The sequence below is a fragment of the Gastrolobium bilobum genome, unplaced genomic scaffold (genome assembly GCF_033153095.1).
Source record: "Gastrolobium bilobum isolate Gb01-03AN ecotype WA unplaced genomic scaffold, APGP_CSIRO_Gbil_v1 utg2164, whole genome shotgun sequence".
In the NCBI taxonomy this organism is placed as follows: domain Eukaryota; kingdom Viridiplantae; phylum Streptophyta; class Magnoliopsida; order Fabales; family Fabaceae; genus Gastrolobium; species Gastrolobium bilobum.
The window spans coordinates 12,085-84,173 of record NW_026898827.1 but is presented as its reverse complement, the minus strand read 5'-3'; the positions used below and the strand labels follow the sequence as shown (position 1 = coordinate 84,173).

Genomic DNA, 72,089 nt, shown 5'->3' with positions numbered 1-72,089 from the left:
TCCCATTTAATGTATCTTTTAGCTTCTTTTTTATTATAAAAAAAAAAGCTTTTTTCATAAGAACTTTTTTCAAAATTTATTTGACTTAATTATACTTATAAATAGCTTCTAGCTGAAAAAAAAAATTTGTAATTAGTCTATGTAACATAGATGGTGACAATTGAGTTACAAATTTGTTTACTAACATAAAAATATTACTTTGCAGTTCACACTATTTTGCTTACCCAAACAATTAAGAAAAAGAATCAAGTATCTTTAGAGCTTAAGCAATAAAGAGAAAGAAAGAACACTATTAAAATATAGGAAATAGAAGTATCATGTTATAGGAATATGGTTATGTCATGTTATAGACACAATCAGTGCGGATTCCATAATTTTTTTTTTTTTTATTTTAAAAATAAGGGGGTTCACATTGATTGTGTCTATAACATGACATAATCATTTTCCTACAACATAATACTTATATTTTCCTTAAAATATATATATATATATATATATATATATTGGTATTCTTCAGGTTGCAAAAATTGATGGGCTTGCGGCAACATGGATGATAAAAAGATTAGCACTTTTTTTTCCTTCATATTTTAGTTATACGTTTTAAGTAATTTAAAATTTTAAATGCGTATCTATACATACCAATACGCATAACTTGGGTAAATTTTGATTTTAATTATTAACAGGAAATTTAATTTAATTTTTTCTAACTAAAAAAATAGTGGATCTCTTTAGATGACCAAATTAAAATTAAATTATTGTTAAAAACTAGCCATTATTCAGCTTAAAATCATTAAAAAAATTATTATCTTTACATAATACAACGCTAGTATCATGATGTACCATGCTTCTTCAGCGAAATTATCTACAAAATCACTTCCATAAAATTGTTTAATTACTATTTTTTATTATTTTATAATGTTACTGTGAAGATTTTTCCCAAGCATAAAAGGATATAAATTTAAATTTAAAGTAAAGATTATTTACTATTTCATGAGCTTTTACAGGAAATCCGAACAATTAAATCACCTCGATATGAATTACAAAATTATTCTGACTTTTTCATAAAAGTATTTGTCCTTTTAAATGACACAATTTGTGTCATTTTACTCTCACCAAGATATAGGACTCACATCTTTATTTTATTTTTTGTTCACTCTCTCTCTTCCATGATTTATCTTTTTCTTTCATTTAAAATGACAGAACTTTACATCTTTTAAAATGACACACACTTTCTCCATTAGATATTTTTATAAAGTTAATGTAATGATTTTTCCCATGCGTAAAAGTGCAAAAACAAATAAAAATCCATTTAATGTATCTTTTGGTATTATTGTATTAATTTGTGCTTTTAAGGAAAGAAGAAAAGAATTATTCCCCGTTGGAGTTGTTATGGACCGTCCAACAATAACGTTTGGGCCTGGACCATTTAGTAAGTCTCTTGAGCTCGTTGCTATTCCATTAATATATACCTAAATCTCATGTACCAAAAAAAAAAATATATACCTAAAACTCTGCTTTTGTTTGAGGAATAATTTAATTTAAGAGTGAGAATCAAAATTAATATGTTCTCTGTTTAGGAAGAAAATTATTATTATTTTTTTTATTTTTGTGTCCGAGAATAAAAAAATGTAAATATTAAAATATTATCTTTTTAAAAAGTTTTCCTGAATTATTGATTCATTCTTTGAAATAAAAAATAAAATCTTATAGAGTGGTAAGATATTCATAGTAACATTTTTTTAATACCAATTCACTACCATTCTAATCACTTTTTGATCAAATTTTTTATCAAAAAGTGGCCTAAAGAGTAGGGGTGTTAACGGGTCGAGTCGAGCTTTGGTCTTAAAAGGTTAAGTCTGTGTTTAAATGTGTCAGTCTGGCCTAGCCTGTTATCCGTTATGAATATAATTATCTGCCAGTGGCCTGACTTATTTACAAAAAATAAAAATCTGGTTTAACCTATTAAAAAAAACAAGTCTTAAACTATTTATCCAAACAAAATATACGATCAACAATACTAATAATTTAACAAAGATTCATAAATTCAATATATATCCAAAAATAACATAATATATAACAAAATTATTCAAAAAATCTGTTTAAGTTTAACCAATAAAATAGGATGAAATGGGTTGAGGAGAGAGAATACTATTACGAGTAGTATAAATATAAAATAAAAATAAAAGTTAGTGCATTAGGTCATGCTTTTGAGTTGGAGCCGGAAGCCTTTTTATTAAATGAACTTTCGTACAAATTCAAGTCTGGTTCTAACAATCAATTTTAGTCATGTAAGCCTAGGTCTTCATGAGATGGGACAATGGCCTCTGATTCGTTTAGCACCCTACTGAAGAGTGAGAAAAAATGTTCTAAAAAATTTAATCCAATGGTGATTAGAGTGATAGTGGATTGGTAATAGAAAAAAGTGGTAATGAATATCCTACCTCTTTTACAAAATATAATTTTTAATTGTTTCTGATTTAAAAATATTTTTTAATTAGATTAATAAGGTTACAACGAAATAATAATATTATTACTAATATCATAATAATTTCTTATTATATTTATTTTATCAAACATGAAATTTTACTAGTAAATACATATCTTTTCTATTTACCAAAAAAAAAAAAAAATACATATCTTTTCTATTGTTTAAATTTTTAAAGTTTTTTAATATGCTCAAATTAATTTCTGTCAAACGTAATTGTCCATCAAACACAATGCTTAGATTTGTTTATTTTTTATTTATCTATTTTTTATCCATCTTTAAATTTTAATTTCCAATTTTTGGACGAAAGTATTTTTAAATTTTAAATGAAATTCAACAACATATCTATTAATCATTAAAAAATTATATTAAATTTTAAATAGTCTCATTTGAGAATAATTTAACTTTTTTAGTCATTTTTAAGAAAACAATACATCTTATTTTTAACTAATATTTTTAATATTTAAATTTTTTACTTTGAGTATGTATGTATTCTTTGTGATTTGAAATATTTTTATTTTAACATACATTTTTAATATCTATTTTTTGTGAGCTTAATTTGTTTTAATTAATAATTAATTGTTTATATTTCTCTTATAATTTTAAATATTTTTTATATTTATTTTTTAAATTTTACTTAAATTCAAAATTACTCATACAATGCACTGCTAGTTTTAAGATAGTTGTTTTGCCTACACTTTTCGATTTCCTATTCCTCCAAAGTTATAGACTTCTTTTGTAACTAAACAAAGAAAAATTTATGTTTTTACAATAAAAGAAGGGAACGATTGATTAAGAGCGGATAAACATGGCTATTTCGAGCATTAGTGTTATTTTGTAATTATGTTATCTTCTATGATTTGATAGTCTTCTTTATTTTAGGAATTTCATATGTTTCAAAAAACTTTATCTTTAGTAAGCTGTTTATTTTTGTGAAATTATTATGTAATTAGCATTTCATATTTGATTTGGATTTCACTTTTAAATTTTGTTTTCATTTTTTTCATGTTATGTGCACTTCAGTGAATGCTTTGAACTGTAATTTTGTGTTATAAATTATTTTTTTTTCATGATTTTAAAAATTTAAAATTAAAAAATGAAAACATTCAACAAATATTTTATGCTGTCACCTTCTTTTCTTTCATAAATATAAATAATTATTTGAATATCAAAAGTCAATTTTAGAATGAAAATTGAAATTTATTTAAAAGAGATTACCTCAACCATAAATTATTACAAGGATAACACATCAGTACCTGGTATTTATTACGTGGAGCCATGGAGGAATCCACGTCTACATATGACATTATGTGACATAAGATAATTTGAAAATAATTTAAAATATAGAACCTCAGCATTTAATAATTTGACAAACTCTAACGTAATGTACATAAATAAATGGTCAGCTGATGGTAATTTTTTTTTTTTTGTTGGTAATGTAGTATTTGAAAACTTTGAAGAGTTGGTTGAAGTGGTCCTATGAACTCGAGCATGGACGAATTGCAATAAACAAGGGCTTTTATTGGGTATTTTTTTCCGGCCTCCATTATAAAATACCAAAGGATCTGACTTGCTTCTAAGAAATAATTATGGCTATGAAATAAAAAAATAAAAAATAATACTTGTATAAACCTATATTTATTGTATATTTTTAATTTTTATGAGTCAATAATAATGTTTCATTGTAATTTTTTTAATGGTTTTGAAATTATGCATATAAACTCTAAGAGGTTAACGTAGTATTAATTATATTAAATATATTAAGGGAAAAAAGTTTCAGCTGTAACTTCAGATAGACATACCTGCTGTGCACTTAAACGTCACCGTTTTTGTCTTTTTTTAATTAAAACGAATTAGACATCGTCCTATTTTTTCTCTGTTTCTTCGTTCACAAACTATATAGTCATCACATCGCTGTTTCTTGCGCTTCCTTGCACACCGTGCTTCCGTCTTCTTTGCAACAATGGTGTCCCTGCAGAATTCTCCTACACTCCACGAAACCCTCTTTCACAACTCTTTTCCCCAGGTACTCTCTTATTCTTTAATTGGTAATTTGATTCATTTTTCTCTGTTTTTGACCATATGTGTCATTGTTACAGAAGCATGGTACTTTCCGTTCATCTAGAAAGGAAGGGTTTTCGTTCATTATCAAAGCTGCCCAAGAACCTTCAGCTTCTTCAACTGGGTTGCTTTCTCAAGGTTTGTGATTTTATTTTATTTTTGTCTCTTGAGCTTGAATTCACAGCTATCATTATCTTATAAGAAGTTATTGTATAACTTTGCATGTTTTGTGGGTAGAACTGTACAAGTAATTTAGGCTATTAACCTTGTTTGTATTTTAGAAGAAATAATATTACCAACGAATGTTTAGGAACGAGAATACTGAGCAACAATTTGGTTAGGGCATATGTGTAGCATAAATACTATGAATTACGTGATATTCATGGTAAAATCTGAAGTAGTTTCTTCATCTTCTTCTATGGTGTGGACAGGAAGTAGTGATTGAAGGTCAAGATAAGGTGTTCAAGGATGTCATTGAACCACTGGAAAGTGTCAGTGTAAATATGATCCCAACTAGTAAACAAGATTTTAGAGAATTTGGGTCCCCTGAACAGGTAGGTTTATATCAGTGTCATTGCATTGTTTTTAAGGAAGATAAGAGGTGTTATTTTTCATCTTATGTAAGTAGAACTAATGATTCCTAAATTTTGGTCCATATCATCAGTTACACTAAATCTAATTAAGTCCATATCCTCTACAAGCTGATGAAGACGAGGAAGATACTGATGAAGCTAGCAATGACTCTGATGACGCTGAATCAAAGACTGAAGCTGGGGAAGACGATGCTGAAACCAAGGAAGAGGATGTACATGTAGGTTTTTTCCATCCCCTTAATGTCACTTGAATCAAGCTTGACAAAGGATGTATATTTAATAATTCTCTTTGCTTCTTTTATTTGCAGGATGAGCTTTAGGGAGTCTGCATAGCGGATAGAGTGAGATGAAGTTATTCCAGAGAAGTGGATGGATGCAAAGCTCTAAGTGCACCATAATCTACCCCCCTTTTCTATATATCTTTTTAGTTGTAGTATTTTTCTACTAGATAAGCGAACCGGTGAAAACTGCAAGCAAAAACTCGAGCTTTTGGTCCAATCCCATTTGACTATTTTCAGCTGATTAGAACAGACAAGAATGTCTCTTTTGAATTGATCTTTTTGTGTTTCGGTCAATTGAGTTTCCAATTATGAGACGCAAGTTGCTGGCTCAGGTATGCTTAATTAATACTTGCCTTCTTAGATGTTAAAATTAATGTGAATTTATTGTTAACATGCTTTTCTGGGATGTTTTAGCCATTCTGAACTTGTATAAAACATATAAACTCTGTATACGTTGTTAACTAGTATTAATTATGTGCAGATTATTTTGAAATGGGCCAACAAAAGCAGGAGCCTAGATGATGTTGGGAAGAAATTGGAAGTCCTTAAACATTCTGCATAGGACAGAAGGAAAGGCATGAAAGTAATCAACATGGAAGATGCTTTAAAAGAAGGCTTTCATATAGACTTCAAGGAATACTATGAGTAGGATGAGTCATTATAGGATATTGTGTATGAGTTGTAACTTGGATTTTAGTAGTCATTATAGGACATCTGTGTCAATGTAATATGAATCCATGTACATAATTATTCAATGTGAGTTATTCATCACATGTGTTTGTTTTATCAAATTTATCTTTTGTATTACTCTTTGACAACAGTAAAGAACCCATCCTAAACAATTGAACTTTCAAATAGAACTGTGAATGCGTTTCAAAATACTTTCAGCAAAACAGTTTGCCTCGCGGAACTACTGGGAACATTACATACATCAAAAAAATTTGAAACTTTCCATAAATAAAACTATATTAAGTTATCTTTACAATGCAACTGCTTTCATTCAAAAAAGATATCTATAGCTCAACTTATGCACAAAACAATTCAACTATGTTAAAACAATTCAGCCGTGTCAAAGCTTCATCTTCATTGAAAAATCTAGAATGTCATCAGGGGCAGCTTTCAAATGAAACTATTATTCCTTTTGCTTCTCTCTTGTAACATCCATCTACAAATGAAAAATCATAATTTTTTTATCAAGTTCAAAGAGGAAAAACAAAAACATAAATAGGAAAAATATAAGAGAAATACCATTTGCTTCTTACAACTGGTCTTATTATGACCCTTCTCTCGACAATAACTGCAAGTCTTTTGTTGTTTGGCTGCTAACTCAATGCTTGATTTAATTCGTGAAGCAACTTTTGGACGCCCCTTTGTTTTGACTGCTTGAGTGGGGTCTCGAACATAATTAAGTGAAACTTGAGAAGGAATGAAACCACTTTGTGAAGGTACAGTTGAGCTTAAGGTTTCCTCATCAATTCTTTTTCTCTTTCTTTCTAATTGTTGTTGAATAAATTCATCAACAATAGCATCAAATCTTCTAATTTCATGAAAACAATCTTTTGCTTCAGAAATAGCTAAATTGCACTTCGACTGAGTTGACAACAAAGACAATTCACTTACTTCACTGGTAGTTGTTTCAGAATGAACAGACAAAAGATTTTCAGCCTTATAGCTTGCATTCATGGTCCATCTAGTTAAAATATACTTTTCAGGAAGGGTCATCATTTGTTTCTTCTTGAAGATGTACAAAATATGTTTGCATAAAATCCCCATAGTCTCAAACTTTGCACAAGAACAATGAGTAGTAGAACTTTCTATCAAATTGTAATAAACAGTTGCCCATAACTCTTTATTAACTTTGGGAGACCCCACACGGTACCTAATATTATGCTCGTCTGTTGACATCTTTTCGTGAAAGTAATCTTGTGTGGCAGCCCTCCACTCTTTTTTAAAAATTTCAAACAGTTTTCTTGTGTAGCGCTCTCCAGCTATTGCTTCAATTGGATGATTACTCTCCAAATTTGCTTTTGTATTTCTAGTTTTAAAATCTTCATCTTCCTCTGCATCTCTTCTAGACTTGATTGCTTTATCATATTGGGTAACAAAGTCATTTAACATTGTGTTGGAGTTGACATATCCATCAAAAAATGCATTGATGCTCTCACTTCGGCCACTTGTAGTCATTCCAGCAAAAAAAGTATCTTTCAAGTATGCTTTTGCCCAATGGTTACGTGAAGCATACATGTTAGCCAACCAACTACTTGCTTTAATATCATATTTAGTTCTTAATGCTTTCCATTTGTCTTCAAATTCATCTATGCTTCGACTTTTATACCATGCATGAAAGTCAACATCAAAATTATCTTTAAATTGTGCACGTAATGCTTGACTATGCTCCAAAATATGCTTTTTGATATGCCATGCACAGAAACGATGTCGTGCTCTTGGAAATATCTTAGCAATTGCTTTCCCCATTGCTTTGTCCTGATCAGTAATAATAGCAACAGGAGACTTATCAAACATGCATATCCGAAACTGTTCAAACAACCAAGTAAAGGTTGCCTCTGTTTCATCCTCTAACAAAGCAGCAGCAAATAAAATTGATTGCCCATGGTGATTAACCCCAACAAAAGGAGCAAAAGGAAACTTGAACTTGTTTGTTTTGTAAGTCACATCAAAGACAAGGACTTCCCCAAATTGACCATAGGAAGCTCTCGACCTACCATCTGCCCAAAAGACGCTTCTTAACGTACCATCTTCTGCCAACTGCATATCAAAATAAAAACATCCATCGTGAGCAGACTTCTTTTGAAAGTGTTTGATGATGCCCTGACATTCTCGTCCTACATTATTCTTACGCTGGCTTGATATAATAGTGCTAATTTGACCCGGAGTGATGTTAACTTCTTTGTTCATAGCATTCACTACCTTTGAGATTTTTGAAGACGTTAAACCCTCCCCATAAAGTTTAGAAACAATGGATTTAGTAAAATCTGAGCGACGTAAATCATTATGAGAAGAAAACTTGTTCACCTTTGATGGAGTGTTAATCAATGGATGATTATGTGAATCATTGAACTTCTCTACATTCCATAATCCGTTCACCAACTTTATTTGGAACATCGCCGAACAATCAGTCCGTGTATCCCTTCGCCTTTTGACATTGCTAACATCAATTCTTTTATCATTTAGATTCTTGACACCTTGCTTTGAGCACACATAATTCCACAAACATGGTTGTTGTGTTCTTCTGCTCCTGTTAAAGTAACGCTTACGTATTCCGAACCCCTTAACTTTTGCAAATTCATTATAGAAATCATAGGCTTCTTCAGCTGTCTCAAAAACTCTACCCAATATAGGAGGCTCATTAAACTCACTATCATCTCCCATAATTTCTTGGCAATTGTCTTGCATACAATCACCATCTTTGTCTTGATTCATAATTTCACATTGACCATCTTCACTTAACTCATCACTTTCTTTCTCCAATTCAACAATGTCATCTAAAGATACTACACTTTCATTCATATCTTCAGTAGTTGTTATTTGGGAGTGTTCCATCAATAGCCTGTAAAGACGAAAAAAAAAAGAATCATGAATCCATATATCCAGTTTCTTGATTGTATCAAGAACAGAATAGAAAAAACTGATAATATAAGTAAGGAAGATTTTAAAACCACCAAATGTTTTTGCTTTGAATCACTTACACCTTTATTTTTCTTAATCACTTTTCCTAGGTAAGTAAAACTACAATCGGAATGCATAGGCTGCTGTTGCAACACAGGCCAATGGCCATGTTCCTATTGAACCTTTTTAATTTTGGAACTCAAGTTTTGGTGAACCTAGAACAAGGTCAAGGAAATGTATTTTGGAGTATACAATAATTTTATGTTTTACCTTCCAAAACTATGTGAGATACCAAAATCAAAATATTTCAATTATGTCAGAACTAGGAAACCATACTGTCTGTTATAATTATTGATGGAAGCTCTGCTTAGGGAAGAATCCTTCTTATGGTAGCGTAGAACAGAATTGAAAGAAAATATTTCAATCTAAACTTGCATGCTTTATAAGCTGTTGGGGTATAAACTGACGTAGTACAAGGACAGTTGTAGAAGTATAAGAAAAGTTCAAACGTGAATTACTACAAAAAGAATCAGGTTGGATAGAGTATATGTATATGATTGACAATATGCTAGAGTATAATGCATGACCAGACTAGGAAATACCTCAAGTTGAGCTGTGCTGGAATCAGGAATTCTAAAATTGGAAACTGGTTGGGGCTGATCAATTTGATGGGTTGTGTACTTGTGTTGTATTTTAATTTGTAGAAACAGCTTTTATTGACAGAAGGAGTAAAAGTGGAAGAAAAATATAAAGGGAAAAAATATGAATCATTGTGGAAGAGGATTGGGTTCCTATCCCTGTGTAGCCAAACTTCACATGGCTCTTGCACTCATTCCAATAATTTTATAACTAAAACCCTCTTCATTGAGTTCACTCTCAAATCCTACAACATTTGAGACATCAAAACTTCACTCAGTGTTCGGGAACTAAACAGTTTTTTTTTTTTTTTTTTTTTTTTGCTTTTTAACATCTTAAAAGTCTTACCTTCAATGATTTCTTGTCCCAGTAATTGACAGCCTGACAATAGGTTGTCAAGCAAGAAAAGCAACCTTATCAGCTTGGGTGAGGTGTCAACTAACAAGGTGTCATTCAACCAATGGTAGATGCATTATTGTCAGCTTTTTTTATTGTAACCTTATCAGCTTTCTTAAATATCTTCTTAAATAGGTTCTATAATTCAAATCAAAATATTCAAGTCATAACAATTTGCTTCTTCTGAATACATGCGATCATTATAAAACAATGACAAACCTTAAAATTGTTAAGTACCTTGGCTGAGGTGAGGTGTCAACTAACAAGGTGTCATTCAACCTTTGAAGTATTGGCAGTTTCTCAGTTTAAATGCATGAAGGATAAGGAAGTGTATCCCTGACCTGTTGACCACAATGGTAGATATTATTGTCAGCTTTTTTTATTGTAACCTTATCAGCTTTCTTAAGTGTCTTCTTAAATAGGTTCCATAATTCAAATCAAAATATTCAAGTCATACAAATTTGCTTCTTCTGAATACATGCGATCATTAAAAAAACAAGCACAAACCTTAAAATTGTTAAGTACCTTGGCTGAGGTGAGGTGTCAACTAACAAGGTGTCATTCAACCTGTTGATAGCAATGGTAGATGCATTATTGTCATCTTTTTTTATTGTAACCTTATCAGTTTTCTTAAGTGTCTTCTTAAATAGGTTCCATAATTCAAATCAAAATTTTCAAGTCATACAAATTTTCTTCTTCTGAATACATGCGATCATTAAAAAAACAAGCACAAACCTTAAAATTGTTAAGTACCTTGGCTGAGGTGAGGTGTCAACTAACAAGGTGTCATTCAACCTGTTGATAGCAATGGTAGATGCATTATTGTCATCTTTTTTTATTGTAACCTTATCAGCTTTCTTAAGTGTCTTCTTAAATAGGTTCCATAATTCAAATCAAAATATTCAAGTCATACAAATTTTCTTCTTCTGAATACATGCGATCATTAAAAAAACAAGCACAAACCTTAAAATTGTTAAGTACCTTGGCTGAGGTGAGGTGTCAACTAACAAGGAGTCATTCAACCTGTTGATAGCAATGGTAGATGCATTATTGTCATCTTTTTTTATTGTAACCTTATCAGCTTTCTTAAGTGTCTTCTTAAATAGGTTCCATAATTCAAATCAAGATATTCAAGTCATACAAATTTGCTTCTTCTGAATACATGCAATCATTAAAAAAAAAGCACAAACCTTAAAATTGTTAAGTACCTTGGCTGAGGTGTGAACTAACAAGGTGTCATTCATCCTTTAAAGTATTGGTTGTTTCTCAGTTCAATTGCACGAAGGATAAGTCAGAGTATCGCTAACCTGTTGACAGCAATGGTAGATGCATTATTGTCAGCTTTCTTTGTTGTAATTACAGCAACCACCCAAATCACAAATCTGCGCATAAGATTATATAGTAGCGAAAGAATTGTAATTCAGATACAGAGCACTGTAATTTTTTTTTTTTATAACAACAGAGCACTGTAATTTTACATACCAGAAAGATGACGACGAGTCCCCAAACAAAAACCCTATGCTTGAATAAGGAAGCGCAGGAAAAACAATAGCGATGTGATGACTATAGTTTATAAAGGAAGAAACAGAGAAGGTTAACGAAAACGGTGTAATAGGACGATATGACTACAGCGATGTGATGACTATATAGTTTGTGAACGAAGAAACAGAGAAAAATAGGACGATATCTAATTCGTTTTAATTAAAAAAAGACAAAAACGGTGACGTTTAAGTGCACAGCAGGTATGTCTATCTGAAGTTACAGCTGGAACTTTTTTCCCATATATTAATTGTTTGAAATCATGTTATTAGAAATATTCATGTATGTTGAAAATTTAAGTGTGAGCTGTGAATTTTATATTGGTTAGAAATGAATTAATGACCATATAATTAGAAAGATTTATAAACCTAATAACTTAAAGTTTTATTTATTTCTTTTGTAAATAAAGAGGGGCTAAGCCCCAGAAACAGAAAGAAATTACAAATCAGAAACTAACAAGCTAGACATATTTCTAGCATCAGCAACTATAAGTTCCATCAACTGAGGAGGAGGATCTTTAAAAATCTTGAAATGGAGATTATTAGTCTGCCCAGCTTTAGCTAACCAATGAGCACATTTGTTGTTTTCTCTCTTGGTATGAACAAGATGAATAGTCCAATCTGCTTTTAACCATGATCTCAATCTGCTAGTGACTTGAGAGTCCCTAGGATCTTCATGCTGCTCCTTTAACATCTGGATGGCTTGGCTAGAATCACATTCTAGCTCTATTCTTTTTAATCCTGTTCCCCAAAGCAGTTCCAAACCTTTCAGTAATCCCCATAATTTTGCATCAAGAGGATTGCAGGAACCTAAATTACAATAGAAGCTTCCCAAAAAGGATCCATTGTGATCTCTTAATATACCACCACAACTAGCTTTTTTCATGCCACTAGAAGAAGCTCCATCACAATTCAACTTAACCCACCCTTGCTTGGGGGCTGTCCAAACGCTATCGTTGGAATCACTACGGCGCTGATAAATTCGGGCTTGCAGAATCTGTTGGACAAACATCCAAATTGAAGCCTGCGATTGCTCATCATGAAAGAAATGATCTTCATGGATCTCCAAATTTCTCCACTTCCACAAAAACCAACAAGTAGTAAAGAAAATATCCCTCCAGTCCTTCACTTTATTGGAGGACCACATGTTATCGATATTTAAAGTCAACCAATCCTGCAAATTCGAATTCATAAAGGAATTGGGTATCGAACCTGTAAACCAAGATTGCCAAATTTTCCTAGCATGTCTACAATCACGAAGAACATGAATAATAGTTTCCTCATGATTTGGACAACTTGGACAGACATTTGAACCTCCGCTCCACTTACTGGTTCTGCTGTGCACTGAAAGTTTAGCAAGCAAAGTCATCCACATAAACACTTTCACTCGTTCAGGTCCATTCCACGACCAAACTTTTTTCCATAAGCTAGTGTGAACATCTGCTGGGAAGTTCATAAGATTACAGTAAGCGACCTTAACCAAAGAAGTTGAGTGATGATTATTGATCCAAACTAATCTATCCTCCCCATTCCTTGGAATAAACCTGAGATGATTTGTTACTGCATCAGCCAAATCTGACTCCAGAAATTGATGAATAACTTCAAGACGGAAACCATCATCCACCATGTAATCTGCAATTGATTTCTGACTCTCCTCCCACGGCACCTGATTGCTCGACAACTGCTGCAAATTTTCCTCCCATCCCAACCAGTTATCAGTCCAAAGCTTTACTTCAGAACCATCTGCTATTTCCCATCTAAGACCAGCAAGGAAATTACTCCAACATTTAGCAAGATCACGCCAAAGTTTAGAGTCATATGATTTTGCCTTTATACCTCTCCTTAAGTCTTGACCTCTACCATACTTGGCTACTAAAATCTTAACCCATAAATCATCTTTCTTAGTTAACACCTTCCACGCCAGTTTATGAATATAAGCTTCATTTTGGAGTCGAAGATTAATTATTCCCAAACCACCTCTATCTTTGGGTTTATACATTTGATCCCAAGCTACTAAATGAGCCCGCCTTCTGCTATCCTGATCTCCCCAAATGAAAGCCCTTTGTATCTGCTCAATTTCATCACAAAACGTTACTGGTAAAAAACCATTCTGCATATGGAAAGAAGGGATTGCAGCAATGACCGATTTCACCAAAGTAACTCGACCAGCAAAAGAAAGACAATGGCTTTTCCAACCATCCAGTTTTGAACGTATCCTATCCTTGATAGCTCCATAGTCTGCTTTAATATACCTCCCTTGTTTAACAATAGAGCCTAAATATCTGCCAATACTAGAAGTGTGCTTAAAGCCCATTCTGTTGACAATCCTTGCAGCAACTTGAGTATCAGTATTCGGGGAAAAATAAATCAAAGATTTATTTGCACTAACACTTTGCCCCGACATCTCACAAAAGAGATTAATACAATCCATAATCACCTTAGCTTGCTCCATATCTGCTTCCGCAAAGAGGATGATATCATATGCAAATAAAAGGTGGGATACACTCGGCCCTCTTCTGCAGACTCTAATAGGCTTCCACGAACCCATAGTCACTTTTTCAGCGATCAAGTGGGAAAGCTTCTCAACACACAACACAAAAATATAAGGAGAGATTGGATCCCCTTGACGAATTCCTCTCTGAGGAACTATGCAATCCGAAGCCACACCATTTATCAAGTCCCTCGAACGATTAGAAGTTATAGAAGCCATTATAACACCAATCATCCAATCAGGAAACTGAACTTCAATAAGAACTTTATAGATAAAACTCCAACTGAGTTTATCATAAGCTTTTTCAAGGTCCAGTTTGATTGCCATTGTACCTTTCTTTCCTTTTACTCTCCCCATAGAATGAACCAGCTCCTTTGCTATTATAATATTATCCTGAAGCTGACGATTTGGCACGAAGCTAGCTTGGTAAGGAGAAACTAAATTCTCCATTGTAAGCTTAAGCCTATCCACAATGATCTTGCTCATACCCTTATAAATGACATTACACAAAGAAATAGGCCTGAATTGAGAAACATACATTGGCTTAGGAACTTTGGGGATCAAAGTGATCAGAGTACCGTTGACTTCCTCAATGCTGGAAGGGTTTTCTGCGTAATACTTGATATCTCTCCAAATCTGATCACCAATAAATTCCCAGTTCTTTTTGTAGAATGCTGCGGTATAGCCATCCTCCCCTGGAGCTTTCGAATCTTTCATAGAAAAGAAAGCTCGTCTGACTTCATCTTTTGAAATTGGAGCACCTAAGTTAACAACAGTCTCATCGTCCACCTTTGGCCAAAGAGTCTGGACCCAAGGACGATCATGGTTTTCTTCAGAAAATAGTTTAGAGAAGTAAGCATTTATTACCCGTGCAATGTTGTGATCTTCTCTAATCAAGTTTCCAGCATCATCTTTCAACTCCAAGATCTTGCTCCTTCTACGTCTAACAATTGTTTTTGTATGATAGTACTTTGTATTCCTATCTCCTTGAGCTATCCAAGTAGCACGAGACTTTTCAAACCACAAAAGTTCCTCCTGTTCTAAAACTTGTTCAAGTTCACCCCTTATCTTGCCTTCAATCTTTTCCAAATGGCTTTTATTCTGCTCAGAAATTGCCCTCTGGATACCTTCAAGCCTACCAATCAACCTGTTCTTCTTATGATGGATATTACCAAACACATCTTTATTCCACTGCTTAATAAGAGGAGTGAAATCACGAAGACTATCAACTGTTCTTTGATCCTGACGCCAGTTTTCCTTGATGAAATTGTTAAAAAATTGATGATCCAACCAAAAAGAATGAAAACGGAAAGGGCGTTCCACCCCATCAACTTTGCTTGGCTCTAAGGTAATAAGGATAATAACTTAAAGTTTTAGCTTGGGATGTGATATTAAGCCCATTTAATATGATAAATTGCCACTTAACCCATTTTGAAGGTAATTCTCCTTATATATTGGGCTTCTTGTGATTACCCAACTCTGATATCAAGCCAATAGTTAATTGGCATATGTTAGCCACGTAATTAGCTGGGTAAATATTCAAATATAGTGGTTGGTATTCGAGTTTGCAAGCTCCAACAAACTTATGTTGTGAAATCAATTAGAATTGGCCACTCTTGATTGGTAACCTCATAAATACTCAAAAAGCTTTCATTCAAGGGAGAATGATTTTTTTATTTTTTTTTGGATTACATTCGGATATCCTCATAGCCGATAGTCGTGAGACTAATCTCTCGCCCCGGGTCAGCGCACAAAACGGTAAAGAGCTGGCCACAGAATGCTTTCCATTCACAAGAGTTGGGGTTCGAACCCCCAACCACTTGCTTAAGGGACAAGATGCTGAACCATCATGCCCACCCACGTGGTTAGAGAGAATGAATCTCATACTGATTAGAAATAAACTAAGTGAAAGAATTTATAATTAAATCCAGCACTATAAAATTTTGAATTGAGATGTGATATTTAATTCACTTAAAATGATAAATTTTCACTTAGTTCATTTTCATGATAATTCTCTCTCTAACCTTGGCGGCATCTAGTTACCCTAGAATGATAATTTTATACCAATTCTAATCAGATATGAGACTAATTTTGAGTACTAGGTGAGTCCATAATTAAATTTTATACCCCTTTCAAAAATGATATTGGTGAGAATTGAACTGAGTCCTTACTTAGGTCCCACGCACCAATTGAGCTACACCATTTGGTGGATCCACTATAATTCTAAAAAGAACTCTAATATAATTCAAGATATGATGACTTAAAATAAATAAATTGCATTTAACTTAAAATTTTATTATAAAAAAATGTTTTTAAAGGTTATGTAATAATCTTTTCATTTTCATTTTATATTTTTTATATAGGGTTTTGTGAATGTTATGTAACAGCAAAATGAATACATCATGTCATAGATACATGTTTTTGTAGGGCCCATCAAATATTAGAAAAAAAATGAACAAAAAAGCTAACACAAAAAACGATCTAAGAGTAAGAGGAAACAAAATTTTACAGTAATATAATGTTAGCTTTTCCCTTTTATATATAATCATATAGCAGAATATTCTCAACCCATTAATGTTGCCACGTCCATTTCAACTCACGCTCCTTTTTTATGATTCCACAATATGCACATTATCAGGTTTCATTGCTTTGTTACAACGCACGAGGAAGCGGAGATTAAGTGGGAATAGGATCAAGATATATTAATTTAATCTCAGAATTGACCCCTTGCAACTGTGAACAGAACTATGCACCATTCTTTCAAATCATAAAAATATCGATTAATATTTTCCTTATCCAAAAAATAATAAATGTTAAAGTTCTTCTGAACTCAAAATAATTTTATAAACTGTTGGCAAATCCAAAGAAAATACTCAGAAAAACATCGGCCATCCGACAAAGATGAGGAAAACTAATTAATTAACAGTCTCCAATAAATCGTTATTTGTTTATGCTTCATGTAAGAAGTAACAAGAGACTAAGAATAACAAACTTGAAATTACATTAGGGGGAAAAATGAAGAATTAAAAAAAAACCAATATTTTATAAATAAAATTAGAGTAAATACCTTTTTTAGTCCTCAGCAAATTTCACGATGTCTGTTTTAGTCCCTAGCAAATAAAAAGGCCCATCGTGATCCCTAAGAAATTCAAAATGGACCTATTTAGTTGAAATCGTGGTCCCTCACAAATTCAAAAAAGATTCATATTAGTCCCTAAAAGGACTAAAATATGTCCATTTTGAATTTCTTAGGGATCACGATGGGCCTTTTTATTTGCTAAGGACTAAAGCGGGTATCGTGAAATTTGCTGAGGACCAAAAATGGTATTTACTCATAAAATTAAGTGTTCATTCTCCTTAAAAAAACTTTGCATTATTATTTTTAATAATTTTAACTTTTTTCCTTTTTTTTAAAAATATTTCAATCGCTTAATCGCTTCGTGATTAGTCTGATTCGGGACGAGTTCTGGGATTAAGACTTTAAATTTCTCTCAAAGATGGTATGGAAAGTATCAAACACATGCCCTCACCTCACTTACTTAGTCCCCGACGTCAATTAAACTACCATAATTTGGTTTTAACTTTTTTCCTTAAAATTAAAAATATATTATTAATATTTGTTGTCATTAATTCTCCCATTAATTTATCAATAACTGAAATAAAATTATACATATCTTTCAATGTCTATTCAATTATAAATATAATTACATTTTACATTGAGCAAAAGGCTTTCGGCAAGTTTATTTATTTATTTTAAAATAATTTAAATTATTCCTCTTTTATTTTTCAATCATACTGATTTTATTTAAAATATTAATTTTGCAATTTATTTATCCTTCTTATGCATCTTAATTTTAAAAAAAATTAAATTTATGAATTATTAAGAAAATATTTTAACTGATTAAATATTTAAAATATTTTAAGGATATTTGTAAGAATAACACCCTCTCTGCATCTGATTGTTGGGGGAAATGGTGTTACTAAAGAAAGGTACCTGATGTGACCGATAAAATTAAACTAAGATTCACTGACGCAAGAGGAAGACATCATAGAAGCAGCCATAAAAACATTTCTCCTCTCATTATTTCCAACATGCAAAACGTACATTTGATTACGCGAACATATATCTCTATTTGTATATGCATTAATATCATCAAAGTTGGTAGTATCCTCTTTCGTTTTTTTTTTTTTTTCCTTAACATAGATTTTGGTGCCCCCTTATTGTGTACCCTGTTTGCCGCAAACATACACAGCTTTGGCAATGTGAAAATTTAAATTATTCCATAACTGTATAAGGGCCGAATAATTAACCCTTCTTAGTGGCAAGCCACTTTGGATTGCAATTGAGAATAAAACCATGAATATTAGGAAAAGCCAATCAATGGTTGTTTGGTTGACGTATCATTTCCTTTATTAATTATTCAAAACAACACAAACGGGGAATATGAAAAGGAAAATCACTAATGTGTCGACCAACCATTCCAAATGCACCCACCACCATCATTGTAGCTTTATACACATCATTGACACCAAGACCTAATTGTATACAATTATTTAAACTTATCCAGTCTTTTGATATTATTTATTAAATGTCTTCTTTTCTTAAGCACATAATCCAATGCATATCACCAAATTTATCTATTGCTTATCCATTCAGCCTTTTTTTTTTCCATCTACAATATTGCTTATTTGATTAGACTTACGCAGTTGGTGACGCCATTGTACCTTGCAATCACCCGAGTTGAAGCTGTCCCTCACAAGTACAAATTGGTCGCCTCTTATAATTCATTCACTTGTCCGTGCTTTTTCCATACACGTATAGTTCGTTCCTTGCAAATACGTTATGATCATTATAAGGGCAGAAATGCTAAGAATCATAGAACCGAAGAACGAGGGTAGATCTCAAAATTTTAGGAAGATACAGGTATTCCTTATTTCCTGTAAAGAATTTTAGGATACATCACTTCAAAAGTCAGCTCAAAGAGTGAAAGTGTTTAAGATCTTATAAATGTCATATTAGTTGTGCACATATAATCAACGTGAAACTATATATCTCAACACGCCCCCTCACACAAGAGTCCATTGGGCTTGAAGAGTGGACAATGCAAGAGGCCCAACTTATCTGTGTTAAGAAATGCCACAAGAGAAAGTGGGGGAAGACGAGACTCTGATACCATGTAAAGAACCTCGAGATACACCACCCCAAAAGCTAGCTTAAAGAGTGGGAGTGCCCAAGGCCTTATAAAGGCCACATTAGTTGCATATACAACCAATGTGGGACTATATACCTCAACATTTCCTTTGAGAGCAATGGTAGATACATGGAGGGGGTTAGCGGGGCGACCCCCTTCAATTTCATCAAAGCCTCGGAGTAAATAATATTTATTGGAAAAAATGTTTCTCCTTTTAAAGAATATAACTTTGTGTTATTTGAGATTTTAATTATTGTTTTCCGTCAATCTAATGGTTATAATTTATTGTAAATTATTAATTAATTAATAAATTTTACCCAATAAATTATAACGGTTGATTGACGTAAATCAACGATAAGAATCTAAAATGACACAAAATTATATCCTTTAAAAGAATAAATATTTTTTCCATATTTAAATTTAAACAATAAGAAGTATAACATAAGTTCATTTTTATTATTATTCCTCATGTATTAAGAAATTTATAGAGCTCTTCAAATCTAACTACGTATGCACCCACTATCGTGTTGTCCTGATTTAGTGTATATTTTGATTTCATCGCTCCCTCTCACAAAATTTGCTGGCTCAACCATACGAGAGATGGGAGTAAATTTCCATGGAATACTTGAAATACTCCTTTTCTTAGGCACGTAGACCTCCTAACGGGCAGGGAAGATTTCATGAAGCTTGAACCTTCCTTCACCTCACCTTGTTAAATTTCCTATGTGGGATATATTTATGTATACTCACAAAGTGATTGATAGCATATATACATACGGGTAGATTATATTTATAAATTTTTTGTTTACAAATTTTTACACTACACTATGTATTACGGGTAGTACATATTTAAATAGTATGTACTACCCACATTACATAGTGTAGTTTATTTTTATAAACAAAAAGTTTGTAAATATAACTCTGCTCCATATGTATAGAAATTTTTTCTTCCAGTATTTTAGAAATTGATTAGGAAAGTTAAGGAATAATTTAGCAGGCTTATTTATTTATTTAATTTTGAGTCTCTTGAACCGGTTTATCCTTCGGATTAGTTCGATTCGAGCACTGTCGGACCCTATACGAGGGACAAATCTTCTAAGACCATTTTTTCATTCCCATATTTTGAACTCGAGATGTTTAATTAAGAAACACAAACTCTTTACCACTTGTGATGATGTTTGATTAATAGGCTTATTTAGGTTGAGATTTGAGAGAGTTTTCCCTGCTTTTTAATTTTGAAGATCTCATCTGGCCCTTCAAGGGTTATATAAAACACGCAAGATGGTTAGGTAGGGAGAGTGCAGATAATTTTCTCCTTTAACTACAGTAAGATGAATTGTGGTATAATCTTAAACTTATTTTTTAATATAAAGTTGCAAGCATTTTATGCATTATACATATTTAAAAATATAAATTAAAACAATTAAGGAAATATTAATTAATTTAAGTAATAAACAATTATTTTAGTAGTAATAAATATTTACATTAAAATATTGCAGAAATTAGTTTTATTTATTTAATACGATATATTGTTTTAACTATCAATGATTTATAAGTATTTAATGTTTATTGAGAAATTTGAATAATATCGATTAAAAGAACGTAAAATTTAATTTTTTTATTGAATAACAAATTAAAGAAGAAAAGTATTAATTTTATTTTATTTTTGTGAAAAATATTAATTTGATTAGATATAAAAGCTTAAAAGATATATGTTAAAAATGCTAAATACACCCGTTATACCAATGAGGAGGTAGCCTACTCTGAGGGCAAGGTAACCAGAGGAGGTTGAATGGGGATACCTCTAGATTATACAAAAAAAAAAAAATGCTAAATACATATAGGTATGTGAGAAGAGAATATGTATAGAAACTATACCACTATCATAACAAGAATTTGTATTAGTCATATAGAGGTGGATTTTAAGATGCAAATAAATAACATAAAAACAATAAAAGATATGAATTAAGAGTAAGAATTATTTCTGGAATTAAATCAGATAGAATGGTTTGTATTTCCCTTGCTTATTTGTTTACTTGTTGCAAAAACAAAGAATGATTGGAACTCCCATCTTGTCACAAGGAAAAACTAGGCGACAAAGAGAACAAGTGAAAAAATATGGGCAAAGAAAAAGTGTGGATTGTTAATTTGGGGAATGTTGGGACCTACTTGTGCTGTTCGGCTAACACAGATATGCCTAGAACCAAAAAGAGTGCCCAAGTAGATTTGGATTCCGAAGTTGGGAAAAAAGGATTATTTTAAAGTTGTACGCAAAGGCAAACTTGCAATAAAAAATGGGAAGGACCTTGTGAAGCAAATTGTTTATTTGTGATTTATTATTAGTGGATTAAGCCTAATATAGACTCATTGAACTACATAATTATTTAAAGCGTTGTCACAAAGTTATAAGTTTTTTTTTCCGATTATTGCAATAGTATAACATTTATTTTTAAATAATAGTGTTAATAATATGTAATGTTTAAAAGTAACATTACATGCATGATAATACTACTTTTTAAAATGTAAAATGTTATTAGGTTTACATCTTTTAGATTGAAATGATTATAACGTGATATCATACTAATTATTATAAATAAGTTATTAAAAATTAAATCATTTTTGTCTCTATTCTTTCTGAATAATTTTTTTTGGATAATCTAAATAAACTTATGCATTATCAACGCTTTAAAGGTAATAAAAAAGCTCTTGATAAAGGAAATGAAATTGTCTACCGAACTTGAACGCAAGCTGTACTTGATCATCAAACAAATGACTGTCATGGCATTTAATGGATTTTTATTGGTCAAAAGTTTGAGACTTCTTTGTCTTTTTTTTTTATCTCTTTTATAGATAAAGTTGGTAAAGCATTATTCAAACCAAAATCGTAACGTAAGGAGAGAGCTTCCATTTAAGGGTCTATAATTCTGCAAATTCAAGGAAACAACAATGATTTTATCACTTCTCCCCTCTTTTGACTTTGCATGTGACTATCTTTGCATCTCCCTATTTTTTATTTTTTATTTTCGTTTAGGTTATGGTTCATGAACACAACTAAAGGATGCACAAAAAAATAAAAAGTCATCGCGTAAGAAGGGAACAAAAATGTGTGATGATCGTCATTCTCGTCCCAACATGATCTGAAAGGGCAATACATATGACAAAAGAGGTTTGTGGTTTGTAGGGATAGCTGATTAAAATATCAAATGAAAAGACAAAAAGGACAAAAGATGACATGTAGATCACAATTTAACGAGTGAGTTTTTTTTTTTTTTTTTGTAAATAACGAGTGAGTTTTGAACCCATTGATTTCTACAGGAAAGTTTGTGCGTGCTGCATAGCGTAGCATTGTGGAGATTTTATTATATCCTGCCGGCAATATCATATAGATTTTAACAGGTTTTGATATATTTATATGAGTTTTTTTTAACGAAATAAGATTGTGTATAGAAAGATATAGATAGAGAACTTTTATATAAGAAAACATTTATGAGGTATGTGTAAAGGATGTGGTCTTTCCATGAAAAAAGATGTGGGGCCTAATGGAACCTTTTATATATATCTGCACACATTCACAACATCATGTCATTTAAAAAAAAAAAAACATAAATATCATAACATTACAGTTAATTAAGAAGTAATTTAAATACATTTTAAGTTTTGATTAATTTTAAAAAAATCACTTTTTTTCTAAAAACCCTTCTAATAAAATTTTGATTATGAGTAATTTTGAAAGTAATTTAAGCACAAACTAAATCTACATAAATAAGGAAGACTGGCCCCGTGGCATTAGGCATTTGGAAAAGTTGGTAGGCATTTTATTTCGAATAAATCTAATCTTTACAGTAATAAATGCATAACTTTTTTCCGCTTTAATCACGCTTTTGCTTTCTCAAATTTTATAAAAATGAGTTAGCCAATCTCTATCGCTTTAATTATTATAATGCCATTTTCAAAGTTTCTTCTTTTTATGAACTCATTTTCAAATATTTTAAAGCGATAGAATCAAATCTTTTTTAATCTAAATTGGGTTTTAATTAGGGGTATAAATAAGTCCGATCGGACAAAATTTTAATCAAAACAAGTTAGGCTTATGCAAAATATTTTAAACCTAGCATATTTTATTAGTTTGATGTAAGTTATATTATAGATTTGGTTTGCCCTATATTTAAAAAATAAAAGGTCTGACTAGGTCTATTAATTTATTTAAACCTATTAAATTTTTAATAATTATCAAAATTAAAAAAATATAAACTAATTTTTTATTAATTTAATTTATATAAATATTCATTTTATTTTATTTTAATAAAAAATAGATATAGATTAACTTATAAGTTTACAGACTAAGTTTTGTAAAAGTAGACTATGACCTATTTTCTAAGCAATTTTTTTTTAAGTCTAAGCCCGATCTATTTTATTAAATATATTAGATTCGTGCTGGAGGTTCTGGAGGCCGCCTGATGCATTTATACATGTAATTTATTTGCATTAGTTTAAATATGAGGATAACATTGTAGTAATTAAATATCATACATATAGTGAACACTAGTTAAACTCGTTACATAGTACATTTTAGTAATTAGATGCATTGATTTATTAGGCACAAATGCTTTTGGTATATTTATCGTGAAGGTCAGGTCAACGGTTAAAAAAAGGTGGAGTAAGATGCATCGAATCACTAGCTTAGCCTAATAGAAGTTATCTGCAATTCGAAATCTTCCTTATTCGAATTCCTTAGCCTAACAAATATCTAGCAGAAACGTAAGGGACTGGTCGTTCTCATCGTAATAATCTACACCAAGTATTTGATTTTAATAATTAATAATAATAAAAAAAACACAGTGCGAATGTATACTTTCATATTCGTATTCGTTAATAATTTATAACATTATAATGGCATGAAAAGCAATACGAGATAACAGCCAAATGTTATGCTGTGCATGATCAATGATGTCCTCTTTCTTCTAATCCACACACCCTTGATTAATCCTATAAAACTCATAATTTCTTACTTTCTAGTATTGGTGGACCTTGTTACTTGTAGCATTCTACTTAAGTTATCATTAGGACAAAAAGGGAGATTTATGTTGATAATAATAAATTGGGTTAATTATTCTTTTGGTTATTTTTTTTTTAATTCTTAAATAATGTTTGTTCACAAATATAATATCAATATAATGTAAAGGTTCATTTAATCTTATGTTATATGAGATAAGATCTTTCATGTTGTAAACGTATATGTAGGGTCTATTTAAAAAAAAATAAAAAAATGTCACAATTTTTAATAAATTTATTAAAGATAAAATTACTTTTATATTATGTTTCATAAAAATAATTTTTCGCATGATCTAATAAGTCACGCATCCATAATGCAACTCCCCGTGCGGACTGCGACATGTCATCTCGTGTATATTTCACATCAATAGGATGTGAACTCATTGCATTATATTAATATTATATTTAAAAATACGGGTAGGTTATTCTTAAAATTCTGACACCAAATATTAATCAATATTTTGGTTATATTTAACTACTCACATATTTAATAAATTAAAATAATTAAATAAAAAAATTAAAGAGTAAGAGGTCATTTGTTTCGGCTTTTAAAAAAATAATTTATATCACTTTCTTATTTTAAAAGTACTTTTTACAAAAATTAAAGCTATTTATATTTTTATAAAAATATTTAAATTTTGAAAAAAATATTTGACTTTTGACTTCTGCTTTTTTTAGAAATTAAAATTTTTAGCTTTTGAAAAAAAGTAAGTTTTTGATTTTTTTTGTGACTTCTTTTTTTTTTTTAAAGCAGACATCCAAATAAATTAAAAACGAGAAGTGTTTTTTTTTTCTTAAAAAAAAGCAACTTTTGAAGAATAAAAGCTCGTCCAAACGTACCCAAAAACTGAAAACTTAACATACACGATATAAAATGATATGACCCGTTGGTTATTCACCCAATGTAATGACTATAAATAATTAAACAAAAATAAATATGAAAATTGAATGAAAACATATATAATAAGAGAAAAATTATATTGATAATTTCTTTTTATAAATTTATAAACTACATTATATTTTATTGATAAGATTTTATTCAAGAGTATTTTATTAATAAAACATAATATATTTTATAAATAAAAAATTTATAAATATAACTTTTTCATATAATAAAAAATAATTTATCATTTTAAAAAATCAAAATTATATTCTTTTACCTTCTTATTATAATTATGTATTTTAGAAAGTACATAATTAAGTTATATTTTTTTACTATTCGCTAATGTAAAAAGTAAAAAAAATAAAATTTTAATATTATAACTATTTATTCTGATTATACATAAAATCAAAGGACGTGACTTAGTTGGTTTAAAAGGAAAATACGTTTTCACCCGGCGTTGATGTTCCGGTGAGCGGTGGAACAGTAACGTAAGGTGAGGGAGGGTAGGGAAACACAGTCCCGATCTACCTGGTGCGCACATTAGCTTTAGTGGAAATATGACTATGAATGCGACACATAGTTTATGTTAATGTGAAACATTTGACTCTCTGTAGCTCCACATAACCAAGCAACAACATGCACAAAAATACAAGTACCACTCTCCAATGACAAAGCACGAAGTGTCTTCTCCATTTTTTTATTTATTCTTATTTTTATATACATAGATAATAATAATATATAATCCATTTAAAAATGGTGGGCTTCATTTCCATTTTCTTATTATATAATAAAAATTGAAGTTTTAGGCTCTCTTTGAAAGAACGCAATGATGGAAGAAGAAGAAGGGTCTTGCGTTGCGTTCTGGTGTTCTATATAGTACTGGTCACCATGTTGGCATGAAGATTTGAGCGGGAAAAAAAAATAAAAGCTTCTCATTTCTCAAATTAGCTTTCTAACTTCTAAGGTTCTGCTTTTTTTAATTGCCCTTTTAATTTTTAATTTTGATTTTGGTTTATTCCTTTTTTTAAATAGTTCTAATCCAATTAACTTCCGGGGAAAACGAGGAAGTGGGTACAGATCAAACTTTGTTGTAATTGCCAACCAATTATTATGACATCAGTTGTCTTTGATATGTACTTTCTATTTGAGTTCGTCTATGTTTACTGGTACTTTCTTCTCCCAGTTGTTATAACTTTTGTTGTTTTTTATTAAAAAAAAAAAAGGGGGGTCGATGTAGGATTTGGTTTTGTTTTCCTATGTATAACAAAAATGATGTTTTGGTTTGTTGCCTTATTTGGGAAAAATCATACTATAGAATCTGTTGCATAGGCGTGTCTATGGTCTTTATTGTGCAAAGTGGCCAAGGTGGTGGAAGAAACTGAAGCATGGATTAGTTAAAAGAATTAATGCGTTTTTTGTGCTTCTTTTTAGATTGTGCTATCTGAGATTAAGGTTTCTATTTGTTTACCGTTGATTGTTAGCTATTGAATTAAGGAATTTCAATCTTTTTCTCTCTCTCACAGTAGTTCTTCTGGTACTACAAAAGTTGAAACAATGGTCTGTACATGATTCCACTGCTTGATTCTTATCTGCAGGAACTTAATAGTCTTCTATCCTTTTATATCTTTTTTGTTTCCTCCTTCTACTTTGATGCTGGAATACCTGAGTATGAAGACCAGCTCTATTATTTGGTTATTTACTTGCGCATAAATTTCTCATCTTGCATCAACGGTAGCTCTTTTAGTCCTTGAGCTGCATAGCCTACCCTTTGTCAGAAACCATCTTCACTTTTCAGTGCCTGGCAAAGTTTTGGGTAGGACATAGGATGGTCTTGTGAAGCATATGTAACTCTATCAGGACTGCAAGCCTTGGACACCTTTAACCTTAACTATAAATGTCCCATGTGATTCTTATTTTGTTTTCTTTTTCCTTTCTAATTGTTTCTATTATTAATCTTTAAAGTTAATGCATTTGGCTTTACAATCTTTAGTGCATTTTAAGATTGGTTGAACTTCAATTTATTATTCCTTAACAGCAGCTTGCTATATATGTATGTGTTGAATGCTGATTGAATTGCTGCACTGATCAATCCATAGAGCATGAATTCACCAACTGCACAGTTCGCAAGGATGGGTGTGTACGATCCTCTCCACCAGATTAGTATGTGGGGAGAAAGCTTCAAAAGTAATGGTGATTTAAGTGCATCCATGCCCTTAATTGATGAGGCAGACATGAAGTTCGATAGTCAGGTGCAACTTTACAAAATTTGTGTTTTGTTTCAGTGACAAACGAGAATGCCTATTCTCCCTACTAACCAAATTCGTTTATTCTGTTTAATACCTAGTCAGAGGATGCTTCTCATGGTATGCTGGGAACATCTAACAAGTATGACCAAGAAGCTAATAGACCTACTGATAAGGTAAGAGCATGTTATGCAAACCCATTCCCTATCTGCCCTCCCTTTCCCCCAAACAGAAGAAAATAAAGAAAGGTTATTTCTTGGTGGTATTTTACTAATTTGAACTATATATGTACTTGGGAACTCTGGAATACTTCCTGCAACTGCAATAATCAGTTCGAATTGTCTCTAAATGTGTGCTTTACCATTCCAAGTTTCTTTCATTGGGAAATTTGTTTAGTACCCAATGCTATGATCAGTAGATATATTGTCATTTTGAAGTTTCAAAGCTCATTCTGTAGGGTATTGTTGTATAATATGATGGATGTATTCAAACAATTTAAAATTATGGAATAGGATCATTGGGGATGTTTTGGCCCAGGAAGGCACAACTTTTTTAATTTTCTTTTGCTTCCATCTTTAGCTTCATTTATAAACTTAGGTTGACAATGAAAACTATATCAGACCTGCCGTTTTTGACTCTGATGAATCTGTATGCAAGGCAAATTAAGAGATCCAGTGCTTCCAAATTTTGGATGTATACATACTCTTTTTATGCATATATATATATATGGTGGAGAAAAAATAGGAATCTAATATGCAGAAACATGCAGATGCTGAGACGTCTTGCGCAAAATCGAGAAGCTGCTCGTAAGAGCCGTTTGCGGAAAAAGGTTTGAATGTTTATACATTGATAGATATGTCACACGTGCAACTAGTATTTAGATATACTAATATTCATGTGTTTTGATATTACCTTACAGGCCTATGTGCAGCAGTTAGAATCAAGTCGTTTGAAGTTGATGCAGTTGGAGCAAGAGCTTGAACGTGCAAGACAGCAGGTGTGGGGAAGATGAATTAATATGCTTGTAGCTTCTCTTGTGGATGACTTTATGTTTTATCAGTATCTTCTTTCTTTTTCCTCTCTCTTTAATGTCTTAAGGCAACAAAACTGCAGGGACTGTATGTAGGTGGTGGCTTGGATTCTGATCATCTGGGTTTTGCTGGACCTGTAAATTCAGGTTGGTTTGTTAAAATGCTACTACTGCTAGATATTTATTTATATTGCACTTGAGTTTTTGTTTCTTGTTATTCCATGTTTTCATTGTTTTAAATTTATTTTTATTCTGTTGTGAAATCAGTTTTTTCAACTGTGCCTAAATCTGTTACATTCTATGTGGACATCTAAAATCTTGTTTTAGCATCTGTCATGTCAAAAATTTTGGAGATGTTTTCTCTTAGTTCCGTGGCAATCTTTTCTTTTGGTTTCAAATCATAACCAATTTTGTAACAATTTTTTTCTTCCAAATATCAAGAAAGTGGCAGAATGTTTAAAGCCTGGTGTGTGCCTGTTGGCAGAGTTTTTAATATCTGTCTGACTTAATATATGCTGCTAAACTAGATTATCTAGTCTCATACATTAAAATTGCCATGCCTTTTCTTTGTTTGTTTGTGTGTTTACTTACATTGCTTGAATGTTGTTTAAGATCATAACTATAGTCTGTAAAGAACCATTTCTACTCAAAAGAATAAACTGTTAGCTAAGGTTACATTAATGGTTTTTATATTATATTTCTCTAACACGTCCCCTCACACAATAGTCCATTAGGCTTGAAGGGTAGACGATATATCATTCCCTTCCTACTGATGCTAAGAAATTCCATAATATTTAATTGATTTATTTTTTAATAGAATGGGGGGGAGGCGTTGAGGATCAAACTTTTGATCACTTGGTCACAAAGGCTCTAATATCATGTAAAGAGCAATTTCAACCAAAAAGCTTAAGCTTTTAGTTAAATGTCATATTAATGGTTTTATATTATATTTCTCTAACATTCACAATAACCTTAAATTGTTAGTAAATTGAGAAAATTTTGCATACAATAAACCCATCTTGAAAATAAGTGTCTTATATTAGCCCTAGGCACAATTTTTAGGAATCTGACTTGCAACTCTTGAATTGTTGGGAAATTTTCATGGTGTCATGTAAGCTTTGCATAGGTCATTTTGGTTGATGTAATATTGGTCTTGGGTTTGCTTGAGTATGTTTTCTTCTTGCATTATACTCTTGTTTCCAATTAGTTCTTGCATTATAAGAATACCTGATTTGCAGGAATTACAACCTTTGAGATGGAGTATGGACACTGGGTGGAAGAGCAAAATAGGCAAATCTTAGAACTGAGAAGTGCTTTAAATTCTCATATTGGTGACATAGAGCTCAGGATACTGGTAGATGGTATTATGAACCACTATGCTGAAATCTTTCGCATGAAATCTGCAGCTGCAAAAGCTGATGTCTTCTATTTGATGTCCGGTATGTGGAAAACAACAGCGGAAAGATTTTTCTTGTGGATTGGCGGCTTTCGCCCCTCTGAGCTTCTAAAGGTGATGGTTCATATTAAATGATTAAAGGAAGCTGAAAATGTTATCCATAGAATATGTAGATCTATATTTCAGTCACTGTCTTTGAGGAGTTTCCCATTATTATTGTGTTTTAATTAAAATCATCTTCTAGTGTCTGCTTAAGAGATAGACAATAAGGGAAATTGAAACTGCATTCATTTATGGGAAATATAAGAATCATGTTGCAGGAATGACACTGTTCATTCCTGCAACAAGGATCCGCTTCCGTATCATAAGGATACGGCGTCGTATCCTGATTTTGATCTGACTTTTTTTTTTTTAAGCGTGGGACCTACACTTGATTTGTGTGTGCAGGAAAGTGCTCTAGTCATGTCACATGACAAAAAGTGAACCCTTCATTTATTACAGTTTTTGTACATTAGGCAAGATCTACTGGAATGCTTTTTGTACTTAAAATGGCTATCACTTAGTTTCAGTGATGGTCCCAGAGAATAGGGTCCAGCAAGAGATGATATATAGATTTTGAATTGACTTCTTGCCTTGGTCACGAGTTGCATCTCCACCCCTGCATTTCAAATTTTCAAAAGGGATTTATTGAGATACTTGATTAACTTCAGAGTATTTCTATTTCCATATTCAACTATGGCATGATGTAAGCTTGTAATGTATGGTGCATTTGAACAACTTTATTTTAATTGCAGGTTCTTGTTCCTCTGATTGAACCCTTGACGGAGCAACAACGGTTGGATGTCTATAACCTTACACAATCATGTCAGCAAGCAGAAGATGCCCTTTCACAAGGTATGGACAAACTCCGGCAAGCACTCGCTGATAGTGTAGCAGCTGGACAACTCGTTGAAGGAAGTTATATTCCGCAGATGGCTTCTGCAATGGAGAACTTGGAAGCTCTGGCGAGCTTTTTGATCGAGGTAATATACCCTGCTTTCTTGATAGCCATTACTCCTTGATTTAATAAAACTTTACTTTCACAACAAGTAATGTATGTATGTGTTCTGAGTAAATATGCTCTCTGAATTCACATGTGCTTATTTGTGTGGCTACCCTCCTCTAGTAGAAGGGAATAATGATTGGTAGATTCTTTTGAGAATAATTTGAAAGAGCATGTACTTGCTATTTTCTTATTTATGCTCGTTTATGTAAATCTACATTCTTCAGGGTCTGGTTAAAGCCTTTTGAATTGGGTAAGTTGGCCATTTTCTTATTTCTGCTCTATACTTCGTTTTTCATGTTTACAGTTGTGTGTCTCTCTGGTCTCTACAGACTATAGGTTTAAAAAAGAAAAGAAAAGCAGTATATTGTGCTTTAAATATCATGATTTGGGTCAAATGAAATAGGATCAAATGTGGTTAGTTGGTTAAATGTTCAATTTTTTTTTTGGGGTGAGGGGGTGGGGAGGTTACTGTTGAAGTGACTTGCAGCTATTAATCATGTAGTGTCGACAAATAGTTTCATATCTAAACTAGTTCTTATACATCGATCTATAGAGAAATGGATTTTAATTCTATTTTTAATGCCCTACTAAAAGAAAAATATTTGATAAAATAATTTTCAGTAACAGATTCTTAGTGAGGATGCTGAAATAACAGTCATTCTAAAGAAATCTTCAGTAGAAACCGAAAGCAACAGTGTAATCAATCAATTCAAAGGCTGGAAATATAATTTTTTTTTTCCAATTCAGATCTGAATTTCTAACAATTAAGTTATTTATGGTCTATTTTTGGCATCCTTTAACCACTTGATTTTGGGGGCAAGTCATTGCCGTAAGCATTCAAATTTCATCCATTACAATGCTGTGGCTTTTGGTTCACTTGAAAACATTTAACTGCACAACTTTATCACTATTACATTGCTAGTTTGGTAACTATTTTATTAAGCGTTTATTGTTACCAACTTACTATTTAGCATTTTCTCCGAGGATGCCTATACAATATAGATGCTTTTAATCCAAAAGTCCAAAGTTTTTTTTTTTTGGGTAAAGAATTTCTCCAGTTAACGGAGATAAGTTATTTCCGATAAGCTCGAAACATCGTTTTGGGGCAGAAATCAAGGTGTTTTTGTAATTCTAATATATTGCAGAGTTATATTAGTCTTTATCATTATAATTTTTTAATTTTATAATCCAAAACGACGTCGTTTTGAGCTCACTGGAGATAACTTTATCTCCAGTGTCTGGAGAAATACTTTTCCCTTTTTTTTTTTATAATCATACATTACTGTGATGTTTTATATTGTAATAATAACAAATGATATATTAAATATGGGGAAGAATCCGTTTACAAACATTTTTTACAAATTACACTAAGTATGACCGGTCATACACTAAGTACTTAGTGTAGTTTGTAAAAATAACCTTCCCCCCGTTAAACATAAGCATAGTTGAGGATCATTAACTGCTATATGCATTACCAATTTACCACTTCAACAAGTTTTTGATTGATTATGAGAGATTTAACCATGATTTATGTATAACAGGCTGATCATCTTCGTCATGAAACCTTGAAGCAAATGTCTCGAATACTTACAATCCGTCAGGCAGCTCGGTGCTTGCTTGCCTTGGGGGAATATTTCCAACGCCTGAGGGCTTTAAGCTCACTATGGTCTAATCGACCCTGTGAACCTGCTTAGTCTTGCAACAAGATTATAAGAGCGCAAGTTTGTAATATGAACGTGTTGTGATGATGAATATGGCCAGTTTTCTTTGGTTAAGAGCATCAAAACCATGTACCATGTGTGGTCCTGATTGCTCACATTTTTCCTGCAGTCTTGCGTTATGGAGAATTTGTAAATATGACCGCTCATTTTATGTTTTATACGAGTTTGTAAATAAATTGATTTTGGACGTATGGTGTATATTGGATTGTTTGCAAAATGAAATATTTAGAATCTGCAATGAGCCTGTGTGGAAGTTGGTCATGTAAAATGCGTATAATACTATGAAGTTGTGTGTTTTTGAAAATGAATCCACTCTTTCTTTTGTGCACATTGTTTTCCATGATATCACTTAATAATATCTATCCATCATAACCCTTTTTCATTTTTCTTTGATGAATGCTTCAGTTTCTGTCCAAGATGCTGAGAAAATTTTAATGAGCTGAAGGCTCTGCAAACTAATATCAAGAAACCAAAAATAAACACCAATCGACATTCAGTTTATAATGTCATTTGTCTGCAAAAAGAAAATTCAGTTTGCAATGGGTTGAGCAAGGCATTGTTATTCCTAGCATGTGAAATATACATCAGCAACAATACACACTGTGTGCGTGTATGTGTAAAATTTTATTTTGCAATTTTTGTTTCCTTATAGCAATTTGGTTCAATGACTTGCCAAGTGGAATTTCACAACTTCGATATAGCATAGTCCAAGGCATCTACAACAAAATCTGCACATCAGGAGGCAAGTCAGTGGACTTAAACGAAAGAATTTGGACTCCACAACCTAGTTAAATAGAGCCATTACAGAATGATACCTGCATCATCTTTGGTGAAACACATTGGTGGCTTAATCCTAAAAACATTTCCATGCAGCCCTCCTTTCCCAACTAGAATACCAAGCTCTTCAATTCATAGGCAGGTAAAGGGTTAGTATGTTTGGAACAAATTTTGGAAAAGAAAGCTTCATATGCATGATTCTGGTCTTTCTTTCTTTCTTTTTTATTCCATCAATGTTCTTTCATTGAGGGGTGTGGAGGTTGGCTTACCTCTCAGTCTTTCATGCAAAACCGAGGCTTCAGCCTTTGCAGGTGTCTTCTCTTTTCTATCTTTGACAAACTCTATCCCCACCATTAAGCCTCTTCCCCTCACATCTCCAATGACTAGCACAATATATAATAATGATCAAAATAATCGACAAATCATACTTTCATGTCTGAGATGTTAGATTCAAGATAACATACTTTCATGTCTTTGCATGAGAGATCTCAAACGCTCAAGCAAGTGAGAACCAACATCAGCACTATGGGATTGACGCTTCTCCTTATCAAGAACCCTGAGCACTGCAAGTCCCCCAGCAGAACATACAGGGTTCCCACCAAAAGTATTGAATTGAATCTTCTGGGACATCACACTTGCTATTTCTGGAGTTGTAACTACAGCTGCTAATGGCAAACCGTTGCCAATACCCTGATGCATATTAACATGAGATACAAATCATACATTGGAATTCTAGAAAAGACACATGAGCCACTTCAACAAAATTGGTCTTTCCTGAAGGAATGCAAGAGCAAAATACATAGTACACTGAAAGGACACCAGATAAAAAAACACAAAAACTGAAGCAAAAAACAATTAAAGGAAAAACATGATGCTATGCTTATATATGTAGATCAATTTATGCCAGTGTAAATCTTATCTTATTATTAATCATGGATTTTACCTGCATATAATAGCTCTAATTTATTAATCATACGCTGCATTAGATGCAAGTAAAATGAACGGCTAATACTGCGTGTAGGACTTAATCCTCTTGTTATATATATATATATACACACACACATACACATATGAACCTCACAATTCACAAAAGACTGATGTGGCACTTCAAATGCATTATTAAGGTGTAAATGTCTCCAGCAATTAGTAAAAAAGATGAGATGAGGGTCTAGACCTTTGCCATGGTAACTATATCAGGAATGACACCCTGTGTCTCAAATCCCCAATAATGGCTTCCTGTGCGACCAAAACCACTTTGCACTTCATCAGCAATGCAGACACCACCAGCGCTGTGTACAATGTCATAGACAAGTTTTAAGTACCCAGGTGCCAGTTCAACTGCTCCTCCAGCTCCCTAAAACAAGTCATGAGGAAAAAGTACATAGAAAAACCACACTAGGGTAAAGTTTATAAATTAAACATGATAGAGTATACATACTTGAATTGTTTCAGCTATAAATCCAGCAACTTTTCCTGAAGTGCCATAGTCAATATGATCTTGCAAGTCTTTGGCATAACTATTAGCATCTGATCCAAAGATTCCACGGTATGGATCTGGATTCATGATGTGATGAACTTCACCCTTAAAAGTTTTAAATATTGTTAAAAATAATTGGCATTTAACCAAAATTAGTATAAAATTGAATACATCATTCACAATGCTATGATTAGAACTAGACAAGCATGGAGTGGGAGTGTACCACAGTTAACTATGTATGTGTGTGTGGGGACAAACCTCTGGTATTGGGTATTTCCACGTGTTCAGAGCAGTGAGGCCAATTGTATTAGGACTCCCTCCATGATATGCATTCCTCAAAGAAATCATACCAAGACTACCAGTGTATAAACGTGCCATCAGCATTGCTAATTCATTTGCCTCCGAACCAGAATTTACAAAATAAACAACCTGCAATTTAAATTGCTTAGTTGAAGATCATGTTCTATATCAAATGAAATCTAGCACACTGTAAAATTGAACATTGCTTTCAAAACATACAACATATATAAAAACGAAGAGAAGGGCGAGCCATTTCATGCATTGTTTGTATGTGTGCCTTTGAAACTTAACACTGAGCTGTGGTTCAATTTTTTTGTTTTTGGTTTACTGAAATCTTTTTAAGAAAAAAATTTAGTTCAAAATGGCTCAATATCACGTTTGGACCTTTTCCTCAGTTCTCCACTAGTTCTTTGGCATTGCTCTATCAAGAAATAGGAACTAAACACAAAATTATGAAGAGAAAATTAACCTTCAGGTTTCCAGGCATTTTGGACGCCAAGGCCTCAGCAAAATCACCTATTGTATGGTGTAGATATATGGTTGTAGCATGCTGCAGGAGTTTACTCTGCTCCATTATAGCATTCAAAACTTCAGGGTGGCAATGTCCGCAAGAAATAGTAACTATACCCGCAAAAGCATCAAGATAACGTCTTCCATTCTCGTCAAATAGATATTGCATCTTTCCCTCCACTATGTTGAGCTATACATATATAAGATTTAAATTTGAATAAGATACCAATTCTCACAAACAAGAAGGAAAAAAATCTCATGAAAAGCAACAATGTTAAAATAAAAATAAGGTTGGTGATCTTCGACATGTGTGTTCTTCATCATACTTTTAAAACTAATGTTACAGATCAATAAACAGATCAGCAATGAAGCTATGCATACGTAGAAGTATCTCACACATGTCATATTCATTAGTTCACCTGTTTATTGACTATGCACGTATAGAAGTCAGTTTGTATAAAAGTTAATTAGTTAGTTACAGGTTACAGTTACTGATATATAAGTAGCTGTCATGTTGTCTTTTTTTTCGGTATCTTTATTATTTTTCTCCTTCCAATTAATGAGATTGATTCCCCTCTACATTTCTCCTCTTCCTTGCGAGATGGATCTTTCCAGATCAAGTTACCATTGTAAGATGGTATCAGAGCAAAGGCTCTGGTAACCAAGTTTCCGCTGCTGCAAACTTTGTATGCTTTTCTTCTTTTTCTTCTTTTCTTGCTTTTGCCACTCTTGATTTCAATGGCTAATCCTCTTCCAGATTTTCATACAAATCCCAGTATCCCTTTCTTTTTACACCCAAATGAAAGTCCAGCTTTAATCCTTGTTACACCACCACTAGATCCCACAAACTATCATTCTTGGGCCAGATCAATGAGTATGGCTCTTCTATCCAAAAATAAACTTGGATTTATCGATGGAACAATTGTAAAACCAGCAAACAGTGATCCTACTTTCCAAGCATGGGAAAGGTGTAATACCATAGTGCTTTCTTGGATTCATCGATCAATAAACATTTCTATAGCCAAATCAATTCTTTGGATCAACCAAGCATGTGAAGCCTGGGCTGATCTCAAGGCTCGATTCTCACATTCAGATATTTTTAGAATTTCTGATATCCAAGAACAAGTCTATCATATGCAGCAAGGTCAGTTTTCTGTCACTGATTACTTTACCAAAATGAAAATTATGTGGGATGAGTTTGACAATTTAAAGCCTTTGCCAACATGTAGCTGTGCATTGAGGTGTTCTTGTAATGGATACCCTTTAATGCGTGAGTACAGAGACTGTGATCGCACAGTAAGATTCCTTAAGGGTCTTAATGATCAATATAGTCATGTAAGATCCCAAGTAATGATGATGAAGCCATTGCCAGATATCAACACTGTCTTTTCTTTAGTAGTGCAACAAGAAAGACAGATTCAATGTGAGTCAAATCTGAATCAACTTGGAAACGATTCAAGAATATTTCACAGTTCTACTGATAATAACCAAAGATTTCACAATTCCACTGACAACACTCAAAGAGGAGTTTATGGCAGAGGAAGAGGACGTGGAATTACCAACATATTTGGAAGGGGACGTGGGAACAACACCAAATTGTGCACTCACTGTGGAAGAACAAACCATACTGTTGATACTTGTTACAAAAAGCATGGATTCCCACTGAATTTCCAATCAAGGAATGCTGCAAACTTTTCTTCCCAAGAAGACAGTAAAGAAGCTATGCAGATTCAAGATGTTCAAGAACCAAATGTAACCATATCTCAAGAGGAATATGAAAGCCTCTTGACTGCTTTCAATCATCATAAATCCACAATACTAGAAACACCAATTTGTTCAACAAATATGATTCAGACCACTGCTCTAAATGCAGACTCAACAGGTAATTCATCAGGCAGATGGCTCCTTGACACTGGAGCCACTGACCATATCAGCTTGATCTTTCTAATTTTTCTAAAATTAGAAAGATCAAGCCTATATTCATCTCTCTTCCTGATGGATCTCAATCCCTAGCTCAATTTTCAGGAACAGTACATATTTCTCATTCTCTTATTCTTCATAATGTACTATATGTCCCTACCTTTAAAGTTAGTCTCATTTCTGTTACAAAACTACTTCATGACCTTTCTTGCTATCTAACCTTCTATAATTCTTGTTGCATTATTAAACAGATACCATCGAATATGATGATTGGTTCAACTGATGTAATTGATGGATTATATGTGTTAAAGATTCAATCATGGAGACATCAGAATACAAGCTAGAAAGCTTCTTCCAACAATTCCAATGTACCTGTTTCCCAATTGCCAGCAAATAAATCTGTTTCCAATGTATCTTCAAAAGATTATGCATTCATATGGCATCATAGATTAGGACATGTTTCTCATTCAATTTTAAAACAGATGTCAATAAAATTTCCTTGTATCTCTTGCAAAGATATCTCACCTTGTGATGTATGTCATCTTGCTAAGCAACACAATTTACCTTATCCACCTAGTATCAATGAAACCAAATCTATTTTTCAACTCCTACATGTTGATTTATGGGGGCCATATTCTCTCCCATCTATACATGGACATAAATACTTCTTAACAATAGTGGATGACTTCTCAAGATATACCTGGACTCTTCTCCTTAAAAACAAATTTGAAACTCGCAACAAACTCAAAGAATTTATCATATTTGCTGAAACTCAATTCCATACAAATATAAAATCTATTAGAAGTGATAATGGCCTTGAATTTGATATGGCAGACTTCTATCATACTAAAGGGATTTTACATCAAAAGAGTTGTGTAGAAAACCTTCAACAAAATGGCTTAGTTGAAAGAAAACATCAACACATTTTGAATGTTGCTAGAGCCCTTGTCTTTCAATCCAAAGTTCCCCTTCTCTTTTGGTCCTTTGCTATTACACATGTTGTTCATATTATCAACATGTTGTCATCCCCTTTACTGCAGCATGACTCTCCATACCAGAAACTATATGGAGAACCTCTTTCATTTTCACATCTCAAAGTCTTTGGATGTTTAAGCTATGCAACAACCCTCAAAGCTCATTGCCAAAAATTTTCCCCTCGAGCCACTAAAGCTGTCTTTCTTGGATATCAGCAAGGAATAAAAGGTTACATTTTACTTGACATCAACAATCAAAAACTTTTCATATCCAGAAATGTTAATTTCTTTGAAAATCATTTTCCTTTTAAATTTCATAGCATCTCACATGATACATCACAACCTATCACTCATGATACTCATAATCCAGATTATTCTAACCCTATTCCCTCCCCTCCCATTACTCAAAATACCCAAACTCACAATCCAACTCATAATCATGAAGACCAAACAACCATACAGCAACCCAATGAAGCTATGCATACACGACCACAAAGAAACAGATCACAACCATCCTACTTGCATGATTATCACTGTAATCTGTCAACTACAAATCTTCACCAATCATCACATTCAGGTAATGCAACTCCATCCACTCATATTGTTTATCCTTTATCTGATGTACTTCAATATGACACCTGTTCTCCCAAATACAAAAGCTTCTGTCTTAGTGTAACAGCCCAGGTTGAACCCAAAACTTATATACAAGCATCCAAACATGAATGCTGGCAGAAAGCAATGCAAAATGAAATATCTGCCCTTGAACATAATCACACTTGGTCTCTTGTTGAACTCCCTGATGGAAAACGTAGGATCGGTTGCAAATGGGTATATAAGATCAAATACCATGCAGATGGCAGCATAGAACGTCATAAAGCTAGAATGGTAGCCAAGGGCTACACTCAAACAGAGGGACTTGATTACCTAGATACATTCAGCCCTGTTGCTAAGCTAACAACTGTTCGACTGCTTCTATCGATTGTTGCAGCCATGGAGTGGAACCTGGAACAATTGGATGTGAATAACGCCTTCCTTCATGGCGATTTAAATGAGGAAGTATATATGGACCTCCCTCCAGGTATTCACTGTTCTGATCCAAATAAAGTTTGCAAATTGGAAAAATCTTTATATGGGCTTAAGCAAGCCAGTAGACAGTGGTACTCCAAGCTCTCCACAGCTTTGATTTCAATTGGATATACCCAATCATCTGCTGATTTCTCCCTATTTACTCGTCAACATGAGTCTCATTTCACAGCTCTCCTTGTGTATGTAGACGACATTGTTCTGACTGGTAACGGCATTGATGAGATCAAACGTGTGAAAGCATTTCTTGATAATCGTTTTAAAATCAAAGATCTGGGCAATCTTCGATTTTTTCTGGGTTTGGAAGTCACTCGATCTCACATAGGATTCTCTTAAACCAGAGAAAATACACTTTGGAACTCCTCTCCAACACTGGTTTAACAGCAGCCAAACCAGCTTCCACACCTATGGATCCTTCATTGAAGCTTCATCGAAAACTTGGGGAACCTATCTCTGACATCTCTTTGTATCGTCGTCTCGTTGGTCGACTCCTCTACTTGACCAGCACACAACCAGACATCATCTTTAGTGTACAACAACTCAGCCAGTTCCTCGCTGCACCCACTGATGCCCACCTCAATGCAGCTCATCGTGTATTACGATATTTGAAAAGTTCACCTGCCAAAGGTCTTTTCTTCTCAGCTTCTGTTAATCTCCAACTCACTGGATTCGCAGATGCAGACTGGGCATGTTGCCCTGATACAAGGAGGTCCATTACCGACTTTGCTGTTTTTCTTGGTTCGTTACTCATCTCATGGCATTCTAAGAAACAAACAACCGTATCCCGCTCTTCCACCGAAGCGGAATATCGTGCCTTGGCAGCCATCACATGTGAACTACAATGGTTGTCCTACCTCCTTCAAGATCTTCATGTCCCTCAATCAAAACCTGCTGCTATATTTTGTGACAATAGATCTGCTATACATCTATCTCATAATCCGGTCTTTCATGAAAGATCGAAACATATTGAGTTAGATTGCCACATAACCAGAGAAAAGATTCAAGTTGGACTTCTACACCTTCTTCCCATCTCCTCAAAGGCTCAAGTTGCAGACACTTTTACCAAGGCTCTGCATCCTTCAGCTTTTAATCATTTACTGGACAAGCTTGGTCTGCTAGACATACACAGTCCAGCTTGTGGGGGATGTTACAGATCAATAAACAGATCAGCAATGAAGCTATGCATACGTAGAAGTATCTCACACGTGTCATATTCATTAGTTCACCTGTTTATTGACTATGCACGTATAGAAGTCAGTTTGTATAAAAGTTAATTAGTTAGTTACAGTTACTGATGTATAAGTAGCTGTCATGTTATCTTTTTCGGTATCTTTGATATTTTTCTCCTTCCAATTAATGAGATTGATTCCCCTCTACATTTCTCCTCTCACTTGCGATATGGATCTTTCCAGATCAAGTTACCATTGTAAGAACTAATACAGAAGTGTGATAATAAATAATAATAATAAACTCTCCTAAAACCAAAAATGTAAAAAAAAAAAAAAAAAAAAAAAAGTTGCAAAAATCGACCCGTTCTGAAAAGTTAACATAGTACAAAACACTAGGTTGATTACACGGTAAATTAACTTGCTGGTATCAGTGATCAGATTAACATATGAAAGTAATTGCAGAGACCCATTTTCACATATGACAAAAAGTTTATTCCTTTGATTGGATTTTCAGCAAAAGTAAAGCACAAAGAAAGAATTAAAAGTTGCTTTATTAATATAACTCATAACTAGAAAAAGATTGGTTAAATGTTGGATACTCACAGGGTTTTGATAGTAGTGGAACAAGGAAGGACCAAGGAACTTTTTCCGTTTGGCAAAAACTTCATCGGCCAATGGTCCTTTGTATGGTTGTGGCTCATAATCAAATGGTGGAAGCTGAAGCCTCTGACCAACATCATCTGTTGTTGCAGCTGAAGTGCTGAAAGAATAAGAAGAATGAAGCTTCCTGAAAGAAATCCTCTTACAAACGCCAATGCTTTTCTTCACCATCATCCCTTGCATCGCCATGGCTGAACCACTTTCAGTAATGAGTGTTTGTCCTTTGTGCTCAAACTCCGAAACTGATCATATCTGTTTTGTGATGTTTTGCATGCCATGTTTGAATTATTCGTGTTGTTTAAATTAATTTGTTTTCAGTTAAAAAAAGTTTAATTAAGAGTTTAAGGAAGTTCGTTTATTTTATTTTAGGAAAAAAATATATGTGCTTTTAAAAGGTTCATTTTAATTAAAAGTTGTATTTTTTTATGGGAGAAGTGTTTGTCATTTTAAATAACATAAAGTTATATTATTTTAAGAGAAAAATAGACACAAAATAAATTTTTTTATTTAAATTTTAAATTAAAAAAAACAACTCACTTTCTCTCTTCCCATGATTTTTATTTTCTGTGTCTATCTCTCTCCTAAAATGACATAATTTATGTCACTTAAAATACCAAACCCTTTTTTTTATTTAAAATTTAAATTAAAAAAAAACCTCTCACACTTTCTCATAATTTCATTGTGTATTTCTTTTTCATATTTAAAATGACACAATTTTATATCCTTTAAAATCAAAACCGTAATCTCTTTATTTTAAGTAATGTAATTAATAATAATATTTTTATAGGTCATCTATTAAATTTAAATGTACTGTTTTGTAGTGATGATTGCGCCAGAACATAAAATAAAAGAGGAGACTTAATGATGGTTTTAATCCACTTGATTAATTTAATTACGCACTCCATTATCATGTTTTATTATAAAAATAACATCCATATAATCATTTTCTATCATAAAATACTCATTTGTATAATTAATTAGTATAAAAGTAATTGAAATTGATTGGCCAACTAAAACTATTGTGCCCTCAAAATAATTTTCTTAAAGGCTGTAATGACACTTTTTTATTTAGGGCGGATCCATGATTAAAATTTTAATTTTTTTTTACAGATGTACTAAAGAAGATCGAACTCATACTCTCATCCCAACCTACTCAGCTCTCCCATATATCAAATGAGCTACCATTATTTAACAGGACAAGCACATTTTGTCTTATCTTTTTAGCATATTAATGGCGAATCTTTTTATAATAAAATAACAAAACATTTATTGATATAAATCATGTAATTTGGTGGGCGATTACTTGAGTAAAGGTTACAATTATAGTAAAAAAAAAAAATCATCAATGATCAGGTACCAACAATAATCAAGTCCTAAAATAATCAGAAAAATAATTTGGGAGATGTGGCTATGACAAAGCAGATGTGTTTATGACATGAAAGATCATGGAATCAAGATGTCTTTTTTTGGTGAATTGAATCAAGTTGTCTTTACTCTCTTGGAGTTTCGGATAGACAAGTTTTAAAATTATGGAATACTTTATTGGACGGCCCTATCCATCTTCCTTAGCCATTATTTAGTTATTAATACAAAAATTGGGGATTCGTATCGGGTCAGGGAATCTCATCGGTTCATCACAGATGACTTGTTTCAATGATCGAGTGGGAAAATTTTATAAAGAGGGTGAATAAAGCAAAATTAGGGGTGTTTAAAGAGCCGGTGGCCTATGACTTGACTCATGTAGACATGGTTTGGTGTGTGTTTTATTTATTGGATCCAGATTTAAATTTGTATAAAAAAATTATTTAATAAAAAAGCCTCATACTTCTATTCAAAAGTTTGGGTCTTAAAGCCTGTCAAGCTGGCCTACTAACTCTTTTTTATTTTATTTTTTATACTAACATAATTTTCACTTTCATTGTCGTGCCCAGCTCACTCAAGTGATAAGGAATTTGTAATCTTTTGTTCTTTTGGATATGCAGAATTTTGTACCACTTTAGTTTATTGGTTAAGCAGACTTCTTGAATAATTTTGTTCTATATTATGTTGTTTGTATATACATTGAATTTATGACTCATTGTAGAATTATCAGTACTGTTGGTTGTATATTCTGTTTCGATAATTTTTTGTTGTCTTACTTTTTTTAACAGGCTAAGCCAGACTTTTATTTTTTGTAAATAAGTCAGATCACAAGCCGATAATTATATCCATAACAGGTTACAGGCTAGGCCAATCTAACATATTTAAACACATGCTTAGCCTTACAAGATCAAAACTCGACTCGACTTGGTCCATTAACACCCCTAAGAATTATATTGTCTAGTTATTTAGTCTTTCTATCCTTATTATCTTTTTACTATCATTGATTAAATTTAAATCAATGGTGGAAAGATAGAGAAACAATTAGTTCAAAAATTATTATATTTAAGACCGTTGAATTAAACTCAATCAACGGTAATAAAAAGGCATTAAAGGTAGAAAGATTAAATAGGTAGGCAATATAATTATCCCCTTTAAACTTAGCAAAGTAAGTAGGTAACATGTAATAGGTTGATGTTAGCTAAATTTAAAAATTTCTCTAAATTTTATGTATATATAAGAAGGGTTTAATGTCTCTTATGTTGTAGGAGATTGTAAAGAACATTGAGATACACAACCCCAAAAGCTAGCTCAAAGGGTGGAAGTGCCTAGTACCTTATAAACTCCACATTAGTTGTTTATACAACCAATGTGGGACTATATATCTCGACACACCCCCTCACACGAGAGCCCATTGGGCTTGAAGCGTGAATATTGCATAGGCCCAATTTTTGGTTTACCTTTTTGTGCTTTTTTATTTAATTCCACTTGAAAGTGGGGGCGGTGAGGATCGAACTTGTGACCTTATAGTCACTCAAGCTATGATACCACAAGCTAAATCGATCCAGAAGCTGAATGACGATAAAAGAGAGAATGATCAGCTTCACTCTGAGTCATGCCAAATTGTTGAACAACACTGCTAAATTTACCAAACCAAACTCTTGGAGATTGCTTGAGGCCATATAGAGACTTACGAAGACGACAAACAAGACCTGACTCCCCCGAGCAACAAATTCAGGAGGTTGCTCCATATAAATTTTCTCCTCAAGATCACCATGGAGAAAAACATTCTTGATATCAAGTTGGTAGAGAGGCCAATGGCGAATAGCAGCCATGGCAATAAAGAGGCGAACAGTAGACATTTTCGCCACAAGAGAAAAAGTATCAATAAAATCCAATCCAAACACTTGAGTGAAACCCTTCGCCACCAAGCGAGCTTTAAGACGATCCACTTGACCATCAGGTCCAACCTTAACAACATAAATCCATCTGCAACCAACCACAGATTTTCCAGATGGAAGAGGAACCAGATCTCATGTTCCATTATGATGAAGAACAGTCATTTCATCAATCATAGCTTGTCTACATCCCGAATGTGAAAGTGCATCACCTGTAGTCTTAGGAACAAATACAGAGGACAAAGAGGAAAGACATGCAAAATATGTTGGAGAAAGACGATGGTAACTAATATTGACTGTATACCTGGCTGGAGGGAGAGTATCACGAGTACCCTTACGAAGAGCAATGGGAAGGTCACTATTCGAAGGTGGGACTGAAGCTGAGGGAGGAGATGCAGCTGAATGTGAGTCCACAGAAACATCTGACGAACTATGTTCGATCTCATCAGGAGAAGAGGTGATAGAAGGAGAGTCAGAAACATGGACTGGTAAAGATGGAAGGTATTCAAAAGAGTTGACTGGGAAAGATGACTGTACAGAATCAGTGTCCACAGGAGTAGTAGAGGATCCAAAAAAGGGAGCTGATTCAAAAAAGGATACATCTTCCGAGATAAAGTATTGACACCATAGAGTCTCTGTGTATCATTGGTGTGCAGTGCGTTTGCCTGACTCCAAATAGCTTCACAGGTATTAGCAGGTCGAAAAATCTGCTTAATTGACGGATAAAGAGTAATTTTAATGAGACTACACAACTGAGCATCAGTCATCTTCCATCGTGTGTGCTCATTGGCCGCCACAGATTTAGCCTTAGGGGTGAGATGGGATGTATAATTCTGCCCTTCCAACCAAAGTCGCAGATCAGATGACCAAGTATCATAGTTGGACCCATCCAATTTATCCACACTCAACGGAGCAAGGATATAATTTGAAAAAATAGTAGACTCCGACTTTTGGCCAGCCGGAGACTCAGAAACATTGGAGACATGAGAGTCCATAATCAAGATTAGAAAAATAATCAGAAAGACAGATCACACAACTAACCAGTAGAAGAGGGATCTGTGCGTGAACGCAAAACGAGGTCCAAACACAAAAACAAGATCAGATCTAGAACCGTCACAGGGAGAGGAGGAGAACGCAACCAGCTGCGGCCGGAAAGGATGCTCCACGCGCCGCCTGTTGGAGGAGAGTGCCATAGCTTTCACGCGCACGTGAAGGCGCGTGAGACGTCAACTGGAGGTGTGGCCGGTGCCGTTGTGATCGCGCTTCCAAGACGAGCACACTGGTATGCGGTTCGCCAAAAACTCCATCGGACGGTGGTGGTTGACGTGAGCAGAGGCTTGAATGCGGAAGAAAACGTATCGGAAACTGACAGCGAGACAGTTCCAGAAAAAAAAAAATTTAAAAGACGATGAATAGTGGGTTCACCGGAAAAAAAATTCAAGGTTCCTTAGGCTCTGATACCATGTAAAGAACCTTGGGATACACCACCCCAAAAGCTAGCTCAAAGGGTGAGAGTGCCCAAGACCTTATAAACTCCACATTAGTTGCTTATACAACCAATGTGGGACTATATATCTCAACAGAGATAAAATTATCTTCCTAACATAATAAATGGGAAGGTTATAGTTACTTCCTTTTTTTCTTACTACTTGTTACTACTAAATCTAACCGTGGATTTCCGTCAATCAAACGGTTATAATTTATTGGGTCATACTTATTATTTAATTATTAATTTCCAATAAATTATAACCGTTAGATTGAGAGAAATGAACGGTTACGATTTAGTAGTAACAAGTTGTAAAAAAGAGAGGTAGTAACTATAACCTATCCCCATAAGAAATAGTAAACCCATATAAAAAATAGGAAAATCATTTTCTCATGTTGTTGGAGATTGCTTTCTCATGTTGTGAGGCATCAAAATTCGTGCTATCTTTTTTTATTTTTTTAACAAGTGGTGGGACCTACTACTTGTTGTGTCTATAGCATGAGAGATGTTATCTCATGTGACATGAAAAAAGAGAAACCCTAAAAAATAAAAAGGACAAAAGCTCAAAGGCTGAACTTAAAGGGAAACAAATGTATACTAAATTATTTTTATCTTAAGTTTGAATATAGTGTAAGATAAAAATATGTATGAAGTTGAAGGGGCTAACGCTCCTCTAGCCCCTCTCTGGTTTCGCGGTTGCTTGCAGGTAGGGGTGTAAATGGGCTGGGTTAGGCTAGGCTTTGGCTTAAATAGGCCAAGCCTGTGTAAAAATATTGGGTATGACCTGGCCTATTGGCCTGTGTAGGCTCCAAATTACAAGCCTGGCCTGACCTATATTCAAAAAAAGAAAGACTTGGCCTGCTAGCCTGTTTAAGCCTATTCAACATTCAACAATTAAATGAATAACTAAAATAATATTATTTTATTATTCAAAATTATTAAATAATAATTTTATTTATTATATTTTAAATAAATAATATGATATAGGTCGGCCTGTAGGCTTATAGGCCCGACATGTACAAAAAAATGCCTATGGCCTGTTTTCCAAATAGGTTTTTTTAAAAGCCTATGCCTATTCTATTTTACTACTTATAATAGGCCAAGTCTGGCCTAATATAGGCTAGGTCGTAGGTCCCTGTAGGCTGACCTAACCCATTTACATCCCTACTTGCAGGAGAGATTAAAATTAGAATTAGAATTAACAAATTTTCAGATCAATGACTTGCAAAGTGATTGTATTTTATTTTATTTTTTAAAGTGGTTATCCGTAAAATAAATCTTTTCTAGAGAAACAAACATATAAAGCTCGTACAAGAAAAATCCGTTCCAAATCTGAGATTATGTGCGAAGTTTTTGCATGTATCACTTTCTCATCACTTTATATATACGGAAAAAAGATGTGTCCTTTTAGTAGCTTTATACTATATTTTATCGATAAGACATAATTATAATATAAAAAATTATTTTTGTTCTCTTTCCTCAACTGATGTAAAAAGTGAAAAAATGATATTTTTCGTATTATAACTATATCTTACATATATAAGATATAGTGTAAAACTATTAAAAGGACACAAATTCTGTGCTTTAAAAAGAACAAATATTAAACCGTATATATATATATATATATATATATATATATATATATATATATATGAAAATTCATACCAGTGAAAATTCATACCAGAGGACATATTTTCGTCCAAAGCACCAGCATAGAAAAAGCTGGCTGAAAGCAGCATTCTTGTTTGAGTCACGAGTCACCAAGCAAGCTATTCATAAGCGGGAAACCACTAGTTGTTGAGATAACTAGAAGAAAAATTATGGAGATTTTATATTCCCATTCTTAAAATATAGCTACCAAGAGAGGAAGGAAGCATGAAAAAGTAAAACCACCCTTTCTTGGTTTCATCCACAATGTTAATGAATTATCTAAAAGCCTGCAGGAAAACCACCCTTTCTGGGATCACTCACAGCCACAAGCTTTCCCATAACTTCATTTCTTCTGCCTGAAGGCTGAATGTCTTCTTGAACAATAAATTGGCAAATAGTCCCACCAGCAATGCCCTGTAGGACATGACCCTTACTTCTAAGGGCTGCCCTTATATCAGCAGGAAGTTCAAAGTGGTCACCACTCACGGTGGTCCAATTCTCATAATTGACCACATTTGGTATCAGCTGCACAAACCACATATATGGTGGTGAGTTTCTCAATCAAGTGTTGGATTGGCTAAGAGAAGCATGACCTCACTCACAGAAATATACAATCTCAAAATTAACAGTGGCTAAAATAAAGACTAATTATCAAAGGATAGGGTTATATTAACAATTTTATTTTTTTTACAAACTACACTATGTCTTATCGGTAATACTCTACTTAAGAATGTATTATCAGTCAGACATAATGTAATTTGTAACAGTTTGTAAATAAATTTTTTATAAATATAACATTTTCCATTATCAAATAGAGGCAGAGAAAACATGCAATTCAGCTAGAAAAATTTAAGATACAGTACCTGATGATAGACCCTTGGAGCCATTATAGAAGAAAAAGGATCCATTCCTCTTACAAAGTGATTCAAAAGAACCTCTGAAGTTCCACCAATTATCATTACTCCTCCACTTGCACCTACTACTGCTTTCAGTTTGCCATCCTGTACAGGCACGGACAGAAATTATTGCAAGCAGTGGTGGAGCCAAAGAGAGGTCAGGACCTCAAATTCATCAAACTTTATCTTAAATTACATTCAGACTTAGAATAAAGATTATGTAACATAAGTTTGTCTCCCTTTATTCTCATTATTTCTCATATACGAAAAAAATTTGAAGAGTTCTTCAAATCAGGTTAATTATTGTTTACTAAAATCCTCTCTTGAAGAAGCTTAACTTGGGTTGTCTTAGACATCAATCATTAAATTCTTATCTTGCAAAAAGGACTACCTTGAGGGCAATAGTTGGTGACATAGATGATAATGGACGCTTTCCTGGCTTAATAAAATTGGCAGGAGCTGGTGGGGGAACATCATTGGAAACATTTCTAGGCATGGAAAAATCATCCATCTCATTGTTCAGAACTATTCCTGTAGTTGGTGAAAGGATCTTTGCACCAAAATATGCATTTATTGTTACAGTCATGGAAATGGCATTGCGCTCATGATCTATTATGCTTACATGACTTGTACCATGATCATAGATCTGATTCCACCTGTAAAGAGGAAAAGAAAATTCAGCACAGCTGAGAATTGAGATTCCATGTTGGTAGTATATGTGTTGGCACTCTAGCACATAGGGGTGTAAAAAAAAAAAAAAACCAAATGAACTGAACCGTAAATTGATCCAAATTGCATCAAAAAAATTATATTTTTTTAATTGGTTTAAGAATTAAACAATTTTATTCAAACACTTTAAGAATCGAGTTGTTTTTTCAAAACCAATTCAATTCAAAAATTACACCACTTTACCAATTCCTGTTCAATTCAGGCTAAAAACAGAACATAACAATACCCATTTTTAGGAATATAAAAAAATCACCTGGTTCAATTCGGTTCAATAATTGGTTCATTCGGGTTAAACTTGATCCAATCTAATTGCCACTGGTTCAGTTTTAGGATTCATGATTTTTCAATGTGAACCCCTACTTGATCACCTGATCAACTTTTTATTTTTATTTCTAAACTTTCAAATCCGTGCATTTTATACTTTAGTAATTAAGTGTTTTCATGTCACTTTTTCATTCGTTCTAACATCTTCATCTAGTTCCCAAATCAAATGTCTTTAATTTTAATTACTATCCAACTTTGTCATTATATTTCGGGTAAGAAAATTAATTTTGTTGTTGTTTTGTTTTGGAGTTAACCCAACTCTAATGATCTCTTTAAGTCAAAAATGATATAGACATGTAACCACTATTATAAAATATAATATTACGATTCTTATACGTAACACTCACTTCCAATTTGGTATTTAAGTTTTTTTTTTTGTTATTGTTAGAGAATAATATAAACTATTAAAAAGGCTTTCATCTAATGCTTTAAGGTTTTGAGTTAAAGTGATTATTTATATGATATCAGAGTTTCAACAATTATAAGGTCACGAGTTCAATCCTCACCGCTCTCACTTTCAAGTGAAATTAAATAAGCACAATGTAAAACACAAAAATTTAGACATGTGCAATATTCACGCTTTAAGTCCGAAACACTTTAAAATAATATAAATCATTAAAAAAATTATCACCCAACACTTTAAAATTTTGAGTTGAATTTATTCTTTACATTTATAACTCTATAACACTGTGATGGCAATATTGAAACGTATACGGACTAAATTAAAGGATAATAACGCTGGCCAAATGCCTAAAGCACATATAGTTAACTTTATTATAGATGTATACACCTGCCCATTCACCATTTCTTTTTCCCATGCTTAAGTTGACTATATCATGATACAAATTCGTCACGTAATTGAATTCAATGAATCTTTTATATAATACAAATTTAACTAAAAACTCTAGTTCGTTAAGGATACACGCAAGTTATGGTTGATTAATTGTCAAAGGATTTGCTGCATTTTTCTTATCATTATGCTGAATACACTAAAACACATTTGGACTAGTGTGTGTGAAGTAAAAGACAAATATAGCATCTAAAGAATCTCATTAATTAGCAGAAGCATGAAGCTTTATAAGATAATAGTAGATTCTCTGATATAAAAAAGTGATAATGTGATTATATTATTTGATCATAATCACTCATTTAAAAATTATATATTTTTCTTTTTTTTATCTCATCATCATCGATGAGTAATTGTAATTAAATAATATTATCACATGACTAATTTTTCACATAAAAAAGATCCAAATATAATTGAGTATCTTAGTTTTGCATTAAATTAAGTGAACTTAGAAGCTTACCTGCCACCATAATGACGGGGACCAAAAGTCCCATTATCGTTGATGTCTTTTTTTAACACTTCAGCAAACTCACGCGAAAGCATATCAGAAACAACCCCAGTTACATTTACAAAATCAGGATCACCAAGATTCATTCTCACAGCAAATACATGTTTCAATGCTTCAATTTCTCGATGGATCCCAAGGGCACCAGAAAGGCCAGAAGGAAGCTCATACTGTGCAAGAATGTTCAACAACTGTAACAACAGAAGATGAGATTGGCTAAGTCCTTAACCAATGATAAGAAAGATATAACCAAAAAAACATAAGAAAACAGAGGAGACCTAAGTTAAATAACGAACCCAAATCACAATAAGTATATTTAACACTATCTCTTAACCTAAAACCTCGTGACATTAAATTTAGGATAAGATATTATCACTACCAAATAATATTACTATCAATGTCACTACCATATCTTAACCGATGATTTTTGCCAATCAACTGTTATCATTTCCACAAATCAAACTCATTAACTAATTATTAATTCACAATAAATGATAACTGCTGATTGACGGAAATCAATGGTTAAGATATGATAATAAGACTGGTAGTAACATTATTTGGTAGTAACAATATCCTATCCTTTAAATTTATAAAATTTTTTACTTATATAGTCTTTAGTTAGTTTATTATTAAGCTTAATTACACATTACTTATACTTGAATTTCAAAGTTCAAACAATAATAAAGTAGATAGGCTTACTAGCATCATTGGAGGCCCTCCTGAAGGAGGAGGCATGCCAAGGATTTTTAGTCCAAGAACATCTGTAGATATAGGTTCCTTTTGTTTAACAGTGTATCTTTTGAGGTCTTTCATTGTTAATATCCCTCCAGCCTTTTGAACATCTCTAACTAAATTAAGGCCAATCAATCCATCATAGAAGGCTTGTGGACCAAACTTCGATATTGTTCTTAGAGTTTCCGCTAGCTTCTTATTGTAGCATGTGTCACCAATATTCAAGATTTTTCCATTTGGTGCAAATACACTACGAAGACCCGTGTCTTTCAATATATCTGATTCTGATTGTTCCATCTGCAAGCGGAGGTATGGTGATATCTTAAACCCTCTACGAGCAAGTATCTCAGCTGGCTTTACAAGTCTCTGCCATGGAAGCTTCCCATGTTGTTTCCACGCCTTGTGAAGGCCAGCAAGTTGTCCAGGTACTGCTACAGAGAGGCCACCTTTAGCCTTCAAAGTAGTATTTCCAGCATACATATTCTGAAAAAAGTAGATATATCATATGACACAGATGAATTATTCCAACAAATTCTTCATAATGTTGGGAATTCAAGTATAAGGACAAAATTTCATACTTGTTTGAATCCATGATTACTACTCGGTCAAAGTTATAATTAGTAAGCGCGTACGAGAATTGAATACATAATTTAATATAATCTATCAAAATCTCCGTTACTAGACTAAACCTCTTTTTATTTAATCCTACGAGCCGGCTCAAGTGTAATGGTTTGATATGATTTTGACACAAAATGGACCTTGGTAAAGCATGATATTGGCCTCATCAACAATACTCACAATTATCAACCCAAAACCTAAAAAAAAAATGTCTATATCAATAAAAAGAAAAAAATGAGTTTTTTCTCTGTTTTTTTTTTCTTCTTCTGGAAACCATATATCATAATAAAATATGAAACTATATGAAAATAAATAACCCATCATTGAAAGAAATCATGGTTTAGATATGGCTAGGAAGGTTACCTCAGAAGCAAGAATAGGAGCAGTTTCTCTCATATCAAAGGCCTTTGCAACCCCATTAGATAACCTGAGAAGCATAAATGCTCCACCACCAAGGCCACTTGAAGCTGGACTCACAACCCCCAAACAAAGAGAAGCAGCCACAGCTGCATCCACAGCATGCCCTCCTTCACGGAGAACACCGATCCCAATCTTAGAACATCGACGGTCATCAGTGGCAACTGCTCCATTGTGAGCAACAATTACCTCATGTCTGCGTTTTGTGTGTCCATTTGTTGCATTGAGGCTTGAAGCAGAGCCCAAATTTGAAACAAGAAGAAAAGCAATGGCATACCATAATAACAGAGCTGCAGCAATTGATGTATCAAGGCATCATCAAAATTTGAATTCATCTAAATCCACCCCACAAGACATTGGTATATATGTATTTAACCAGAGACTACAGTCTTCGTAACAAGTGGAGTAGTGTGATCATGTTGGAACATGTATATCAGAATTTCAGATTCACTATAGATCCTAAGAATAACTAATGTCATTATTTGAGGATAGAGTATAATTAATAACATAATGGAAATAATTTCGGGGTGGCAAAAAAGAAAGTGCATACATATAAGAAGGACATGGATTTGATATATAAAAAAGAAAGTGGCAAAAAAAGAATACCAATTGATGGAAGGAGGCGAGACATTTGAGTCTCTGCTGAGGTTGCAGTCAAGAGCGTTGCTGGTCAAGCCTTGGAATAATGGCCGGCACACAAAGCTAACTATAGTGTTAGATATTTATATACTATCGAATATCTAGGAATGTGCAAAACATAGGACAAAGGTATAAATGCTAGAACGACTTTTTTTAATGCTTTCTTTATGATAAATTTTCACATTGGCTTCGTTAATAGAGGGTGAGCGTCCATCATTAGTGGAGAGTGGAGAGTAAAGATTTTATCTAATAATAAAGAATATTATTAAGAGACTTTAGATAGAGTATTATTACTATTTCAAAAATGTATATCTATGGTTCATTTTTCTAAAATGTCCTTTTTTTAATAGTTAAATTAAACTAAAGGTTTATTATCATTTTTATATCTATTTACATATAACATGTAATTTTTATTATAAATAAATTCCTAATTATAATACTAGCTTTTTATTTTATTCAACATGAACCCAACTCGAGAAATACTACTTAAAAAGTCGCTTTCGAATATTTGGCACACATAATATTAATTAAACAGCATAAACCCTTTAAGCAGTTTGACAAAATAAGACGTCAATACAATTTTAAAGCCATGAAAAGGCAACGATAAGTTTTTTATTTTTGGAGCATTATCACAGTTCTAAATTCTAATGCCGTGACCGTGACGCAAGAAACTAAAAAATTCAAATTATGTATCCATAAATAAATGAGAAATGTTATTCTTATCTATGAAGCACCGACACTTCAAAAACTCTACGTGTCGTGTTCGACACTTTCCGACACTCTTCGACACTTTGACACTCTCCGACACTTCAAAATGTGTTATAGAAATTTAAAAGAAGGTTCAAAAGTTGCGTTGCGTTGAGTTTTTAGTTCCAACTATTAGATTCGTTGGATTACGATTACCATTTTATTGAGTTTAATATAAATATTTGGGATATCTTATGTTTCTTTGCAAAATTGATGAATATTATAAGTTTAGTTTTATTTTTTTGTTAAATTATTGAATATTAAATATAATATACACTGTATAAATTAAAAATATTATTTAATATCAAAACGTGTCCTAACGTGTCGAAATCTAAAATTTTTTAGAATTAACGTGTCGGAGTGTCGTATCGAATCGTGTCACGTGTCCCGTGTCAATATCGGTGCTACATAGATTCTTATAATATAAAAATATAAGAACCTCTTACAATTTATATTATGATTTATTAAATCATATTTAATAATTAATTAATAATTTCTACAACTCTTTTTTTTTTAATATTTTATGGAGTCTACCACATTTTGTATCTATAATAAAAGAAAAAATCTCCTATAATAATGCGAGTGAGCCGCCTTCATGCTTGAATTTTTTCTCTGATGAACATAATATATTGAGTTTTATTCTGTCCTTCGCAATGTTAATAAAATTAGATTGGCCTGGTCGGGTCAATTCGAAAATCGGTAAATTGGTTATATGATTTGTTCGGGTGAAGCAATGAATTGGTCATACATTAAAAAAAAAAATTTCAAAAAAAACTCATAATGGACATATTTGAGTATTTTTTTCTTATTGACTTACATATGTTATGTACCTACAACACCAATATTATCTTAATTATGTACTATGCAGAAAATTTTGATTTGATTTATAATTAGAGATGTTGTTTACTGAACCTGAAACCTGTATCACGATCATTATATTTTTGTTTGATCTTTTATTGAATAATAATGTGTGATTTATTATTTTTTATATTAAAATATTTAATTTTTTTTTAAATATTTAAATATATTTATAATTTTTTAATATAAATTATAAAATTATATATAATTATCGAATCATGTGATTCAACTAATAATTTATTGGATAGTTAATAAACGGACCGATTTAATAATATTGGTCCTTCGTCCTTTATATTATGTTGCTTTATAAGTCATTAATTAAATTTTGTTTGTTGGTTAGTGCAAAGTTCCATCAAACACCTGTCTTTTTTGAATCATCTCGAAGACATCCTAAACTGTTTTTTATTTTATTTTATTTTTTAAATGTTGCCAAGTTGCTGGCAACTTTTCTTTGCCAACATGAGTGGTTGAGAAGAGTGATCGATGTTCGTTGGTGGGATTTTTTAAAACCGCTACAGTACCACCATCTCATTGGGTGTTACTTTACTCAAAATGATAAAATATGATTTTATTTAAATTCTTTTTATTTATTTTTCAAATTCTCTTTCAATCTCTTCTTTTTTTTCATTTTTGGCCAGAACCATGATGCACTGGGCGCACTAAAAATATGCTCTCGTTGGTGATGTGGTCCTGCACATTATGCAGTAATCGGACCATCAAATTTAGAAGCAAACTTACGTTATTCCGGATAATATTCTCTTCAAGTCATTTATATATCATTAAATAACATTATTTTTTCACCTTTTCCTTATAATTAAAATTACTGGTCTAACTTACTTCATATAAATGGTCCAGCTTATTACTCAGAGCGAGATTTTTTTTTAATGTAACTTATCATAATCTCTTATTATTAGAACAATCTTAATGGCGTAAAATTTTTTAAAATGTACAAGTAAATATATATTTTAAATTTTAGTTCATTAATATCATAACACATATTAAATTAAGGGATAAATAAATCTCATGGTGTAGGAATAGTCATCTCTCATGTTAGTGAGAGCTCGATTTCCGTGTTAATATTTACTTTCATTTTCTTTTTTTATTTAAATTAGTGGGCCCACTTGATTGTGTGTGTAGGAAAAAAGTTCCTCTCATGTTGCATGAGAAAATGCAAGCCCTTAAATTAAATCAACACTATATAAGTATACTTTATAAATAATTTTATTTATAAAATTTATTCAAATTATGATATGTTTTTCAGATTAAATATAAAATTTCATTTATAAATATGAGGAGAGATATTTTCACTACCAAAAATTTTTACTACCAACTTACTACCTATCTAATCACCATTAGATTAACATTTTTTCTCTCTTTAAAACTTTTTAACATTCTCTCCTTGAATCCAATGGTGATGTGATTAGTAGTTAGTTAGTAGTGAGAATTTTTGGTAGTTAGAATATTCTCGTAAATATATTATTCAAATTTTTATGAAAATTTTGTGCGCCCTTTCGTCTGTGACTCGCAACTCAACGCACAACCTCATCTGCAAGCTCCGGTGAACGGCGACATTGGCTACGGTTGAGTCAGTTACTTTTCTCTTCTCTTCATTTTCCTTTCAGTTCTCTTGCTTTCTGCTACTCAACACTTTATTCTTTCGATGGATTAGGGTTTTTGCACTTTTTCCACACCAAAATGCCAAAGCGTAGAGCCAAGAAAACGGTTAAAGCAACTACTGAATCAGTGCCTGACCCCAAGGAGCCTCAAAATGAAACGCAGCAGCAACCTCAATTCATGGACCTCGAAATCGAAGGTTATATAGATTTGGGATTTCTCGTTATTTTTTCGTGAATTAAACAAAATTGCAAAATCTGTGTCAATTTTCAATTGGATTTATGTGTCGCAGTTGAGCGACAAATCGGTGCGATTAGGGCAGTTCGGCATGTGGAGATTGAACACTTGCTGACGGAGTTGCGATTGCTGAGGTCATGGTTCAACAAGGAACAGCTCCAGAAGCCCGTGTTACAGGTTTTCGAAGAAACCCTACCGGACCTCTCGATTGTGAATGATGAAGGGAACAAGAAATTTGAAGTGAGATGGAAAGAAAATGGGAGTAGATTTGGTGATGGAAGAGATGTGCATGCTTCTTTGCTTCAAAGGTTATCCATGGCTTATCCTGAATGCTCTGCTTCAATTCCTCCTTTTGGTGGCTTTGAATATTCTACCAATACAGGTATTATTTGCTTTATCATATGCAAACACTTGAAAAATGATTTATTTATTATATGTTACTTCTTTGGTTGCAGGGAGAACAAGCTTTCTTGGCGCTGATGATCTGCATTTTAAGGACATTGTATGTGTTCTTTCTTCTCTTTGCTTCAGTACTCAGATCTTACATACTCTAGCTAAGAATAGGAATACTTTATTCATATTACATTAAAAAATAAAGAAGTTGATGGAATAAATGCATATAAGTATTTTATGTGTTTCTAATTTTAGTTGGTGTAGCACCTGAAAATTTATCCCCTTTTCAAGGACCTTTGGATCACTTCCATGGGACTAGCAAATGCATGCTGGAAGTGTAGATACATATGATGTGGTACACAAATAAGACACAACACGGCTAGGATATTACATATAAGGTTGATTTAATAGTAATATAAAAACACAAATCCTAACATTAAATAAGGATTCAATGTTTCGTAAACTAGCATTAGACATTAGTAATGATTTTTTGTAGAGTATGTGAGCATTTGTGACAGAAATGGTTTTAACCTTTGCAAGAGGAGCATTACTTTTGCACATCCATTCTTATTAAAATCTTGGCCTGAAGTATCCGTGAATTTGAAAGGATAAGTTTTCGCTTCTTTTTATGACTAAATGTCTCTTATATAGGTTTTGGAGGAGCCATGTGAAACTCAGACTCTGGCAATGCAAGAAGCTCTCCTGACTCCCGGTGTCCGTATCTTCTTCCTACTTTTTGTTTTTAGCGAACTCTGATATTTCTTGCTAAGGATGTCCAGATGGCTTTTAATTCTTAAGTTAAATAGCCGGAGAGATTAATTTTGCTCTTAATGCGTTTTGCAGGTGAGTAGTCAAAGGTTGTCTGTTGGGATGACACCCAAAACAACACTTAGGCTGCCGAAACCTGGCGAGATGCTTCTCTCTGTCCATGGATCACCGCTTGGTGTTTACAAGGAACATAACATGGAGGCCATACATGGTATGAAAAAATGTTTAAGGTTAAAGTTAAAATTATTTTGGTATCATGTTCATGTTAGTGGTTTCCTTATTGCATAAGAGGTGGTAACTCCTCTTATCTAACATTTGCTTGCTTCCCTGAAACTACAGACTACCTACCTTAATGCTCTCCCTATGAGTATGCCTTTCTGTTCTTCACCAGATGAAATAATGCAAATTTCTCTGGTTCTGATATCTATTCTGATGCGCAGAGTCAGAGGAGGGTTGAACGCCTGCTAAATCCATTGTGGTCCAAAAGCAAGCTATAGAAGTCTTTATGCACACCGACCAATACCATTTCAGTCATCACACTGATGAGGGTTACATATACGTTAGTGTGCCCTGATTCATTTTTTATTTAGTGTTCCTGAGGTAGTGTAGCCCTTGATAGTCAATTAGATTGGACTAAATGCGAGTATTGATTTTGGCTTTCCAGCTTTCACAGATTCTGGAATGGGATGCAGCTGGAAAGTGCTACAGAAGTTGTCTGATTATTGTAGTATTTTTGTTTATTGTTTGTAATTGTATGACTAATTTGTATTATGTTGAACGCTGAGGCCCTTTTGTACTGTAATTTTCTAATAAAGTAATAAGCTTTATTGAAATCCTCTTTTTATAATGAAAAAATCTTGAGATTTAATTTAGGCTTATTATAACAGTGTGGGTTTCTATGTGGACAATAAAAAACAGTGATTCTTGCGTCGTTGGCAAAACTATTTAATGAACCTGACGTGAATCGAACACGCAACCTTCTGATCTGGAGTCAGACGCGCTACCATTGCGCCACAGATCCAATATTGGTGTTTTCATCTTGAAATACTCTTAATCACATTTACCATTGGTCCCTGACATAATCTTATTTCATCCTTTTCCCTTTTTTACAATTTTCAAGTTTATAAATCCCTTGGATAATACTATATGATGATGTTTGGTTGGGAGCTTTTCAGCGGATATCTATGTTTTTGAAGTATGGCTTTTAGAAACACCATGTTTGTTCTAACGTATTTTCACCAAAAACCCATCTATCCAATTTGTCTGGATTTATGAGAAACATAGATATTCGCACTGTTTAGAAACCCAATTTGAAGGTGGGATTTTTCGGAAAACCGATTATCTGGCTTTTAATGCACTGTTGATTTCATAAAGTTACCTAATTTTTCCAGTAAAGTTTTTCCCCACCAAACAACTTTTTTTTACATTTTTCTACCTATCTTACTTTATCTATCTTTCCAATCATTTCTCTATCTATTACATTTCCCTACTATTCCAAAAAAAATTTCCTCAACCAAACGCCCCCTATAGGAAAAGTGTTTGTCCTTTTAAATGACATAACTTATATCTTTTCACTCTCACAAAGAGGTGGGACCTACACCTTTATATTTTTTGTCCACTCTATTTTCTCCTTTATCTATCTCTTTCTCTCACTTAAAATGATAGAACTTTACATCTTTTAAAATGATACATACTTTTCCCATACTATATTTCGTTAAAGACATCCTAAAACAACTAGTATGCAGTAAAAGTGTACTGCAATCTTAAATGAATATACATAGAAGAGATAAGTAAAGTTATCCTCACAAACTCTTACAAATTATATTATGTATTTTGGAAAATACACTTACTTAGAATATACTTTCTAAAATATTTAGAAACAAAAAATTTGTAAATATAATCTGTTCTATAGAAATATGCAAGAAAAAAGTGTTTATCCTTTTAAATGACATAATTTATGTCATTTCAGTCTCACAAAGAGGTAGGACCCATATCTTTATATTTTTTATCCAATCTCTTTTCTCCTTTATTTATCTCTTTCTCTCATTTAAAATGACACAACTGTACATCCTTTAAAATGATACACATTTTTCCCAATATACAATCCAAATAACTAGCATACATAAACTTTTGAGTTCAAAGATTACTTGTTCTTATACAAGGCTATTTAAAAAGGAGGTAAGATATTCTTACTACCAATTTTTTCTACTACTACTCCACTACCACTTTAATCACCATTTGATTCAAAAGTTATTTTTCTTTTCTCTCTCTTCATTCAACTTTTCCTCTAATCCAATGGTAATTAGAGTGGTAGTGAAGTGGTAATAAAAGAAATTGGTAGTAAAAATATCCTAACTCTTTAAAAAGATACTAAAATCTATGATGCACGGACACGGGACACGACACGACACGCTGACACGTTAATTCTAAAAAATGTCATATTTTGACACGTTGGGACACGTTTTGATATTAAATAAAATTTTTAATACATATAATATAATTTATATTTAATACGTATAAGAGTCCATAATAAGTCATATAACCAATCAAATATTTAAATTTTATAACATAAATATAAATATAAATAATTTTTAATATTTTGTTAATTTTTCATGTCAAATTTCTTAACAGGAAAAAATTAATTTATAAATTATTTTGAGAGGGAAAGATAAGATAAATAACACCGGTTATGAACACAGCTAAAATGTATGGGAAAACTTCAACAAAAAAACACAAGAGAGAGAAAAAAATAAATAAAGATAACATTACATACCCTCTAGAGAGAGTTTATTTAGCAAGGGTGTTGGATTCTTGTCAGATTCAGTAGGCAAGAACGACAGAGGAGTTGTTAGACTCAAAGACTCTGTTTTGATCAATACTTGACTTTTGGGGTCCCACGAAGGAGTCTCAACGGCGGCGCCATCTCCACGGCCAGCACCACGGGGGAAATTGAATAGCAGATCTCATCCTTTTGCTGCCCCAATTTAATGGCATTGGAAATGCAGCAACCAACATTTTTTTTTTAAAAAAAAAGTGTCCGAGCGTGTCCGAACGTTGACCGTGTCAAAAAAAGTTGACTGCGTGTCGGAAAAACATGTCGGAACGTGTCGGAGAGTTGATCGCGTGTCCCCAAATGTTGACCGCGTGTTGGACGCGTGTCCGACACGCAATTTTTTTACAAAATCGTGTGTCCATGTTTGTTAGACTAAATGATAAGAAAGCAAATAACAAACAGGAGAAAAACAGAATAAAGGCCTCTCTTCAAGGGGAGGTCACCTCCTAAACCACAAAAATGGTTCTGATAAACTTCTCTCATATTATTCAAGTGGGAAACTCCCCTTTTATACAACACACACACCTACTAACAGAAAGCACCCAACATTTAACAACAGAAAATACATGCATAAAGCCACACAGCAAGCCAAAACAGAATCTAACAACTTAACAACCAAATGCACTTACTCACACCAACTAATAACCCACTAGCCATTTCCATTACAGCACTATTCATTAAATCAGAAAATCCTTCATTTGTCTAACCACATACCAATTATCCATATGTATCACTAAAACTATAAACACTCAATCAACCAAATTTCAAATTTCTGGACGTCATTAAAGAGTATTATATAATGTTTACAGACTAATTTTATACTATAACCTTTTATAAATAATAATGATATTATATTTTTGGGATAAACCATAGATATCTTATATAGGAGACAATCATATTCGGGATGCATCCAGGATTAAGGCTTTAAACCTCTCCCAAAGATGATACTAGAAAGGATCGAATACATGCTCTCACCTCACATGTTCAACTCTCATGCGCCAACTTAGCTAACATCATTTGGTTAATAATGATATTATTACTATTTTATTGTGTGACCTTTTTCCTTATGGAGTATAAAAGAAACTATGAGAGAAGGTAAATTAGAAAGAAAAACTTAGAAAGATGGAAATGGGAAGATTAATTGAAAAATACTTACACCAAACCTAATTTGTTTAGGATATACTTTAAAAGTTCAGTTCATTAGTGCCAGAGTCATTGAGAGACTAGGGTGGACGATTTCTGTAACATCCCGTATGCACTCAGTGTATTAAACATATAAATGGTAATAATCACAACTTAATTAAATACAGAAGCTAATTTAATCATGATATTAAAAGTCCTTAACTCATTTAATGACTTAACTTTTTCTTTAATAAACATGATGTATTGTAATAACGACATAACTGCATATATGAAAATGCATACGCATCCTGTCAATAAAACATTATCAAATACTAGTCTTGTACTCACATCGCGTAAATCGTGACAACATCCATATACCATGGTGTATACAATTATATACTCTCAAGCAATAACAACAACATTATTAATAGTGACATAGACAACCCTTATGCTCACATCAAATAACCATAGCCAATACTGTCAATATAAACATGCCTCAACAACAATATATCTCTTAAGCATAATGTATGCACATCATGCTATCAACTCGATTCCGACCTCTTGCCTAGAGATACACCAACATCATGAATATCTGCTCCTGAAAATGTGTCCCAAACAGGGTGAGATTTTAACAAATCTGAAGAGATTTCATCTCTTGTTTATGTTTCTTGCACTATGCTAGGCTAGTTTCATTTTGTAGTCAAAGATATGGATCTAACATGAATCCTTATTTTGGATTAATTCTTTTATTAATAAGTTGTCTCAATTTGTTGTGTTTACCTTGATTTAACCTTTTAACCCAACATGAATCCTTATTTTTGTGTGAATTGATCACTCATATAGGAATAAAGAGGGTTAGAATTCATAATAGACATATTGAGATTTTCATCTTGACAGGGGTAAAACACCAATACATGCATGATCTAGATATAAGCTTATATGGATTGTGAACTTCATAATTCATCGCGCTTAATGCTTACTATGAAAAGGATTTATAAGACATTAGGATTCTAATTGGGTTAAAAGGTTAAAGAACTAAGACATTAAGATTTAACTAACCAATCTTTAGATGATGAATTGTTTGAACCAATTGATGAAATATTAATGGATTGAATTATTTCACGTAAGGAGGATCTGAGGTAAAATAATCCCTAACTGCAGTCATTAGTATTGATTTTCAAATCCACCTTTTTAATTACGTGAGCTTGCTCTTGCAATTGGTTACTCTTTAGTATTTGTTTTTCCTTGTTACTTTTCTATTAACTTTTCATCTTTGAAAATATTACTCTTCTCAAATCCATCTTGATTCGTCTAAATTAAGGGGAATAATGAGAGTAGTTATTGGTATATTTATTCCTCATGAGAACGATACTTTACTCACTCTTTATTACTTGTACGATCGGTATACTTGCCGTGAACACAATAAAGAACAAATTCCTTTAGAGATTTGAAAGATGATTGTTGGTTTTTAATTTAATTTTTATTTTTAAGTCAAACATTAAAATTGAGATAATCTCATTGGTGGAAGCTCATAAACAACTTAAATCTTATGAATAAATGAGAAAAGTCTTTGTTAGAAAAGTAGTAATATATATAGTAATATATATATATATATATATATATATATATATATATATATATTGTAACTTTTCTATTATTTTATCAATTAATTTAATATACAAATAAAATTGATAAGCTGGTATATAAGACTGAGATTCATAGACTCTGAGATATTAAATAATGTTATCATCATGGACAGTAAAATATATGTTGCACTTTTTTTACCTTCACTAAGGATTTGTCCCATTGAATTTTATTTGTAAGGTTTTTAATGAGATAGCTTGAGTTACACTATCTTAATGGACATCCAAGAGGGAGTATTATAAATAATGTTAATATGAATGTCCATAACTCCAAAGTTTTAATACCAAAATGTTTAACTTCTAAGGATTTATGAGAATAAATCTTGTGAATCATATGAGTTAATTATATACAATTAGGAAAATTAAATTTTATTATTTATTCAATTGTAATTTATGATAGTTGAGAGTCAATGACTAGAGCTCATCATGTACAAATCTTATTGTCTGACACTACTGAATAAGCTATTCCTCTACATTTATATCTTATCTTTGTTTTCTTCTAGTTATTCTTTTTCTACTTATTTACTTTTCCTTTGTTTTTTCCTAGTTTCCTTTTTATTGTACAATTACTTTTGATTTCTCACATTCACATTCAATCGATTCAAGTTATGGTTCCTTTACACCTTGGCTCCATAGCTCTGATGCACAAACACGCTCTTTGAAAAAAAAATAGTTTGTGACACGTGTTGGACCCCACATGTTCTGATATTTTTTCACACGCAGTCAATGCTCCGACATGCGATTAATATTTTTTGGCACTTTATTTTTTATTCAAATTTTATTTTATTTTATCTTTTTAATTAAACATGAAAAATTAATTTAAAATCAAACATTTTCTGTTATAAAATTTAACCTGAAAAATTAACAAGCCATGAAAATTTATTTTTCTTTATATTTATGTTATGAAATTTGAATATTTAATTGATTATATAACTTATTATGAGTTGTTATATATATTAAATGTAAATTATATTATATATATTAAAAATATTATTTAATATCAAAACTAGTCCTAACGTGTCAAAATCTAACACTTTTTATAATTAACGTGTCAGAATATCATGTCATGTCTCGTGTCCCGTGTCAATATCGATACAACATAGCTCATAGTTATTATGATTATATTGAAGTATTATTGCTCACGTGAGAAATATACGCCATCCACAAATATCACCATCTTTCTCATGCTTAAATAGAAAAGTTGTCATAACAAATTACAAAAAGTTAATTATCATCAAGAGATAAAAAAAAATTGTGAACAAAATCAATTAGCATCACCATTCTATTTTATTTTAGACGCATATAATGTGACCTTCTGTCCATACAAAATGGGCCCTATTCATCATCAAGTAAAACTCATTAATAAATGAAGGATTAAACCTCATATGTATGCACTTTTGAACCCCGATCTTTATTCGTTGTCATTGTGCACATATCACATCTTTTAAATTTCAGCATTCTCACGATGCAGAGTAATCTGCCACCACTTGCACTTGTCTCCCCAATAGACACTGTAGTCCATAGATCCAACAATAACATTTGAGTCTTTAGGATCAAACAACATCAAAATTAAAAAAAAAAAAAAAATCGTTTTCTTTCTTTTGTACGTAGTATATTATTATTTTATTTCAATTTTTAAATTTTCATTTACTTTTATCTGAATTTTATCCTTAAGTTTCTGTTAGCAAAGAGCGCCTCGTGTTCCCAATTCACAAATACAAACGTGTCAAACACAAACCTAAACTGATTAATAAAGTGCAACAAAGTAAAATATGAATGATAATTAAAATTCACGCCCATAAAATGCAACAAAGTAAAATATGGGTGATAATTATTTAATTTTATATCATTTATTTATTGTTATTGTGTATTCTGAATATTTAAAAAAAAAAATCGCTCATTTTATCTGTACTAAATTTGCTTTATTCAAAATGTTTTTAATAGCTTAAATTATTATTTTTATATTTTAAAAATATAAAAGAAAATTAAAATAAGAAATACTCTATACTTTATGATCATAATTTTTTTTAAAGTATTTATTGAATTTTCATCCTTTAATTGTATTTTTCATAAAATTTAAGATATTATAATGAATTGTTGATTAATATCATTTTTATTATTTTAATTACGAAACCTGATTCAAGTCAAAGTCAAATTAAAAAGGCGATGAGCTATTTTACCAACAACAAAAAAAAAAAAGCGATGATAAGAGAATTAAAAAAGCAAGATACTATTTTAAAGTATCTTGCTTTATATAAACATTTAGCAAAAGCTTAGCTTTGATAAGTATCAAAGAATCGAGCTTAGGCTTCATAAGGATCTTTTGCTTTATATCATTTATTAGGAATAAGCATATGCGAGCTTAGTTTTGATAAGGATCTCTCTCTGGCTTTCTAACATCATTTAGCAAATGCGAGAGCTTGCTTAGCTTGCTGACTTTGTTGATCGAGTCGACGATGTCTTATTGCGGTGGTGGAATCTGATATACAAGCTCCGTGCTGTGTAGTTTCCGTTGTGGGGCCTTTTGTTGACGCACCATTATGCTCTATATATAACACCTTTTTTTGTTCTTGTAAATGCAACTTTATATACCCCTATCAGATGAGAATAACAACTAGGGGTGTAAATGGGCTAGACTGGACTTTGACCTTCTTGACCTAAGTCTACGTAAAAAAATATTCAGCCTATCTGACATATTGGCCTACTAAAGATTTTATTTATAGTCCAAGCCTGACCTATTTTTAAAAATTAGAGAGCCTTATATGGCCTACAGGCCTTGGAGGTCTCCCTAGTGAAATATTTTTAAATTTTTTTTAACAATGTTTAAAATATTGGCTTGACATTACAAGTCATAAAAATATACTGAGCAAAGTTCCATTTATGCATGCACTAGTACTTATCATAATTCATAAAAAATGACAAACAAGAAAGAGTCAACATAATACCCCAGCTCTATAATGTATATCATATACCCTAAAATAAATATATCATTTTATTTTAAAAAATTAAATAGGCCAACCTAAAAGGCTTTAGACTTGGGTTGACAAAATTGACCTATGGCCTATTTGTTAAAAAAAGACTTTCTTATAAACCTAAGCATACTCTACTTTTCAACGTAAGTCGGGTTAGGTCAGGCTCAACGTAGGTCAGGCTGTAGGCTAGGCCTGGCCAGCCTGACCCATTTACACCCTAATAACAACATTTGACCTAATGGCCGAGCCAATTAACATTGGTTGATTTTTGAAAATGATTGACTTCCTATTATGGAAATAACAGAAAATTATGAAAATAACAATATCCTCCATAGCTGACACACACCGACTGACACTGACTTGACAAAGTGACTAATCGCATAAATTAACGGTGAAATATTAAAATCCGTGTGTTACTACAAAATTACTAATGCTCAGTACGCGTACTCTTTAGTTCAAAAACTACTGAATTACAAATATAATAAAAAAATTAAAATAAGAAATACTCTATACTTTATAATCATAAATTTTTTTAAAGTATTTATTGAATTTTCATCCTTTGATTACATTTTTCATAAAACTTTAAGATTATAATGAATTGTTGATTAATATCATATTAAAATATCATTTTTATTATAAAATGCAACAAAGAAAAATATGAGTGATAATTGTTTAATTTTATATTTTATATTTTATATTTATTGTTATTGTGTATTCTGAATATTTATAAAAAAATTACCTCATTTTATTCTCTTTCAAAAAAAAAAAAATATGCTTCATTCAAAAGATGGAATCAGTTTTTTTCCTTCGATTCGGACATAATCGGAGGGAATCTTCTTTATAGTTTCCGTTGTTCGGTCTTTTGTTGACGCACCATTATGCTCTATATATACAGAGTCTTTTTGTTCTTCATACAGAGTTGGGGGTTCTCTTGATATACATATCAGACTTCTTCCTATATTTTCTTCCACACTTATCTATTTGGATCATCATATTGCCACCAATTACCCTTTTATTTTCTCAAAGGATGACTGACAATAGCACTGGCACAGCCATAAGACCACAGCGTCAAACACCTAGGTACGTATATCTTAACACCTAACTTCTTATTCTTTTCTTTTTTTACTTTCATGGGAGTGTTAAAGGGCCCGACCGACCACTTCATTTTCAATTTTATAATTATTGGCGTGATAACATTTTTTTTTAAATCGTTTGCAGTTTTTTTGTTTCACTCCATGCTGTCTACGAGCTTGCCATCACATCATTGGTAACTCTAAATGAAATTAAGTATGGATCATCTGGTTTAAATACCAATCCTTATCAAGAACCTGCAGGGATAATCATGTTACTTTTACTCGTAGCTATATCGGCTCATGCCATTGCTTTGGCTGCAATAATAATTCTTGAAACAGATGAAACATGGCTAGCTAATATCATACTTCATTTTTCTGGAGTACTTGCCATTGAAACACTTGTTTGGACCCTCTTCGATGCATTCTGGTTGTGGACCATCTTCAATGTTATTATGTCAGTGACAGTAGCATTATGTTTCTACAAATATATATTTGTATTCCTCAATAATCATCTAGGTACATGTCTTCATTGGATTCTGGATACTGAGATTGCAAGAAAATTCGCAGCAAGGTAACGATGCTCAAAAAGTTCTTGTTTTGACCGGTATTTTACACGTCCTTTATTCAATCATTAAACTAACATTTTTCATCCTTCACAAACTGCTCAGGTTATCTGAATGAATGTTAATAAACTATAATGGACTCCCAGAACCAGAACCAGAAGAAGCAGAAAGAAGCCCAACACTTAGAATATATCACACGTAGTCTTTGCTGTTAAATAATAGGTTTTGCACATTTATCATGTTGCATGACAAATGTAAAATTTTTTACAAATGAAAAGTTTTCTACACATATATCATATTTGTGTTGTATTTTTTTTTTTCTCTTATTTTTATTTTAAACATAATGGATCCTACACTTATTGTCTCTATGACATGACAACAAATTTATCCTACAACATAATACTTGTTTTTCTCTTAAATAATAGGTTAAAATTTTCGAATAGTTGATTCTTATTAAGATTGATGTAAACAAATTGGCTATCAATAGTGGCATAATGACTATTTTTTTATTTTTTATTTTTTGTGCAAAAGGTTTGAGACAACCAACAAAAGCTTAAAAATTTCATGTTCAAATAGCAAATGTAAACGTATTTCACTCAATACGATCTTCATCAATAACAAAATGCTTAACTCAAAAAAAAAAAAAAAAAATTTACCAAAGGGAAAGCTCCCCACCTCATTTAAAGCATGAATGCCACGGTTGACTCCAAACAGATGGACACCGGGAACATTAATTTATAGTTTATACATACAGCCACTAAATACTTCCTTTGTTTGGATGTCCGATTTGTTCTAGAGGCTTGGGCTTCATGTTTCTGCGTCCAAGCTCGCACTAGTGCATCAGATTGCAATTTGTGCTACAGTCTCGTTCTTCTTAATTGGGCTTAGGCCAAAAACTTTTGACTATTCATCTGATATATATATATATATATAGGGTTATGTTTATCTCATTTTACATGAGATAAACATCTCTCCTACACACACAAAAAGGGGTTGGGTCCCACCATTTTTTTCTCTCTCCTCTTACATGTGGGTCCCACTTATACTTTTATCTCTACAACATGAGATAATTCTTTTCCTACAATATAAGAAAAATATATCCCATATATATATATATATATATATATATATATATATATATATATATCTTTTTTTTGGTTAAACAAAATAGCCATACGCCAAAAAAAGAAAGAAACTAACAAGTCAGAGCAACATAACGCTCTCTTCCTACAGAAGCTAAATCAGCCATATATAATAAAAGTATTCCAACAGGAGAATTATTAAACATAATCTGATCTGGAAGCTCCGGTGAATCCAGAATATAGTTAGCCAACTAGTCAACACACATATTATCTTTTTTGAACGTGTTTTAGGCGACATATATATAATTATAAATAATATTAATTAACATCAATATCGTAATTCAAAAAAATTAAAGGATATTTTAAATAAATCAAAGTTTTAAATTAAAAAAATTTAATTACACATATCACCACCTTTCTCATCCTTAGGTAGAAAAGTTGTCATAATCCATTACAAAAAGTTAATTATCATCAAGAGATAAAAAAATTGTTAACAAAGTCAATTAGCATCACAATTGTCTTTTATTTTAAACCCATATAATGGGCCCTTTTAGCCATACGAAATGGGCTCTATCCATCATCAGGTAAAATTCATTTATAAATAAAGAGTTAAGCCTCACATGTATGCACTTTTGAACCCTAATCTTTATTGGTAGTTATTGTACACATACCATATCCTTTTTGGTTTTCAGCATTATCACGGACATAGTGATATGCCACTACTTGCGCCTGTCTGCCCACATTGTAGTCCACAAATTCAACAATTACCTTTGATCCTTTGGGATCAAACAACATCAAAATTTAAAAAAAAAAATTATTTTCTTTCTTTTGTATTATATTATTATTTTATTTCAATTTTTGAATTTTCATTTACTTTTATCTGATGTTTATCCTTTTCATCATACGATCCTTAAGTTTATGTTAGCAAAGAGCGCCTGATGTTCACAAACACAAACGTGTCAATCCTAAACTGATTAATAAAGTGCAACAAAGTAAAATATGAATGATAATTAAAATTACGCCTATAAAATGCAACAAAATAAAATATGGGTGATAATTATTTAATTTTATATCATTTATTTATTGTTATTGTGTATTCTGAATATTTTAAAAAAATAGCTCATTTTAATTATATGTAATAAATTTGCTTTATTTAAAATGTTTTTAATAGCTTAAATTATTATTATTATATTTTAAAAATATAATAGAAAATTAAAATAAGAAATACTCTATACTTTATAATCATAAATTTTTTTAAAGTATTTATTGAATTTTCATCCTTTAATTACATCTTTCATAAAACTTTAAGATTATAATGAATTGTTGATTAATATCATTTTTATTATTTTAATTACGAAACCTGATTCTTCTTGTCAAAGTCAAATTAAAAAAGCAATCAGCTTTCCCTTAAGACAATGATTTTTAATTCCCTGAATGCTGACAAATTGCCTCCCCTCATATACGCTTTAAACATTACAGACTACTACACTTTTATTCTGTAATGTTTAACTACCCTTACGCACACTTCTGTTCACACAAGGCTTATAGTGACACTTGTTGACTTTTCCTCTACTTTTTTCTAGACTGTAATGTTTAACTACGATTCGATTCTAACTATGATTCTGTAATGTCTAACTATATATGATTCTGTAATGTTTAACTATGATTCGATTCTAACTATGATTCTGTAATGTCTAACTAACTATGATTCTGTAATGTCAAACTATGATTCGATTCTAACTATGATTCTGTAATGTCTAACTATGATTCTGTAATGTTTATCTACGCTTATAATGTTTCCTAGTCTGTAATGGCTTATTGTGTCACTTGTTTAACTACAGTTTGCAATCTTATATAGAAGCTCACGTGCTGTGTAATTTCCGTTGAGGAGCCTGTTATGGGAAGGGGCAGCATTATGCTCTATATATACAGAGTTGGGGGTTCTCTTGATATACATATTCGACTTCTTCCTATATTTTCTTCCACACTTATCTATTTGGATCATATTGCCACTAATTACCCCTTTTATCGTCTCAAAGGATGACTGACAATAGCAGCACAGGCACAGCCATAACACCACAGCGTCAAACACCTAGGTACGTATATCTTAATACCTAACTTCTTCTTTTTTTCTTTTTTTACTTATTGGCGTGATAACATTTTTTTTAAAAATCGTTTGCAGTTTTTCTGTTTCACTCCATGCTGGCTACGAGTTTGCCATCACATCATTGGTAACTCTAAATGAAATTAAGTATGGATCATCAAGTTTAAATACCAATCCTTATCAAGAACTTGCAGGGATAATCATGTTACTTTTAATCATAGCTATATCGGCTCATGCCATTGCTTTGGCTGCAATAATAATTCTTGAAACAGATGAAACATGGCTAGCTAATATCATACTTCATTTTTCTGTAGTACTTGCCATTGAAACACTTGTTTGGACCCTCTTCGATGCATTCTGGTTGTGGACCATCTTCAATGTTATTATGTCAGTGACAGTAGCATTATGTTTCTACAAATATATATTTGTATTCCTCAATA

The 72,089-nt window shown here is 32.4% G+C and overlaps 4 protein-coding genes and 1 non-coding gene across 8 annotated transcripts; 3 read left to right on the top strand and 2 right to left on the bottom strand.

The window, feature by feature from the left end:
* The first annotated feature begins 4,442 nt into the window (after positions 1–4,442).
* LOC133284461 (uncharacterized) lies at positions 4,443–5,459 on the top strand. The gene is made up of 6 exons (XM_061481477.1): positions 4,443–4,511; positions 4,585–4,684; positions 4,857–4,882; positions 4,978–5,104; positions 5,248–5,357; positions 5,448–5,459. The coding sequence occupies exons 1-6, from the start codon at positions 4,449–4,451 to the stop codon at positions 5,457–5,459; spliced, it is 438 nt and encodes a 145-aa protein (XP_061337461.1). The 5' UTR covers positions 4,443–4,448.
* Positions 5,460–26,419: 20,960 nt separating this feature from the next.
* On the top strand, positions 26,420–32,957 carry LOC133284438 (transcription factor TGA4-like). Its single transcript, XM_061481444.1, has 8 exons — positions 26,420–27,484; positions 27,580–27,654; positions 28,248–28,307; positions 28,398–28,475; positions 28,592–28,655; positions 29,747–30,018; positions 30,699–30,926; positions 32,491–32,957. Exons 1-8 carry the CDS (start codon positions 27,335–27,337, stop codon positions 32,641–32,643), a joined length of 1,080 nt encoding a protein of 359 aa, XP_061337428.1. The 5' UTR covers positions 26,420–27,334; the 3' UTR covers positions 32,644–32,957.
* Positions 32,958–33,174: 217 nt separating this feature from the next.
* LOC133284439 (alanine--glyoxylate aminotransferase 2 homolog 1, mitochondrial-like) lies at positions 33,175–53,690 on the bottom strand. Of its 3 annotated transcripts, XM_061481447.1 has the most exons (10): positions 48,809–48,923; positions 41,484–41,597; positions 35,694–35,924; positions 35,183–35,353; positions 34,886–35,029; positions 34,622–34,801; positions 33,912–34,137; positions 33,717–33,830; positions 33,486–33,572; positions 33,175–33,398 (listed from the first exon to the last, which is right to left on the bottom strand). In XM_061481447.1, the coding sequence occupies exons 1-10, from the start codon at positions 48,890–48,892 to the stop codon at positions 33,355–33,357; spliced, it is 1,395 nt and encodes a 464-aa protein (XP_061337431.1). In that variant the 5' UTR covers positions 48,893–48,923; the 3' UTR covers positions 33,175–33,354. The 3 variants fall into 3 exon arrangements, with proteins under 3 accessions (XP_061337431.1, XP_061337430.1, XP_061337429.1); XM_061481446.1 differs by lacking the exon at positions 48,809–48,923 and having other exon boundaries at positions 41,484–41,719; XM_061481445.1 differs by lacking the exons at positions 33,175–33,398; positions 33,486–33,572; positions 33,717–33,830; ... (4 more) ...; positions 35,694–35,924; positions 41,484–41,597 and adding exons at positions 47,969–48,458; positions 49,221–49,485; positions 51,190–51,425; ... (1 more) ...; positions 52,948–53,291; positions 53,608–53,690 and having other exon boundaries at positions 48,797–48,934.
* Positions 53,691–56,758: 3,068 nt separating this feature from the next.
* On the top strand, positions 56,759–59,048 carry LOC133284482 (uncharacterized). Of its 2 annotated transcripts, XR_009747908.1 has the most exons (8): positions 56,759–56,830; positions 56,915–57,058; positions 57,152–57,478; positions 57,552–57,598; positions 58,141–58,203; positions 58,333–58,468; positions 58,698–58,816; positions 58,922–59,048. XR_009747908.1 is itself a non-coding variant. In XM_061481499.1 (7 exons), the coding sequence occupies exons 2-7, from the start codon at positions 56,941–56,943 to the stop codon at positions 58,712–58,714; spliced, it is 708 nt and encodes a 235-aa protein (XP_061337483.1). In that variant the 5' UTR covers positions 56,759–56,830; positions 56,915–56,940; the 3' UTR covers positions 58,715–59,042. The 2 variants fall into 2 exon arrangements, 1 of the variants encoding a protein (XP_061337483.1); XM_061481499.1 differs by having other exon boundaries at positions 58,698–59,042.
* Positions 59,049–59,206: 158 nt separating this feature from the next.
* TRNAW-CCA (transfer RNA tryptophan (anticodon CCA)) lies at positions 59,207–59,278 on the bottom strand. Its single transcript has one exon. It is a non-coding gene; the product is annotated as a tRNA-Trp (tRNA).
* Positions 59,279–72,089: the final 12,811 nt, after the last annotated feature.

What these genes read in the sequence shown, in the direction of transcription:
- LOC133284482 (XM_061481499.1), top strand. Translation starts at nt 56,941, where the DNA reads ATGCCAAAGCGTAGAGCCAAGAAAACGGTTAAAGCAACTACTGAATCA. An exon ending in TGAATATTCTACCAATACAG is followed by an intron (nt 57,479 to 57,551) that starts GTATTATTTGCT and finishes CTTTGGTTGCAG; the next exon opens with GGAGAACAAGCTTTCTTGGC. An exon ending in AAGCTCTCCTGACTCCCGGT is followed by an intron (nt 58,204 to 58,332) that starts GTCCGTATCTTC and finishes TGCGTTTTGCAG; the next exon opens with GTGAGTAGTCAAAGGTTGTC.
- LOC133284461 (XM_061481477.1), top strand. Translation starts at nt 4,449, where the DNA reads ATGGTGTCCCTGCAGAATTCTCCTACACTCCACGAAACCCTCTTTCAC. An exon ending in TTCACAACTCTTTTCCCCAG is followed by an intron (nt 4,512 to 4,584) that starts GTACTCTCTTAT and finishes TCATTGTTACAG; the next exon opens with AAGCATGGTACTTTCCGTTC. An exon ending in AACTGGGTTGCTTTCTCAAG is followed by an intron (nt 4,685 to 4,856) that starts GTTTGTGATTTT and finishes ACGAATGTTTAG; the next exon opens with GAACGAGAATACTGAGCAAC.
- LOC133284439 (XM_061481445.1), bottom strand. Translation starts at nt 53,632, where the DNA reads ATGTCTCGCCTCCTTCCATCAATTG. An exon ending in CACCAACTATTGCCCTCAAG is followed by an intron (nt 48,935 to 49,220) that starts GTAGTCCTTTTT and finishes GTGCCTGTACAG; the next exon opens with GATGGCAAACTGAAAGCAGT. An exon ending in CTCCAAGGGTCTATCATCAG is followed by an intron (nt 48,459 to 48,796) that starts GTACTGTATCTT and finishes TGGTTTGTGCAG; the next exon opens with CTGATACCAAATGTGGTCAA.
- LOC133284438 (XM_061481444.1), top strand. Translation starts at nt 27,335, where the DNA reads ATGAATTCACCAACTGCACAGTTCGCAAGGATGGGTGTGTACGATCCT. An exon ending in ACATGAAGTTCGATAGTCAG is followed by an intron (nt 27,485 to 27,579) that starts GTGCAACTTTAC and finishes TTTAATACCTAG; the next exon opens with TCAGAGGATGCTTCTCATGG. An exon ending in TGGCGAGCTTTTTGATCGAG is followed by an intron (nt 30,927 to 32,490) that starts GTAATATACCCT and finishes TATGTATAACAG; the next exon opens with GCTGATCATCTTCGTCATGA.